This window comes from Thunnus albacares, chromosome 19, assembly GCF_914725855.1.
Source record: "Thunnus albacares chromosome 19, fThuAlb1.1, whole genome shotgun sequence".
Classification (NCBI taxonomy): domain Eukaryota; kingdom Metazoa; phylum Chordata; class Actinopteri; order Scombriformes; family Scombridae; genus Thunnus; species Thunnus albacares.
Window position 1 is genome coordinate 7,292,081 of NC_058124.1, and position 71,585 is coordinate 7,363,665.

Genomic DNA, 71,585 nt, shown 5'->3' on the forward strand with positions numbered 1-71,585 from the left:
TACACTAAACAAATAATGGATACCTGAAGATCACATCCATATGTGGTTGTTGAATATCTCATTCCAAAACCACTGGGATAAATAATATTGCCTCAACTCTTCTGGTTTCAGGCTGTCTACAAGATTTTGAAACTGAACATGCAAGAGGATTAGTGATATTGGTTTATCAGACCTAACCCACAGTTGGCGTGGGGTTGAGGTCAGGGCTCTGTGCAGTCCAGTCAAGTTCTTCCACACCAAACTCAGAAAAACATTTATTTATAGACCTGGCTTTGTGCATGGTGGTTACTGTCATATTGAAACAGGAAAGGATTTTTCCTAAACTGTTACCAAAAAGTGTACACTATTATCCAAAATATCATTATATGGAGTAGCATTAAGATTTCCCTTCATTGGAACTACAGTAAGTTAAAGTTAAAACCATAGAAAACAGACCCAAACCGAAAGTACACAAAATTGTGCTGACAGGGGTTTCCAATTACTTTTGACCATAAAGTATACACATATCAGTTAAAGGCTATAGGTTAAAACAATGAGAAGTTTCGAAAAAGGTTTGTTAGTTAGTTAGTTAGTTAGTTAAGTGGTTTGAATAAGACAAGAGTTCAAAATGAGGTCACTCAAGAAAAGTTTGAACCAATTCAAAAGCACTTATGGCCAGGACAGAATGTGCCAGGGGGAATAAAGTTTCAGACAGCTCAGCCCAGCTGAGTTACTGACAATACTGATGCCATAGGAACAGTACAAATATATAGGGAGTCTTAATCTGGTGTTGCTATAATACCTCTCTGTACTCCTTTGGGCGGGTATAATCTGTGGTGCCCAATAGTGAGTTTAGAGTGACTAATGCTTTAATCTCCTGTGGTATATAGATGCATGCTTTGTGTTTTGTATTTTTCCTATAGCATTTTAAAGTTTTGTTGTGATTATTACTTGTGCAGTTCTGTTTATTTAAAAGGACGAGGATAAAGATAATGAGGAATATGGAATAATGTAATTGGACTTATAATACAGACATAAAAACCCAATGCCATTCTTTACAGTGTTGGGAAAGATATGGGGTGGGTTTAAAAAAAAAAAGAAGTTATGACCTACACTGAGTAATAGTCACCTATATTTTTAAAGGAAAAACATTTTATATCACATGTGTTTCACTAATGAGTAGATGCAGTGTGTCTGAAGGTTTGGAAATGACAAACCACCACATAATCTTGCCTGAACTGGGTCACCAGGAAACGCTTTGAATGATCTCTGAATTAGCCTGAAAAGGAAGGGTTTATAGTTTAAAAGATGTGAAATATTATCGAGACTTCGCATGTTTTTTCTCCATCTACACGCATGCTCAGTGCCCCCGTTTCTCTGATTCACATCAACAGCATCGTTGGAGATCCACTGGTCCGACAACACATGGATCCCCAGTGAGAAGAGCGAGCACTCCGGCCAGGGGGTAAGACCGAGTCCTTCAGTGGTTGTAAAACTAGACTGAAGAGAGGGGGCTTCAGTGGTAAAGGGAGGGGGGCGGTAGAAAAAATGAGAAACAGAGTCGCTGTGGATGAAGTGCGATGGAGAAAAGTGTTAGATGGCTGTATATGGCCGCGATGACTCACTGATGTCCAGTGCTGGTGGTTTGTTTATCTGTGCTGAATTGAAATGATCATCATGCCATCTGATTCTGTGTGGTTTTAATGGTTTTGACCAGTCGGATCGAGACGTTTTCCCGTCTTAGTGTGAGCTATTAGACACAGGAAATCATATGTAAAATCCTACTTTAGAGTGGACTAGTAAAGACACCCTGTTGACTATTTTCATAAAAGGCAAATAGCATGCTAAAATATTTCTTTAGTACGCATTTTAACTGGGTTGAATCTGGAATGACCTGATCTGTGAGTCAGCAGGAAAGTTGGGGCAAACTTGAGCTACTAGCACCATGGACAGCGCTCTGGATGAACAGCCTGTACGGGACTGATAAAGTAGCTCATGTTTGATTAGGTTAATTAAGGATACGGTGCCAAAGCTTAGCCTAAGTTGAATGAGTTTTATAACTTTTGAAACAAAATGGAGCAATCATTTTGTAAGCCATATCAAAGAAAAAAGTCACATAAATTCATGTTCAGTATACTCTAACATGACTAATCAACTCATCATAATGGCCAAACTGTTAGTCACTTAGTGGTGGAAGAAGTAGGCAAAAAGTACATATTACACAGTTTGGTCTCTGGATTATATTATTCTACAAAAACATTATTTAATCCAATAATTATTGACACAAGAATACATAAGCAGCATTTTAATGTTGTAGCTGCTAGTTAAAACTACTTGGCATCATAAGTAGCTGCCAAATAGAGTGGAGTAAGTACAATATTTCCCTCTGATATTTAGTGAAGTAGAAGCATAAAGCAGCATAAAATGGAAATACTTAAGTACTGCACTTAAGTACAGTAAATGTACTTACAGTTGTTACTCTCTACCACTAGAGTCACAAGTCTGTGCTCCGTAAATGTATTTAAAAGGACAGCATATTTGGAAATTTAGTTGTATGATGTTACATTATATGATGTTATGTTAGTTATGATCCTCATCATACCTCGTTATTTAGTAAATTAACACTCTTAATTGTGTCAGCACTTGCTGTAAAAGAAATCAGAAAGGTCAGATCCGTTACAGAAGAAACTAACCCAGAGAAAAATAAAATGGGATATCAAAGCCATAGAAATGACAGTTTTAGTTGATGAAGTCTGGCCAGCTTTCTGTTTAGAAGATAATACTGCACTGTGTAACTTAAGCCTAATTCACAACAGCCAAATGAAATTATATATATGTTCTATTTTATCCACTATACTAGTCTTTTCTTCCACTTGGTGCTACTGTATTGCACAGACATTCTTTTTGTTGGCATGAAAAGTTTATTTAGTTGTGTTTTTTCATATTAGTTTTGTATATACCCCCATAATCTGCAGTTACAAGGAAACCAGGGCTTGTAAACACAAATCACAGAAACTCACAAAAAGCTTGTTTATTGGACAGAGTTTGGTAACAACTCATCCTGTCAGGTCTCCAGATTTTAGCAATAAAGGCTGAGTTCAGTACCTATGAATTTACCTGACCAGGATGTTCTCTGATTTTATATCCTTTGGTGATGGTTGCTTCTGTGTCAGGGTTACGATTCAATTTGCAGTTTGGTAACTTACTGAGTGATACAGACTGAGATCAGGCATGTGTGACAGTTTCAAGAAGGCAGAGAATGAAAGAAATCAATCAAACTGCCTCATGAGAATAACATCAGAGGGACATGTGTGCATATGCGTATGTGGAAGAATAGAGTGTGCATGCACATGCATACAGTATGTGTGACTCATCCGTGGGTGGTAATAGAGCCACCTCAGGGCCATGGTAGCCGTCAATCGTTCACATGCTGCAACAATAAGTGGGGCAACCTGGCGACACGGCCCGAGATTTATGACGAGTCTCTGAGGGAAGGGTTTTATTGAGGGAAATCCATATTCAGCAGATAAAAAATGTTTGTGTTACTTGCTGATGTGCACACACATCAATCTGCTCCGCACTTTGCATGTGTATTACTAACAATTTGTGTTTTTACTGCAGGTGTACAAGGTGCGTGAGGTGTGATGGCGCTGTGCTCCGAGGCCTGTGTGTCTGGCTCAGGAGGGGAATCTTCCAGCAGTGAGGTGAGCTTTGGCTTGCATGAAAAAAAGATTGTTTAGAAAATCCTGCAGTACAACCATACTTACTGATGACATGTTTGTTCTCTTTGGTCACTTTGTCCGCAAAATCCTTATAGGCAGGTTCTAGCTGTCTTCAGTTTGGGGTTCGTTCCTACCTGCACCACTTTTATGAGGAGTGTTCGTCCTCTATGTGGGACAGAGACCTGGAGGATCAGGGGTTCGTCCAGAGCCAGAGGTCAACCCTGTGGTGGAACTCAGCAGTCTGGAAGGTAAAACTTCCAGCTCTTTGAATCAACTTGATGTTGGAAGGTGCTATACAAATAAACCTGCTACTACAACTACACTCTCCTAATAATCTTTTTTTAGGATGTTTTCTCTATCTGTACGATCTCTCACATTACTCCATCCCTGCTTCTGTGTCTTTAAATTACTGTTTCTATATTCAGTTCAATGATCTGATTGAAATGAATGTCAAAAATAAAATTTCAAAAGCAGCGTAGACCTATAAAAGGCTCATTTTTAGAGAAAGTAAGAGCTAATGTTTTGTTAAATTAGCTGTGGTCATTAAACCGCACTGAGATGATAATTTACTTAATTTCAAATATAACCGCTTAATAGGCCATAATTGTCCATTAAGCTCAGAATGTGATGATGAAGGTAAACAATAAAGATATAATCAGTCCTACCCTGACATTTCATATAAATCAGTCACTGACTGATAAAAGATAACAATGATTCATCCCACAACTGGTATCTGTTATGTCCCAGGAGACACACACAGGAAGTGATGCATGCTGCTTTTCAGGTTTGTTTGAAACATACAGTAAGTACAATTCCCAGCAGTAAGGGCTCAAGTATCTTCAATAATCCTAGAGAGTTCATTCATCTTTTTCAGGACTAAACTGCTCACTCATACAATACTATCAGTGATGCATTTGCAGGAACAAGTGATTTATTTCTATCAAGTCCAGCCCATGTTTTACAACTACTATATAACAAGATTTTGTATATCATCAATTAATCATGTCAGTGATTTAGTTGTTAAGTTGACTTTACTTAACGAAGTTGAACATATGTGTATCAAAGCCAATATCTAGAATAAGTATCCAAGAATGCTCAGGAGTTTGTTTACATATTTTTCCAATATAAAACACCTACAGTGCAATCCATACATGCATTCTTTTCCCGTTGAAATGTAAAATTAAAGTAAAATTACACAGTACAATTACAGTATTACCATTTGGAAGGTTACATTTTTTTTCATTCTATTTTATAGTCAAAAGTTGTCATCCTTTAGAAAAGGTGGCCTATTTTTTGTGATGACAACAAAGCTATGACTGACTGACTTGAAGGAAGATATATTTAAATTATTCTATTTCTATTATTGGGATTAGTTTATTTTTGAAAAACTGTAGCAAAATTTGAACTCCCCAATTCTCTGTTCACTTATCACTGCCAGCGCCACTGCTGGAGACCTGCGATTCTTTTCACCTGCCAGCGATAAGTGTAATAACTCAAAAAAAAATTCTGATATTCTTTCTCATATATTATTCTCATATAAAACTGTTGTCTCTGCATGATAAACTGCAAGCAGTAGTGTTGTGGTATTTCTAGAGGTATGGTGAGTGCATGTAAGCCCCCTGTCTATTTGGCAATTTGGATTTTTTTCTGCATCACAAAAGAAAAATGACCTTTCCTAACAAGAAGTGAAGAGTGCTGAAAGTAGGCCACCTATTGAAAAATGGACCTGGATTGCACAAATTGCCACTTGAGGTTTCTCTCTTTTCCTCTCTCTCCATCCAGGTGTCCTTGGCCCTGGGTCTCCTGATCCTGACTGCAGGTATCGCCAGTCTGTCAGTCGGTTACACCACTCCCCATAAAATCGAGTCATTCGGAGAGGGAGACCTGTTCTTTGTGGATACCCAGGCCATCAGCTTCAACAAGGGGTTGCACCTCAGCACCGCGGCCGGGATTGGGCTCTCCTGCCTGGGCTCAGCCCTGGCAGCGATGGGGGTTGTCATTTGGATCCTCCCCAGGGCCAACTTGAAAGAGAGGCTCTTCCAGAGACCGGGTAAAGGGGAACAGAGAGGAGAGTTGGTGGGGTCAAAGTGGAGGGGATTTAGGCATGCAGAAGATGTGGTCACCAAGCCACCAGGTACAGAGGAGGGGAAGATACCCATCACACTGTCAAAAGTGGAAAATGTGCAGCCCACTTCTTAAAAAGACCCCTGCTGAGCTACGGGGTGTTCAGGCTTTTGTTCTAGTCCAGGGGCCTCATTTACAAGGTCTTACATTAAATTTGATCTGTACAGAAGCAAGTGTTATTTTAGTGTGCAGATTGTTCATACTGTATGGATGTTGTTTGTGACCTGGATATTGCAGTTGCACAATGCTTAGTTATGCTACTTTGCAGTAAACATATACACTCTGGGATTTTAGAAATCAGGCATTATAGTCACAACTTGATCTTGATTTTTAAGAATAAATCCAAACTAAATTTTATAGATGAGGCCGTGAGACTTCCACCAGAGCCTTTGTGGCTCTTAAAAAACACCTTGTACTGCAGCATAGGGACATAGTCATTGTGCAGAGCACTTGTGTTATATTTTTAAAAAATACAGTGTATAATGTCCAACCAGATACTCAAGGAGAGCAGAATACTAATGACTGATGGTAGGAAATTATATGTTTTTATCTCCCACTTTACAGTGTTTGTTCTATTTTTTGCTCAATATATTTTTTATCAATGTTTTTTTTATTTAAATAGCAACGGTATCAGCTTTCCAAGGAGCTAGATAAGGTAGTGATATTGCATGAATTAAATGGAAAACCTACACCCACAGTCATAAAAAAGATCCATGGACATTCAGAAAGGTGCTCACATGTAGAAGAGGTTAAAGTGAAAAAAAAAATCATAAACAAGTCTGTATCTACATTTTCACATATCTCTACTAACACTCAGCCCATTGAACACATGCACAGCCACATGCACTCGCACTCACCCGCTCACCCACTCGCCCACACAAATCCGTGCTCCATTGACAATATCACCTATTTTCTCCCCACTGTAATCTGGCTTCGTAATTGCCTGCAATCTGTGTCTCCAGGCAACAGTTGGCCTTCAAGTGCTCTATTTTCAACTCCGAACAAAGACTCTTTTCTGATTGGTCCATTACTTCCCCTTCTTGATTTTCACACCAATCAGATTTTTGTTTACAGGTACACACAGTAGTAGCGGGTAAGTGGTGAAGCACTGAGGTGAAAGGAATTTGCGCTGGCACCTTAGAGGCCACCTGTTTGATTGGGTCCTCCAGTTTAGTTAAATTAGTTTGAAAAAGAGAGAGTACAAAAAAAACAGAATAAACATGATGTCCTGACTGGTTTCCTTCACTGATTCCACTGGATGTTATTATTGATGTTTCATTGTTTTATTGTGTCATTGGCTATTATGAAGATAGTGGAATATAACGAGGGTCAAGTGTCTCAAAGTCAAAGCAAATGACCAAAATAAACTTGTGATCTGCATACCTTAATTATAGCTGTGTTTGGCTCCATTTTATCATTCTGTTCCACAGAGGCTGGAATGTAAACCTGCAGTAAGAGATATTTTCTATACTTATGGTGAATCAAATGACTCTTTGTAATGTGAAAGGGTTGCATGTCATGCTGAACCCACAGGGGACATCCAGTTCTGACAGCTCAGTGCAGCTTGTAGCTGCTTTTAACCTCTTTTAGCTAATTGTTTTGGTTCTCCAACCCACACGTTGGACCTCATGCAAGAACCATTATACAAACAGATTTTTTCTTAAGTGGCATGTTCAAGTGATCTAAGAGAACTTGTGCCATTCAATAATATTCTTGTATTTAGGATTTTCCCAAAAGGCCCCTTTACACTGTGAGAAATGTGGTAAAATCTTTGGTCGTCAATCCAAAATGGTGGCCGTAGATTGTACTGTATGACATGTCCACCGGCAACCGATTTGGAGCTTTAGGCACTAAATTCTAACAATTTAAGAACAATTTCTCACAATGTGACTGCTCCTACGACCAACGTCTACAAACAAACCAACTGGAATACAAGATGAAATGACACAGAATACACTGGCCGACATGACTTTTCATTTCGTAAGTGCAGTTTTTGAATAAAGTTTAGGGGGAATAGTATGTCCATAGCATACAAAAACTGAAATGATGGCGGGGAAATGAAAAAAAAAATTGTGTGACTTGGCTGCATTTTCCAAAACATCTGAGCGGTGCAGATGGATGATGCGAGCTGATGACATGCCTCTGCTCTCATTTACTTTTACATTTACATCATAGCGCTACAATTCACCATGCATTCAGCACACAATCTGACATGCCTCAAATTGATATCGTATAGTCTGACACAGACTGTGACCAAGATTTTATTATAGGCGTTTCGCACAACATGAGATGCAATAAACTTACATCGTTGTTGTTGTCGCACAGTCTAAAGGCGCCTTTACATACGAACAAAATTAATGAGTGGTACAGGCTTGTCCTCTAAGACATGTATAGTCTGTTTCTCCAAAGACGGAAGAACACTTGTTTGCCTTAAGACATCCCTCACTGGCCTCCAAATTCCACAGTAAGAAGTTATTTTTCTTTTACTCTTGGGTGACATTTTTGTGAATGAAAATTGCCAACAATTTGGGGTCACTGATTATGCTAATGATCTAATCTCATGAATGTGCACCTCTTCATTTACAGGTGGCTCTCATGAAGCTGAAATAAGAAATTTATGAGAAGTTTGTGCAGGTAAGAGAGTTTGGCGTGAGCAAACTTCATAGAAAAAAAAGGGATAAAAATGTTGCAGCGTTAGGTCCTTTGACTTTATGGTTCAGTCTGACCATTTACAGACCTCTTATATAAAACTACTGGCAGCTGTTTCCAGCAGACAAGTTGAATGTGTGCCACTTGTTCAACATGAAAAAAGAAGTTTGCCATGAGTGGGCAGTGAAAAAAGCTGCACATCTAGCAAGCTAAAGACACAGATATTTTTCTTAGTAGCTGGTAGAGAAAACTAGAGCAAGTGAATATTAGACTTACATTAGTCATTTGTCAAACATTATCTTAACTCAATGATCACTTATTTGCTTTGTGGAGAGCTTTAAACTGCGTATCATCTCTTTATGATTATAATAATAAGTTTTATATTATACTGAGACCTCTCCTTGGTAACTGAGCAAACTCCATCTGCTGATGAAAATGGAAAGACCTTGAGTTAAGATTATTTTGGTTCCTGGTTCCTTCCGTTTCATTAGCAGCCAATAAAACTTTTTTTTTTAGGATATAACCTCTGAATCCTCAATCCTCAAGTTTTTCTCAACTCCTCAAAAGTGACATGTTTTTTAATCCCTAAAGATATAAATGGTATTCAAGAAGTGTACAACTATCAATCATACTCTTTGAAATGAGCAGTTACCAATAATTGCTAGTATTTTACAATAAAAAATTAATCATAATAATAAAATAGTCAACAAGTCAGAAAGTAACAGTAATATAGTCAGCAAGAGCGGTACATGTGTAGTAGAGGTGTTCACGGGTCCATTTGGTTCTAACAAACCGAGACCTGACCGGGGACCCAAGTTGGACCGTGTCCAAATTCGTGAAGACCTCTGATGTGTAGCGTGAATAAAAGTAAAAGAGCAAAAGTGAGTACTACATGTACAGTACATGGTGTATTAATGAAATCTGCATTTGAGATGCAGCATGTGAGGTGCAGCTGTGTGTATGGGCAGGAGGGTGTGTGTGTGTGTGTACGTATGTGTGTATGTGCATTTCGTAAGTTGTATTTATGTACGTCTGTATGAGTACATCGTGTTACTTGGGAGAGATGAGTCACAGCTGTGAGTGTGACTCATCTCATTTAGTCTCCCAAGTCACACACTAACAGGAGGGCCACCAAGCATCGGCAACGGAGACAATAGACACAATCTTACACACATACACACGCTTGTTCTAGGTCACAACTTGTCCTCACAATCATAGGCTACTTGTTTTTGAGCACTTTAAGCTTTATGCTGTTTTTACTGGCCAGCTGATGTTTGTTCCAAAACCTTTTGATGTAGCCTACAATATGTAATTGTTGAACTGACAGAACTACTGTATATCATCATCAAGGTGATTATAGCATTTTATTAAATATTGAAATATTGAACATTGGGTGCTTTAAAGCTTTCTTATAATGGAGATCACCTGACCACTGCAGTGCAGTAAACTTATTATTTGTCTCCCTAAAAACATCCTCATCCAAGATACATGAAGTTTGTTCAACTAATTTATAGTTCTTCGTCCTTTCTTTCTTCCTGTTGCAAAATCATTAACACATCACGCCTGCCTGTGAGCTTGCTTCAGTGCCATCACAGTAACATTTTTTTGCCCTTGTTGTCAACATGCTCCTTTCACACTTTCGACGCATGTTTGCATGGCTGATTTAAGCATGCTGGGTTTATTAGCAAGTGTATGTAAGTGCATAATGAGATAGAAAAGTGGAAGCGGTGGCAGTGTTTCCTGTGAAGATGGAGGCTGATACGCTCCACTGACTGCAAAGCTGAGTGTGAGTCACGCTGTTGTGGGAGAGAATGCACAGCCGAGGACTGGGCTGCAGTCTGCTCGGCTGATTGGCAGACCCATCCATCCCAATGTGTGTGTGGGTGCTGTATCTCTGGGTGCCTGTGAGTCTGCTGCACTGATATGATACTGTAACATCTCATCTGCTGTGGAAGACAGATAGGAAGCTGGAACGTCTCTTAGCTAGTGTGTGGGGTTGGGTAGCTACTCCGTGGACAAAAATGGTTCTGTTGCCAGTCATGTGGAAAAAAATAAATCAGTTGCAGGGTCCATATTTTATTTATTTTAACTTAACCAGGGAAGTTTGATTGAGACATAAGATCTTAAAGAGAAGAACTTGTAAGGAAAACAAAGGTCAAAGAAACACCACCATAAAGCAATATGAAAAATGAAAAACTGTCAGGTTAGGAGCAACAATAGCTTCTTGATGAAAGTCATGGGCTCAAAATATCTTGGATACAGTTTTCAAAAGGAAATAAAATGGTAAACAGCTGTGTTGGCATAATTTGTTGTTTGGTGATGTTTTTCCCTTTTCACACTTATGACGATACAGATGACGTGATACCATGTTGACATATTTATAGCACAGCTTTGATATAGGTTGGTGGCAGAAAAACATGACTGGGAGTCTCCAGCCATGCAAGCAGCTCTATGAGGCTGTACTTAGGCACAATGGTGCTTTTAACTAAATGCAAACATCAACATGCTAACATGCTCACAATGACAATGCTAACATGTTTTGCAGGTATAATGTTATCATATTTACCATCTTAGTTTAGCACATTACTATGCTAACATTTACTAATTAGCACTAAACACAAAGTACAGCTGATGCTGATGGGAATGGGATTAGTTTTGGAAGATATTTGATCATAAAATAAAAATCAAAATAATGGAAAAATTGACATTTTGACCTGTTGGTGCTAAAGGAAAAGTACAGGGATCACCAAAGTCATTGTTATAAATCCATCCAACAGTCGTTGAGACATCTCACTCAAAGCTACAAATGTCAACCTCATGGTGGCGCTACAGGAAAAGTCAAGAGATTAACAAAGTCATGAGGATCCATCCTCTGGGACCCACGAATGTCTGCACATAATGTCATGGCAATCCATCTGGTACTTGTTGAAATACTGCAGTATAGACCAAAGTGGTGGACTGACCAGCCAACCTGCCAACAGTGCCATCCATAGAGCCATGCTAAAAATCAGCAGGTAGAATCAAAAGATTTTATTGGTCAAAGAAAAAAGCAGAGATACAGTTTTTACACCACTGGTAGACTACAATACAGTGCAGACTACAATACAGTGCAGTCACAGCACATGCTGTGATTCAAGGAATGGGTGTGTTTGTGATTATAGACAGACCGAAGATGTTCAACTGAAATTTTAATTTCTTTTTTTCATTAGCTATTTATTGGACCTAAAATATGTGTGATGTCTTACATAGAATACTGTTCACATGTATGAAAAGGTACAAATTTGAAATATTTGCTTAGACCCTTAAGGGTGTTTTTATCATCATCTAATCACATCTGTTTCTGCAGTTTTCATTTAAGCTTCATGCTTGCAGAAATCTTACATAAGCTGAATTATATTTTGTAAATTCCCCATCGCAGTGTTAAACTAATGGAGCATCAAGTTAATTCAGGCAGAGTAGTATCAGATGATTCATACAATCACCAATCACACTCAAACAAGTCAATGACTCACTGTTTATCATTTGACAGTCATTCACATTGCTGCTGCTGTTTCCGTTGATGTCATCTCAACCTGCTACTGGCTGCTGTTACCCTCTACACTGACTCCTCACTCCACCACCTCAGCCTCCTCCCTGCCTAGTTTCTTATTACCACACTTAAAATGGCATCTGTTGCCTTGTGCATTTATGTGCCTGCTATATATCAGTGTTCTGTATCTGCTCATGTGTGTCCCCTTTGGTGGGATTTTATGTGCTTTCTTCACAAGCCTGCACAGCTTGGATTCTTTCGGGCAGCAACCTAGAGACAGGCTTTTTAGTCAAATGTAGCCAAATATCCATTTGGTGAAATTAATGTTCTTAAGTCCTTTAATATTTAGTGTAACTGAGTGAATAGCAGAGCAAAAAGCACAAAAGCAGAATATTGAGTTTTACAGAATATGTCATGGATGTACTAATTATGTACAAGAAAAAATGGAGAAGCACCCGTCACTGCCTAATATTACCATCAGCAGCACAGAATTCAGCACTGACTTTAATATGCCAATGTAAGACAGATGTGACCATTATGAAGAACATAAGAGTTGGACAGGGAATATGAGTCTTGTGCTTGAGAAAAATGCCGTGAGAGAAGAGACAGTGATAGCAAAGACAACCTCACTATCACTTGTCATTACATGCCTTCAGGCTGAAATTAGCATTTTCCTCTATAAGAACTGGCACATAACTCCAGTACAAGTGAAGCAACAGCAGAATGCATTGGCAATCACATGGCCAATGAACTCATCAAAATTCTAGGAAGTATTATGGTTGACCATGCTGATGTCTCACACATCATGCCATGAAGAGATGTGATTTCCCTCTGCAACCACAACTCAATCTAAACATTTGAAATGGCCAAATTCTTATCTGAGCAGCGCAATATACAGCCCATCACCATGAAATACTCAACTGCAAACCACATGTGTGTGCAAGAAGTTGACAGTGCACGCAGTAATATGGAGAAAGTCATATCAGTTTGTGAATGTCTCTCTCTGGTATCATTTCACTGTAAGAATCGAACTGAAGAGGTCCAAACATTCTGTGTATGTCAAAAGGTAAAAACTTCCAGTTTTGCTCTTTAGCATACAGAAGTACAACATGTACCTTTTTTTTTTGACACTATCAGCCCTCAGATGTACTCTGTTTTCCACATCCCACAACCAGTCAAGCTTTGATGAGTTGATGTTAGAAGCTCTGAAGATGAAACAAGATCTGGTGGGCAGACCAACACCTGATTTCATCAGCCAAAAGTCTCATTACAAGAGCACATCCTCCCACATCAAAAAAAAGAGAGCGATATATATAGCCGACATGTCTTCCAATCAGACACTTTATTTACAAATGAAGAATGAAAGGCTCATTTTAAAGTTAATTCAGTGGAAAACGTGAGACCTTAAATTACTGAGTAAATTAACACAAAGGCTGATTCTCATTTTAAAAAAACTTCAGCACTCCCATAAAACAAACAAAGACTTAATTTAGGTAAATAAGGTAAATTAAAGTTGAGTATTTACCAATATAGAGACGGGTGACAAATTAAAGGAAAAACCAACATAACATGTCTTAGTAAGGTGTTGGCTGCCAGAACAGCTTCAATACACCTTGACATTGATTCTACAAGTCTCTGAAGTCTACTGGAGAGATGAACACCATTCTTCAAAAAGATATTCCCTCATTTGGTGTTTTGATGATGGTGGTAGGGAGTGTGTCAGTCCAAAATCTGCCAAAGGTGTTCAATTGGGTTGAGATCTGGTGACTGTGAAGGCCATAGCATATGATTCACATCATTTTCATGCTCGTCAAACCATACAGTGACTCCTTGTGCCCTGTGAATTGGGGCATTGTCATCCTGGAAGAGACCACTTCCATCAGGATAGAAAAGGCTTGTACCAGTATTTCCTTTAATTTGTCACCCGTCCGTATGTTTTGTCACACTGAGCAGTGTCAGATTAACTGTCATCACCATTTTATTGTGCTTTTATAGTATAGCTCTATTTATATCTCTACTTCATATGTTTCATTTCAAAACTTTAACTGCTGGATACAAGATGTCTCTTATTTCGTTGAGAAGTCTATTCTCAGTGTTTGTGCACAGGAGCCTTCAGGTTTCCACATCACACTTGTGTCAGTTACCCACTGGATCACAATTTACTCCAAAGTAGTTGTGATGTCACAAATCATGCTCAAAGGTACATGCCTTTAACTCAGATTTCAAATGAGCACAATTTTCTTCTTTATCAGATATGAAAAAAAGATGCCTTCTACTGTCAAACTCTGCACATACATCATTCTGAACAGTGAAGCTCAAACATCCAACTGAAGGAACAAGATGAAACACATTTTTGAGAGAAGGAGGAGTTTAAATTTGACTTAGCTGAATAATTAACAATAGTAGCACTATCATAATAGATTTACCTAAATGGTTATTGTATTTTCATTGAAAAAAACAAAAAAATGTGACTGAAAAACCATACTAATATGATAATTTCCACAAATATGCATGGAATAACATTATTCATATCATGATGACAACTGTTAATCATCAACTTTGTGTTCCATGGTGATATTCACTTTGATTAAAAAAATGCTATATTATTTTAACAATAATGGACATCTAAAATGACTACTATGGATGCAGTTTGACCATCTCAGTTGATTAGTTGAGCAATTTCTTTATTTTTTTAATCAACAAAGTCATCATAATTTTGGCTGAGTATTCATTTCTGAAGCTGCCAGAGATTTTTTTTTGAATGACATCTTTTAAAATATGACTGAAGTGATAATAGATTGTGAATTAGCCTGTGTGAACTCATTGATGATATAATGATTCTAAAGTGTTAGCCCTGTCTGTGAACTCACAGTTGATGTCACAGTACGTATATTATTGCAGACATTAGCTTGGTTTGTTGGGTTAGAGTTAGGGTTAGGGTGTAAAATTGAAAAATTGTTAAGCTATGCTTTATATATCAATGCACATGAACAAAGACATGAAAAAGGAGGAAATTATGTCAGGCAAGTGGCAGGATAATTCACATATTTGCACAGCACAGTAATGTCCAGTGTAGGTTAGGTAAAATGGACAATATTCCCTACACAGGTACTAATTAAACACTCCAAAGAAGAACCAACCAGAGCCTATTTACATTATGTCAGAAACACACAACACCTTATGTATTTACTCTCAAAAACCTGCCGCACTCCAACTGCTCAGCCTACCCACTACTGTAGGTGCATTAATTAAACCAGCCAATAGGTGGCTGCAGCACATCTGGGAATCAGGTGACACAATTTGCATCCAACTAATGCAACTCACTGATGATGTCATGGTCCTAAAGTATTATCCCTTTCTATGACTTCACAGATGATGTCACAGTTCAGATATTATTTCAGGCTATATCTTGCTTTGTGACCTCATATATGATGTCACCAGTTCAGAAAAGGAGGGATATAAATAGACCTGGAAAATATGAAATCCATTGAGTTGAGGTCAACTAGGCTCCCTTAGATGGAATCGCAGACCTCCTTCACAACTTCAGAGGTGACCGAGTTGAGTCGCTGAAGTATTGCCAGAGAGTCTCCCGCTCTGGAGATCAGAGTCAGCGTGCAATAACTGGGCCTTGGGAAAGCAGTGCTCGACTCGTGTGTGGAGCCTCGCCTCTGGAGCTGTGACTGAGGATGCATTTCATCTTCGTAAAAAATTTAAAAAGAAAGGTTGGGATCGTATACCTGGAATTGGATTCAGTCTTTGGATATTCAGATTTCCAAAGACTGGATCCAAATTCCAGGAATACGATCCTAACTCTACCCATATTCCAAAGACTGTTTCCCAATTTTACAGAATATAATCTAAACATAGTCCAATTTTAAAGACTTAATCCAGAATATGATCTAAATTTGTGGCCTGTAAAGTCTTCCAGAGGTCCAAAAGTATGGCCCTTCCAAACAGTTTACTTATTTATTTATCCAATGTTCTTTTCATTATTATCATTAATATTACTATATGATAGTCACTATTTTAATACATTATCACTACAATAGGTGATTCTATAATATCATTTTTTTTGTTTTATTTCTGACATAAGGATTATTTTTGGAACTTCATTTTGAATAAAAAGTTTACCTTTCTATATTTTTCATTGTTACTTTTGTACTGAAGATTATCAGGAACAGTCCTCCCCATGCCTCTAGGGTGTCATGTTACAGAGTTAGAGTTATGGGCTGTAAACTCTTCCAGGGTTCCAAAAGTATTGCATTTCTAATCGAGGAACAGCGCCCCCTATCGATGACGGCATGTGCTGGAAAGAACTCTTTGAGAGCTTTCCAAAATTGATTGGATTGATTGGCCCTGTGTCTCCAGGCCTTTTTTTCACAAATTCATAAAGGTTCAAAGTCGACCTCTTGACAACGCCTTTTGCTGATTTTCTCAGGGGTGGAGCCACTGATAGGGGTGGGACTGAGGTATGTTACTCCCCAGGATGAGATGATTCCAGCCATACCTTATTTTTGGGCTTACGACAACATTTATGTTTCAACTCCTCCCAACCCATAGGGTTTTGGGTCTTAGCGTCACAGACCATCTTGAACTGATTTTTAGAACGAAACAGCAACAATTTCAGGTTTGGGTGCCAGAGCTATGAAGCTTGGTTTCTGGGGGTTTTGGCGCAAACTGACAGTTAGGTAGGTAGTGTAATTTTTACCACCATTACAGCGTTAAAGAGATTTTTTATTTGTTTGCTTCAGATAAACCATTGCTATTGTCAGGTGCAGAACCATAAGCTAAACGGAGTGCAGAAGCAAAGCTATGAACAGGCAATCTGTGCCTAACAGCTTACTCTCATACCAGGTGTTTGCCGTTTTCATTTTTAAAGACCTTTTAAACAGAGACATAGTGTAAAAAGAAAAAAGCAGACAGGCAGCACAAAGTTGAAGGTCTACAAATTTAAAACTTCAAAGCTCAATATCTTTTCCAGCAGTAAGATGAAACCTTATAAGCCTACCATCGTTATATTAATACACCCACTTTGATTGAAACAACTCATTGCTTCTCTGGCGGTTGTCAAAAATCATTCATGAAAATGCAGAAAATCCTTAACTGAGGGGGAGTGGGTATGAATGAAAAAAGTAAATTAAAACACTTGATCACAAACTAACTCCAGGAATACATTAAACATTAGATACTGATGATATATAACAACGTTGGCTGATCTGAGATGGATTTTAATTTCAATTTTAATAACTTAATTTTAATAAGCAGCAAAAGTCTTCCCCTTTTTCCAACAATTTCATCTACTGTGTTGATCTATCTTGGTTAAGTATTTATGAGGAAGGTGATAATAAGGTAGCTAAATTTATGGCTGCAGGTATGCCAAGGCAGATTTTAATAAAGTGATATTAGTGGTACAGTGAGATGTATTTTGTGGGATTATTGTGTCTTATTGTGTAATAAGTGAACGTGTTTTTTGGAGGAAGTGTTCATGTCAAGTTCTGTTTCTCTAAACTAATTTTCTCCTTTAGACTTACAAGTTGTAACAGTGTATCTCAGTGAGCACTATTTGCATAATACTAATTTATCAGGCTGTGGATGGAAATCTATGTGGTAGGTAGTATGTAAAATTACTCCACTTAGTGTGACAACACAGGACAACTCTGTCGTTCCTGATAAGAATGATGAATGTAAAATGATTTTTAACAGTTTGGCAGTGTTTCCTCTCCTAAAGTATATTTAAAGATTATCTCTGTTTCACATGTCAATTTAAAGTCAACTGACAGGAAAGCCCAAACGTGGTGCTCACCTCATCAAAAGTTTGCATTGTACAAAAGTTATTTTCCCCTTTCCTTTGTCTGAAACCCATCAGGAGATTTGGCACAGTCAAACACCTCTGCATATTTGCAGTCACCATTGGTTTGTTGAGCATTAAAAATGTTAATTGGAATTTTTAAAAAGGAAAGAAAATATCGCATTACCATCCCACCTCCTCCAGTCACAGGCTGTCAAAATGCAATATTCCAAATTAGATTGTATTTGGATAATCTTTTGAACTGTAATAGGTTTCCAGCCAGCAGGCATATTACTATTGGCACATCATTATTAAACAAAAGTGACACCGAACCATCACTTTGCAGGCGGTGCCAGATAAACGTTCGACACCGTGCAAATAATATTAGTTCTGCTTCCAGAGTCACTGGCTTATCTCTGGGATGCTATATTGGGTTCATATCCCTGTCGGCTGGCGAGGGCCTTCTGACGGAAGTGTCTAAATTTATGAGTAGCCCATATGTGTGAGATGCATGTATGAATAGGCTGCTGTGTGTGTGTACTATGTAACGTGTGTGTCACACATTAACGCTTTTATATGTAAATGCTGTGTTTGTGTGTGCGCACGTGGGTGGGTGGATAGATGAGTGTTTGCCTGCTTGTGGGTGTGTGTGCAAAACTGGATATATTCATATGTAAATAGGTAGTGTATGTGCGCCTGTATATGCAGACGCGACCCATATCATGGCATAATGAGATCCGCCACTGTTGGTTACGTTCAGACAGAGGTAATTATGGCTGCAGTGAAAAGGACTGATGCTGAAGGCAAGATGGACGCTCACACACTAACATATTCAACCACACACAGGCCTCAGTCCCACTGACAGGCTGCTGCAGGCAAAATGACAACCTGTCCATTTGGCACCACGATGGGAATATGCTACTAACAGGATGTGATAAATTAGACTTGCATCCGCTTTCTAATCAGCTTTAAAAAACCTGCATACCTGTTATAATATTCAATACCAGACAGATACAGGACATTCACAGTGATGTCATGTTAACAGAAAAACAGATAAAGAGCCTTGAAATAAGACAGTATGATGCAAAGAGCTACCAATAAAAACAAAAAAATATGAAAAAAGAAAAGCTATTTGTTTTTAATTATCTATATCATGTAACTCACTCTGTTTGATATTACTTCCAGGAATCCCACATTGAATGTCACAACTCCTAACAGCTCATGAAATGGTCTATAGGTTGGACCAAAAAGCTCCTTTGTTGATATCAAACAAAGCCTGGTTTGTAAAATGACTTATGATGTATTCTAAAACTTCCAGATCAATACTACATCATAATTTCAGTGGAAACACAAAGCACTAAGTTAGTTCATGTAATTTAAAGCATAAGTCAGGCAATATTCTATATTTTTCTTATCTTTAACAAATCCAATGAAAAGACCAAAACCAACAATTAATTGATCCTATGAACGCATTTTGTCTGCATATCCAACATGTAATATTATGTCAATTAATACCTGGTTACATGTTCCTTCATTACCATGAACATGGACACTGTAGTTTATTTAGACTCAATTCCACATATGCCATCCCATGCCATTGTTTGGGATTATAAGGTTCTATTTGCCAAGGCCATTTTTGGTGAAAAAGTAGAGAGATTAGTCTTATTTTGTTTGAATACACAAAATCAATGTATGAACTACTAAAGGGAGTTATGATTTACAATATTTGGCCACAAACGAAAATTTAACTGTTTGAAACATGTTAATTTAGACATAACTACATTTTTTTTTGGTTTGTTAATACTATAAATCAAGTTTTACCAACAACAAAATTCAAGAAAAATAGATAAAATATTTTAAAATGTTTCTCCATTAATTTGCTGATATTTCCTCTCTTTGTTCTGCTTTGTTGTTTTTTGCTGCTCTCTCTGTCTATTGCTCTTCATCTAAGAACCTTTCTTGTCTTTTTCTGCTCCCAAATTGACTTCTTTTTCGACAAACTGGGGTCTCTGTCAGTGTCTGAGCTCTGAATGTCTCTCTGTCATCACTGTATCTGGTGCAGGACACGAGTTATAATGTTAACACACAAACACAGTTGGCAGCAGGTAGTTAGCATCAGCAGCTAGCAGCCTGAATGTATCTCATATTCTTACATATATACATTTTGGCTTTCTTTTCTTATTTTTTAAGAAATAAGAGTAATGAGTATCAGTATGAGTAACTTAAGTCACTAATAACAGTAATTATTACTAACAATTGTGTTAACTGTGTAATTAACTCAGCACGCTAGCTGACTAGCATGGTAGCTAAAGGTAAAAATCTGCTTCTGACTGAGTTCAAACAAGATAAAAAAAAAATGACTTTAACTCAGTTTGTGTTTGTATCAGTGTCACACATAATTATTTTTGATAAAATAATCAATTTGGAGGTTTCAAAACTTAAGATTGAGCAACATTTCATGATCTTTTCAGCTCAGCAGTGAGGTCTCATGGTAAAGAGGCAGAACATGATTGGTCCTTCCGACCACTGATTGGTGCTTTTCAGATGGAACAGTATAGCACCAAGTTTGAGATTTATTTTTGAGACAGAACCTTCATCTATTATTATTAATGCAGTTTAACTCAGTCTTACCTCAAAATTATAACTTGATTAAAAAAAAAATCTAGACTTAACATTCAGTGTGATGTGTTATACCCAAGCTCATTTCATCATACGACTTTTAAAGGATTTGTGATTTGTAGTAAATGGGCTAAAACATGCAGAGTCACTCCATGTATGGTGCTTTAACAACCCTACTCAAAGTGTTTGTATCCAAGACTAGAGTGCCCCATCCCCATTCATAACATTTGTCACTGTAATGGTACTTGTCCTATGTCTCCTCCACAGAAAGCCCAGCCTGCCTTCTGACAGGCTGTTCTACCTGATAGGCTCTACATCGTGTTTGCACGCTGACAATGGCAACAGCCAAGTTCTGATTTATTTTCTTGGTACTCGCCTTGAACCTTTCAGCCACAATCTCACCGTCTTTACATCTCTCCATCTCTGAATGCAAGTGTTGCCTGCTTGCTTGTCTCAATGGCTAATGGACTCCATACAGCACCGTGAGTCTTTTATAGTGAGGGTTCCTTGATCAAGAGCATGTTTCCATGCCACATATATGCAACATAGAGGGAAAACAAAGGATGAATTATACTTGTATGAAAATATTCTATGGGTTCACCTCATCAACCATCAATATGCAGCATTCATAGACCAAGCACAGGGATATATCCATTTTCAAAAGCTTTTTACTTGGATACCTTTTGAAATGGCTGTGGGTTGAAATGGTTTTATAGCTCCTTGTCAAGGCAGGCCATTTCTTAACACTCCAAACCCACTCACTGAGCATGTCAGTACTTGTAACTGCTAGTTTAGTATGTTCTTGATCTAAAACATATTTAATAATTGTAGCTGTAATGTAAATGGGAATGAAAAAGCAACATAAAGTTCTCTAAAAGGCAGCGTTGCCTCTGGTGTTGGCATGATTTTAGCATAGTAAAAGCACTGTGACTCAAACAGCAGGGTGTTCTGTTCTTTTTTTCAGAATTATTTTAGCGTCTTGCTTCTCATATTTGATGTATCATGGGGGGAAAAAACATGTTGAGGCACAACATGGAGGAGGAATGTACAAAAGTGAGCTGGTGGGACCATGAAAACATGGAAAGTGACTCAGAGGAATCTGATATAAGCGTGCATCCCTCCTTGAACACCTACATCACTCTGCTTTTGGAGCAGGCAGTGTACAAAACTCTCAAGAGGAAAATGAGGAATATTGTCTGTGGTGTGGTGTGAGGCAAAAAGCCCAAACAAGAATATCTACAGTCAACCCACAGATGTCGTGCCCAACCAGAACAAAGTGGGTTGAACCAACCAGAAGCCAAAATGTTCTGTTATTAAATGTACAGTATACCATTGACAAAATAGTTGAGTGAGATAAACAGATGAGTGGCATCCTACTGCTTGAGTGGAGTTGTTAGATTGCAGCAGTTCTGAGTGAAAGGTACTTTTTTAGCTAGAAGAAAGGATTGCCATAAAATTATGCACAGACATTAATTTTTCCCAGACAATGTATCCTAATGACTTTGGTGATCCCTTGACCTTTCCTATAGCGCCACCGTGACATTAGCAGTTGTGGTTTAGACTGAAATATTCTCCTTATAATGAAGCTTGGGGGAACATTGCCCCATCTGGTTAAAATTCTGATTTGCTTCTGATACAAAACTAACCTCGGCTATACTTTGTGTTTAGTGCTAATTAGCAAATGTCAGCATGGTAACATACTAAATTAAGATGGTGAACATGGTAAACATTAACTGCTAAACACCAGCATGTAACACTGTCATTGTGAGCAGGTTTTGACTAGAGGTGTAAATAACAAGTCATTTTGCCGAATCATGTTGTTCAGTTCAGTTCAAAGTATTGTAATCGCTGACTATGCAGTTTGTTCACTGTGTTTCCCGAAGCTAAGCATGTATGTCAGAAAGTGAGGAGTCAGTGGGTCAGTCAGTGGGCACTTCATTACATACACCAGTAAGTGAATGCATCATTCAGCACTGATTCTGATTCTTCAGTTCAGTTTGTGGTCCAAACTGCCATTCAGTTCAGTTCAGTACAAAACTAGCCAATACAAACACGGTACACAATGTAAGTTTAATAGCTCAGCAGCCTATTATTTATGACAGAGTTATCAGATTATGCTTGTTTCTGTGGCTTTCACAGTAATTTAATAGGCTTTTAATGAGGACGTAACTATCACGACTGAGCTGACAACAGTGCTTTCAGTCACCAGTGAGGGAAACTGACATGAGATTCGGTCAGTGACAATGGTGATTCAGTATGGTCAGCTCAGTCTAAAGATTTGATGTAAAGATTTGTCCGTACATGTACTGAACACTCTAATTGTACTGTAATTCTGACATTAGCATTTAGCTAAAAGCACCACTATACCAATTACAGTCTCATAGTCCCAAGACTCAAATATGTTTTACTATACTCACCCTGATTTATGATCACAAAATAAATAATGATTTTGAATGAATGATCACCTTTAGTATGCACACTGGCCTTTGAAACAGTATTTTTCCAGTGAATAATAGAAAATAAATGCAGAAATTAATAAAGCCTTCACAACAGTGTAGTAAGATGTGACATTTTTCTCTTTCTTAGTGACTGACTTTATGTCTGAACATGCCAGCTGGCCGACACAAAAAAAAAACAAGAAGTATGTAAACACAGAAATGTAGTGGTGATGATTTGATTAACTATTTTTGTCAATGAACTCGGTGGGCTGATGAGCATGATGAAACTGTAAGCTGAGTGGCAGCAGAGGCTGACATGTTAGCTCAGATGTGTCATCAATCACTCCCCCAAAAATACATTTCACACAAGCAGTAAGTAGTTAGTTAAGCAGAATCAGGTCACAGCTAAAACCCACTGAAAGTCTAATTGAATATTGCAGCTGAAGAGAAATTCATTGGCAAAATCAAAGTCAAGACAGAGCTACAATTACAGGGTCAATTAAGAGACAGATTTTTGACAGCAAAATTTTTGATTAATTTTAGTTATTAATATTTTTAGTTTAGGCAGGGCTCTCTAAACTTTTCAAGGGCTCTCACATGCAGTAAATGTACCTGATGAAACTTTATTACAGTGAACCCTCGGCCACTTATTTCACTTTGCAGTATTTCTCCAAGTGGACTTCAATAGCTTTGTATTTTGTGAAGCCATTTTTCCTGTCATACCACATTATCCTGTTTTAAGATAAAACCTTGATTTAAAATATTATATTTGCCAGTGTCGACCTCCACAACCTGGCTCAGAGAAAGGCCAACAGGCTAATATCCAGGCATAGACTATCAAGAGGCTCATCCACTTGGCCTGTACAACAAAAATAAATAAGACAACTGTTGGCTGCGCTGGATCTTTGACCCTGTAAAGTACACTTACCACAGGGGATCTACAGTGGATGCGCTGTGATGTTTTCCTTACTACACTGACTGGGATTACATCCAGGTTTGTGCTTACTGCAGGGGGGATTTTGCTTGGCCAGGATAGCGGCTGGAGATGGATCCCCAAATACTGTGAACAGATTCCAGCCCTCCTATGTGGTGGGCTGCAGGCTGCTGTCTTTTATGGCAGATTCCTTTGAGGCAGGAGTATCTGAGAGAGACTGCAGAGAGGCGCTGCTCAATGAGCAATTTATATGTTCTCAACAAAGCTTCTTCTTTAGACCCCGAAGGCAGGTCTTAATTGTTAGACGTGATATCTCCACTCCCCCTCTCCCTCTCTTCTTTCTTTGACTGTTTTCTTCTCCCTCCTCCCACCCACCCTCCCTCCAGCTATTAGGAATTGGATTTGGAGCAGAACGATCCATTTAGTCTCTCTCCTCCATCTCTATCCCTCTCTCCCTGCTTCCACACCTCCTCTGTAGGTTTCTCTCATCAAAGCCGAGGCTTAATCTGTCTATTTTTACCTGAAGGAATGAAAGGAAGGGATGAGGTAATGCTTTTCCTGTCCATCAGGTGGGCAGTGGTGCATGGGCTCTCTGGTGAGTATACAGTTTAGGGAGCTAGCACCACCATGTGGACTCAAACGAGATCAGCCACTATGAGAACAGGTTGGTACAGCATGCTGGTGAGCTGTTCACTGTGTGATCACCAAAAATAATCAAAGGAACACAAATAAAGAACCTGAGCTGAGAGATAATATGGATATAAATATATAACTGAGATCCAGTAAATATACAGCATTCAACAAACTTCCAAACATGACGGCACCATGATGAGTGAGACCCTTTGACTTGATTCATAGAAGAACTGTAAGTGGGTTTGAGAGAGTCAGTACTGTCAGACCTCCCCTGAGGCAAATGCATGAGGGCAGAGCTCCATCTAGTGGATAGAAACAGTAAGTGACAACTACACAAAACTAAAAGCACTTTATTTGTAAAATAAAAGCAACCAGCCTTGATTTTGTATATCTGCAATGAAGATTCTTATTGAGAATTAGTACTTGAAAAAAAAATACCATTCCAGTAATAAGATACAAAAAATGTGTCAGTCCAGCGTAAACCATCTGAGATCAATATTTAAACCAGCAGAGAAATGAACAGGGGGTTTAGGAAAGTGAAGATATGTGTGTTATCTCTTTTTTTGAAAGATTTGGTGATTTAGAAATGCAAAGGTGTTGTCCTCTAATATGTTGTTCTTAGAAAAGCGAGACCTTCCTTTTATTTGGAGATGGACAAAACATTTTTTGGAAAACAGCACTGACATCAAAATTGAGCAGAAATAGCTATTACATTACTCATCATACTACCAGAAAAACATAGTTGGACAAAAACTATGTCAGTATTTATTAATCATCCCTAGAAAAACTGTTTTGTAAGGTTTTTTTGGTTTGTACACCATGGCAGTGAGATAGCTGCTTGAAGTAAGGAATGATTTCTCTGGATTAAGAGGCTGGTTTAGCTTTTTCCTGCAGTATTTGGTGTTACAATTTTGGTATAAACATCACAGGCTCAGTCTGAATGGCAGCATGGTGTATATCCTGATTCTTTTTTTTTTAAAACCTGAAATTGAAGTTTTCAGTATGTAAATAATGAGCAGCAGGAATGGGCGATGTGCTAGTGTTTGTTTGCCTGAGATCAACAACAGTGCTAAACAAAAAGTTGACAAAAAAAACCCTTTCATCAACTAATTAGATAAATATCTTAATACTTAATATATAAGAAAATAATCTTAAAATAAATAATATATTTGCAGATCATTTAATAAAACAAGTTTCTTTAAATCATGATACAGAGTAAAAACAAAGAAAGGCCAAAAAAAAAAAGATGGAGTGATGGTGTAGAGATTTTGACTCCATCTCCATCATCTGTGCTGCCATGATTCATCTTTACACTTCCTACAGTAACTACTCTGTTATTCTCCTCCCATCCAAGCACTCTTTTGCCTTTTTCCCTCCCTGCACTTAAAAGGCACAAAGGTGGTAGGCAAACTGCAGCATGTGAAGATGCTGTTATGACAGAGAGAGAAGAGAAATAGAGTAGTGGGATATCTCAAGTCCATAATTCAGTCGTCTTTGTCATGGTTCTGGCCATTGCAGCTCTTAGGTCGGCCGACGCAGAATTTGCGCGGGTGGTTTTTAAAATCAAGGTAATCCAGGACAAAGTGTGGGTGCTGCTCTATAAAATCATGAAGTTCATCTGGAAAAAGAAGCAAGAGATAGAAGCAGGTGTTAAATGTTATTACTGCTGTCTGCAAATGTCAGGCATTTGCACTATTATATTATGTATTATTGTATCTTTTTCTATTTTATCACTTTTTTAAATTTAAGGTGCAATGTGAAGTATTTTAACATCAATAAGTCATTAGCTTGTTCATGCAATCATGCATCACTATAATTACTTTGATGTTTCGAGACCATTAAAGAGAAGATTCACAGCTACATGTCTACATACATATTATGTGAAGTTAGGAAATCTGCTGGATTGGGATTGGTTTTATGATAATAAGGGAAAAAATGCAGGACAATAAAGCTTTGAAAGTTTCTAGAAAAAGGCAGATGGTAGATGAAACCCTGGATAAAAAAAAAAAAAAATTACTTCAAACAGACGGTATTTATCCTCTTCAGTGAAGCCACGGAGCTACAAGCTGTCAATCATCTCCACCATGATCTCATTTGTACCATGGTATCACAATTAATTTGACATTTTTGCACTGATGTTTAAAAATGCCATAGCATTTATAATGAAAATTGTCACAAACGAAAAGTGAGTCTTACCATATGTGATCTTGTCCGTGTCAGGTCCTTCAAGATCTAAAAACAGCATAGAAAGTTCCACCTCTTCCACTCCCAGCATTATTTCCAAGATGGCAGCGAGCTCCTGTTCCAGGACTTCCCCGTTCGCTTCGCTCTCATACATCTGCACACCAAAACATATTCTTAGTGCAATGTGTTAAAACCTACTTCAACCCAAATTTGATGGTAAATGTGCTTTCTCTACCTTGAAGGCCAGTTTGAGGGTCTCCATTGACTTTGATGGCCGGAAAACAGTCGACAGCGCTATAACGAAGTGCCTGATGTCTATCTGCCCATCTCCATGCTGGGGAAAAAATATCTCAGTGAGGAGATGTAGCAAGGAAATTAATCGGATCCTGTTATGAAAAAAAACCCTAATTTCTAGCTTGAAATCATGTAGTGGATAAAGCATTTCATTATATCTTTAAACTAGAAATACTGCCTCGCAATTGTACGCCTCCATCAACCAGTCAAATTGCAGTTTATATCCATGTCTGTCCAGACTCATACAATATTTGACTTTGAAGGAATTTAATAAAAAGTCTAATTTTTGATTCCAGTGAATAATTTCCATTGAGAAACATGCTCTCTTCACTTAGAGACTGTTTTTACAGAGGAGTACAGAGGACTGAGAGCTTCATCACATGTGCAACGATAATGACCTGAAGCTCAATATCAGCAAAACCAATGCGGTTATGGTGGACTACCAGAGGAGGAAGAGGAGGCCCCGTGTCCTGGTTGTCATCCAGGGAGAGGAAGTGAAGAGGGTGGACTCTTACAAGTACCTTCGGGTCCAAATCAACAGTGACCATGATGTGATTTGGGTTGCTGTTCTATGAACAAAGTGACTTAGCTCATCTAACACCTGACTTCAATCCGCTCATCACCTCTCAAGTATTTCAGCCCTGGCTCTTCACTCATTCATCACAAGATCATTTTCTCAGCTACAGTAGTAAGCAAACCTCCCTAGTCAAGTGTATTTGGAAAACTATTCATTTTGTTGTTTTCTAGCTTGTTATTCATTGTTTTTCCCCCTGCCTCAGTTTGTTGTTCTTGTTCTGCTGTATGTCTATTAACGTGTAAGTTCATTAAGAGAGACAAAAAACAGTCAAATTCCTTGTATATGTTCACATGCTGGGCCAATAAAGCTGATTCTGATAAAACACAAAGTTGTCGCCATGACAGTAGACAATGCTTCAGATATGGATGTTGCTGCAAAGAATTTACAAATTCTAAAACATGGATGTTTTACACATCTTCTACCCAACAGCACAGAAGATCTATACAATCACCACAGTTTCAAGGTGGACAGTACTCAAGATTGGTGTCACCAATTCAGTATCCGGTCACAATGGTCAGAATCTCCCCTTCCATCCCTGTGTTACAGCATATAGCATATAACAATAATGGCCAGAAAGTGTTTTTGCAGAACATTATGATATCACAGTGAAGTTGACCTTTGATCTTTTGGATATAAAATGTCGTCACTTCATCATTTTATCCTATTAGACATTAGTGTGAAATTTTGTCATAATAGTGTATCAGTTCTTAAAACAGGCCTAAAACATGTTTTGTGAGGACCTTTGACCATCAAATTCTAATCAGTCCTTGAGTCCAAATGGAAGCTTGTGCCAAATGTAATGAAATTCCCTCCAGACGTTCCTGAGCATTCATGAGAATGGGACGGACGTGAGGTCACAGTGACCTTGACCTTTGACCATCAAAATCTAATCAGTTCATCCTTGAGTCTAAGTATGAACAAGCTCTGATAAAGAACATAGGAGATAGCGGTCAGTTGATAAGTGATTTTGAAACTTTGTTTTTGAGTTTTAAATTGAATTTAGGCTGTTGCCAGGCTTTGTTGGGGCAGGCACTTCCTAGTTTGATTCTCTGAGTTTTGATAGGTGGGTTAGCCAACGTGGGTTGCGCCTTCTATCTGCTGTATTGTTGTGATAATCAAAAAGGGGCAGGTTCAGCTGCGGTACTTCCTGGTACTGAACACACAAGCTGCACTGTAGCATCAGCAGAAGTGTCAGCCCTTATTGTGTTAAGACTGAAGTGGGTAAAGACCTTCGAGTCTATCTGTGCGAGTCCTCATAGCCTGCCTCACTCAACATGTGCTACAAGGACATCTCTGTCTTCCAAGGTCATCAGAAAAAATCACATCTGTCGCAGACTATGCAACCCTAAGAACCTTTACTTTTGGCCTATGGAATTGCCTGTAAATAAAACAGAATTTATCCAAGCACAGTATCTCAGGATCCGCCCTTCACTGATAGGGAGATCTGTGTGTCTCTGTAACATCATGAAGTTAAATACAGAACACTTTTATTAGCTAAGCTCAGCTGTCAGTGACACTTTGGTCCCTCTTTGAAAAGGACCTCAATTTGCTTTGAGACGCATTTTCACCCACAGTAATTGAGTTGTTTAAAGGTTCTATGTGTAGAATTGTGAAGCAATTTACATGTATTAATTGTTTGTAACATAATCATAATGTAACGTAAAAAATGAGACCTTCCCCAACTTTCTCAGTTGCATGTAACAGCCTGTGGACTGATTTCTATGTGAAGGCCCTGGGCCTGAATCATACACGCGAGTGCTCCAGGATGTTGACTATAGCTTATTTCACGGCCACAGGTGTCATTAATGAGAAGGAATTTCTGATTCCTACATACAGAACCTTTAATGAAATGGCACGTCTGAGTAACGATCACAAATTAGCTAACACCTAAAATTTAAATATAATATCAACTGACTGATGTTAGTTTTGTCCAGTGAAGTCATTCTCAACCTCACCAACCTCACTACTGCTGCTGCTTTCGGCTGCAGCTAGTCGACAGTTCATAACAGTTTGAAGCTTAGGGTTGCCAGGTAATCGAGTATCCCCCATCCGTCTCACTCCTTATCATTATAACCCACTTTTTGCAGAAAACACACAAACCTGGCAACTCTGCACAGGTCTTACCATTAACATTATGTGGAGTTAAAATGGCAAGATGGTTCTAGATCAGTAAAAATATTGGTAGGGACAATTCAGCAACACTTTGACATTGGTAAAGACATGTCCAAATCTAAACCCATGCTGGTCCATACCCATATCTACGCCCATGCTGGCAGGTCTCCTCGCATGCACACTCAAACCTCTGCAGATGATCCAGAACGCAGTGGCACATCTGGTCTTCAACCAGCCAAAAACAGCACGACACCCCGCTGTTCATATCCCTCCAATGGATATCAGTTTCTGCCAGGATCAAATTCAAACCCTTGACACTCACTTACAAAACAGCGATTAAAACAGCTCCTGCCTACCTGAACTCCCTCATTCAGGTCTATGCTCCCTCCTGCTCACAACGCCCTGCCAGTAAAAGGTGCCTGGTACCACCACCACAACCAGGCCTTAAGTCGCTAGCCAGACCCTTCTTTTCTGCAGATCCCCGGCAGTAGAATGAGTTACCAAACTCCTTCCTGTCCACAGAGTCCCTCTTGATCTTTATGAAAAAGCCAAAGACCCAGCCCCTTTCCCTTACACCTCCGCACCTGGATGGACAGACGGACGGAAAACATAAAGCCTCTGGCCATGACTGTCGCCAGTGTGGAGCCATAAAAACACCAAAAAGATTCTCTGGCTTGTAACTCAAAGTCACAGACATTCAGTCAGCTACAGATTCTCCACAAGAGGGTGCTGATCAGTCATCGTCAACTGGTAGTACACAATAACTCTACTAAAGTGCTGCAGGAAGTAACTGGTACTATCAGCCTAAAAATTTGAGCTATTCTAAATATCCCCCCCTCTCCAACTCACAGTTGTTAATAATCACCTCTTACTGCCTACTTGCTGATATTGAAGGCTAACTTTTCCATTGTGACTCTCCTAGATTTAGGATTTGCCTTTGAGATTGTTAAACATCATATTTTGCTGTAGATAGGTTCAAAGTAACTTTTCTTTTTCTACAGTTGATCTAAACTTTGGATTTACAATAGAGGTTAATTTTAGGGCCTCTATTATTAATATAGAGGATAATATTGATTTTACTGCTAATTTGTAAGGTACAGTGTATTTTAGCCCTCAGCTACATAAAGTATCAACCTGAGTTGTGGTTTATTGTTATCATTTTTAAGTCTCTCCTTTAAAGTATAACATATGCAGCTGCCGACAGCATCAACAGTGTTTTTCTAATTACTCACAATTCCAGAAGGGGGAGACAAAAGTCCCGCGCTGCAACTTTAATCTAATCTTATTTCTTTATGTTTACCTGTATTAATTTAAATAAAGCTCATAGAAATAACTCTGTTTTTTTACCTGGTCAAAGAGGCTATGGACTTGTGTGAGTGTGTCTGTAACTGGCAGGTTGAAGAACTGGGCAAAGTCTTCTAAACTCAGCCTGTCTCCCTGCAGCTTTCTGGCTCTTCTGGCCTGCTCTTCTAGCACCTTGTCTGTGGTCCCTGCTCTCAGCCTGTTAACACACAGTGGAACAGAGAAAAACACAGAGAAATCACATAATGCAACAATGCATTAGTTAGCACGTACTATTAAAAAACAAATATATGACATATACTGAAACAAGGTTTGTCACCTTCTTTTTGGTTGGCCTGCAAAAATCCTGCACCCCTTTGGCTTAAAGTAGATTTGTTTCAGTTTTGCCCACTATTGCACTTTATTATATCACTTTATCACTTTACTTTAAAAGGGTACTAATATATGCAGATTTATTAGATTTTTTTATCTTCCATCATGGTATTCTCTTCTCTACTAATCATCACAACTCCAAAGATTCTGCAACTGACTCTTGTGATTACTTTAAAAGCCCTTTTCAAACAAAACAAATTAATTAATGATTGTAATTCTGATCCCAGCTGCTTTTGTGTGGACTGTACTCCACACTTCACTTATAATACTGATATTGAAAAGATGAGTGTTTTTGTGGGAAGCTAAATTCAGAACAAATATCTAGTTTCACTTTGACATAATAAAACTGGTGCATACAATATATTAAATTCACAAGATTCTAACTCTGATTCAAGCTTTTTTTATTGATAGTAAACCATAAAGTATGAATAAAATTATAAATACTTTGACACAGTGGCTTATTTCTGGGAATACTGCTAAATAAAAGCTCAATCTTTCTGCCTAAAAAGTCACAATTAAAAGGCAGTACATCAATGCTGAAAAGATCTAACGAAGGAGAGTCTCTGTGACTTCTTAAGATGATGAAATGAGTCGTATGATTCAGTCGGTATTATATGATCTCTCTCATCTCTATAAAGATTCCCTCATGCTCAGTGTATGATCACAAGAATATTGTCACTGTGCATATTATCCATCAAGTACTGATACTGATCATTTTTATCAAGATAACTTCTTCCATATTAGAACTAATTAGCAAAGCAGTTTGAATTTATGCTCAAATGAGAAAGACACATGCTGACAGATGATTTTATAAAAAACAGTGCTACCTCTTTCTCACTCATATATTCTCTAATTATCCAAATAGTCTCAAGAGAGAAGCTTATAGATATGACAGTTTCCCTATTTTAATTCATCCCCTGGAAATAAATCCTGATTTCACAGAACTAATATCCGCGGCAGTTAAAAAAAAAATTTAGTCTTGGCAGAACATATAACTACAAACATTCCTTCATCCGAATTTAATTGATTGAATCATATTAGTGTTGAAAAGGACAGAGGTCCATGTGTTTCCGCCCTGCTACCATTAGGTGTCAGTGTTGCTTCACCATCAAAGCCCTATAGTCTTGAATCACACCCACTCTCTACCCGTCCAACCAGTCCATCCAGTCTCCCTCCACTCACCCTAAGCGACACACCAGCTGGTTGAACTCAAGCAGGGTGCTGTAATCATGGATGCGCAGTGGGCCCTGTGATAGGCTGATGTCGCGGTCATCAAAGGATAGGTCTGTGAGCGGCAGCTCCAGTGCCCTGTCAGGACGGAGGGACATGTTTATCAGGACTATAATATACAGGATTGTCTGTGTGATATGTTAATACAAAACAAGCAACGACAGGCTGACAGATCAGATGCTGATCAATGACATTTATACCAACACACACTTACTTGGCCATGAGTTTCCTGACATTATTGGCAAACAGAGCAGGGTTTTCCTTCTCCTCGTTTGATGGAGTGTAAATAGGCAAGTACTAAGGAGAGAAAGACAGTCACAAAACTGTGCACTTAAGGTACTGTGACTTAAAAACTAAATCAAGTTTTACATACTGGCCTACAAAATACTCACCTCTATCTCCATAGGATTATGAGGTTGGCACAGAGTGAGCCACAGGATCTTGAACCTGGTAGACAGAAGAATTTGCTTTGTCCATACATGAAAATACAAGATTAGAAAGAGTGAAATAATATGATGGATGAAGACAAGACTGAACAGATGGTACTGGAGATAATGGAGGTTCCCCTGCAGCATCTCGCTATGTTTCTTTTTTAAAAGAAACAGGTCACTGGTGTTTTAACTGCATAGTTAGCAAAGGGAAGTAGAAGCTATGTGTGGTGGTTTGTGAGTGTGTTAAGTGTGTTACACTCACGCTCCTGGACCTTGCCATGTCCATGTAACAGTATCCTGTGGAGAGGAAGAGGAGAAAAGGAAATGGCTCGTGACAAAGACACACACACACACATACAAACATTTCATAAAGTCAATTTCCTACAACTTCATTCACTCCCTGGAACTGCTGTTTGTTATGTTTCTCTTTGTGTGTGTCTATTTGTACTGAGGATAGCTGAAGAACCACTTACTTAATACAGATTACTCGTTGCTACTGGTTAAATCCTGAAATCTGTGATTCTGATGTTTTAATACTTTTTTAGTCAGCAACTCAAATTACATTTCAGTTGTTATTGATGCAATTCTACATTACACAAGAAACTAGGCATTGTTTATACCGTACTGTGTTACTGGAATCAATGTGCCACTGAATGTTTATAGTAGCATATAAGATTAAACTTTTTAGGCCAGTCTGCACTTAAAACAACATTACAGCGATCAGATTATAACATGAAACTTAAAACAAAGTGTAAAAGTCTCTGCAACTTGATTAAAGAGGCACTTCACTAATTTTACACATGAAGTTCGGTTTATTCATCATGACGTGTGCTACCCATCCTGTGGAAACTGTTGCATAATGTGACTCTGGAAGAGCTTTTCAAAGTTTGGGCTTCAGACGTCATATTTTTCACAGAAAGCCTGTGTTACAAACTGGAGGTGTGGGTTTCAAAGTAGTAAGCATTTAGGAGGCATGGGGAGTTTAATGGAACACATTATCAAGTTGCACTGTGGGAAAGGTAGGATCCGGTGGTTTTAGAGCTTGACCCATACTTGGGGCTAAAAGTCAGCATATCCCAGCCTCTGCTCCATCAGTTTTGACCTTTGTTTTCTCCATTGTGTCTCTTATGAGTCCCCAAACTTAGGAAAGTGCAATGACAACAACAAATATTTCTTTGGGCGTAGAAATAAAGACTTGGACGGGAATATACAACTAAAGACAAGTTACCCTGTTAGAGCGGTTTATTCATGTTTTCTTTACCTCACTTAACTGCCTGGTACTGCCATGTTGTCACTAAAGTGAGCACAGTGACTAAAGTCAGCAATAAGGGAAACAGTGACAAAAGCTTTCTAGGGAAACAGACAAGAAGCGCTAGTTAATAAGAGGTGCATAATTCATGACAGAGTGAAGAGAGGTGCTGAGAGAGAGACATGACACCTGTGTGTGTGTGTGTGTGTGTGTGTGTGTGTGTGTGTGTGTGTGTGTGTGTGTGTGTGTGTGTGTGAGCGTGAGAGCAGGATAGAGAGGGAGAAAGAGGAGGATGAAATATCATCCTACTTGTACATGAAGTCATTCCCCACAAGAGGAACACATACTAACATGCGGGAAAGAAACCAAGAAACCATTACATCACAGGTGTGTGTAAGTAGGTGTAGGTGGAGTCAGGCTAACCTTGAACTATGTCGAAGTTACACGTATGTGTGGAGACATGAAAAGGATGAAAAGGAAAGGTATAACTAAATGCAAGGTGATTACCAGTTTGTTTGGGTAGCGTAGCACCACTGGCTGCACTGGGAGTCCTGGGATGAAAGCACCTAAGAAAGAAGAGAGGAGAAGAGAGAGAGGACAATCGAGAATCAAGAATATTATTTCTGATAACCATTTATGTATGTCAATAAAGTAAATGAAACTGTGAAATCACCAGTATTTGATTTTTATTGAATTACTACATGCATATATGAACAAAAATACCAACATGACTACATTGCTTTGGTGCTTTGTTTTTTTTTTTTTTACAGATTTTATCTCATTTAAACACAGCAAAGACACAGAACAATATACTGGGTTGAGTCATGTGTACTAGTTTAGATGAGTGACAAGCTCCCAACCTCAGAATAACCTTCAGCCCTGGCAGACAGCATCTCTATTGAGACTCTATAATGTCCTTCTGATGACAGGCAAGCTGACAGAAGCTCCATACAGTATTTATTACTAGACAAAACCCTGTTCAAGCTACGCTGTTAGCTTTGAATAAGAGAAGTACGCTAGTTATTAGAATTCAATATTGGAAGGCCTGACTTAGGAGGGATGTGTCCAAAACCAATATTTTTTGGATTGTGCTAATATTTTAAAGGATAGTAAATGTGTAAATTGAAAGAGTAACTGGTCACTGTAATAATTCATGTAAAGATGTAAAAATCCCTTCCTAGTATCAGCCAAAGCTAATATGAGGCTTCACCAGTCTGAGTTAGTTCAATTAAATGGGTATCTTACTGCATCACTATATGAACATGTCAGCTGTATGTTCTCTGTATATCTCTGTGTTTCTCATATGAGACATGAACATGTACAGGCTTTGAAAACTAGATACAATGTATTCAGTGGATTAGTAGTGTCTCCTAGAAATTAAATATGAGGTTTTGCAATTGCTAACCACACTACAAACTGTACATTTCTTTACATTTGGCTGGACTACAAAAAAGCAGCTGAAAAACATGTTCAAACTAGCTTACATACGTGTACATATGTAAGTTGATAGCAGGTCCTTAAGGCAGGGTGAGACCAGTTTCACTACAACTTAAACATGACACCTACGAAGGTGGTGGACTAAAATACTTCCACGCCAGAGAACAACCTTGTGTAGAATCTGATCAAAATACTGTGAATGAGAGTAGAACTAATATTTTAACCAGAGCAGCTGTAATAATCAAGAAAGTCTCCCTTATCCAATATAGATGACACAACTGGCTGACATCTGATTTTTTAATAAAACAATATTGGCCTATTATATAGGTCTAGCTGCACATGAGACTAAAGGAGCATAAAGAACATAAAGGAGCATGAGAATGATCACTGCTACAACCTCTCAATAATAATGTGACAGACAGGAAGAGAAGGGTGAAGATGAATGTGATGAATCTATTAAAAAGGCCTTTTGAAAATAAGAAAAAGGACTGGAGGTATCTGCAGAGCACGTTCACAGCACAGGTGGCACATGCACATCTAAACACACAAACACGCATCCATACACACAGTTGCTTTGTTGTGCTGGGAGCCAATGAAGAGACATAACAAGAGGAGACACATCCAGAGAGGACTGGACACACAGCAGACAGATCAAGCTGGACAAACACAACAGACACACACATACACACACACACACACAAAACAGGACAAAGTGTGACCAATAGGGCTTAGTGAGAATGACAGAATTACAGACTGGAAGAAAGGGGATTAGACAGAGCAGGCAGGGGACAATGGCTGACAGCATAACTTGGTTAATGCAGGACACACACACACACACACACACACACACACACAGGAGGTGACTGGACCACAAAAAGCAGAAAAACAAGCCCAAGCCAGAGAGATGGGAGCAACAGTTTTGTATCCTGTTGAGATGTCCTTAAGCAACACACTGAACCAATAAACCTGCTGGACTGACAGAAAATTAATTTGCTCAGACATCCACACCTGGACACACCCACGGAGCTATGCAGCCAACTCCATGCATAAATAATTATGTACGAGTACAGACCCACTACATGCAATACTGAACAAAGTGATCACACTACAGCCTCTAAATTAACACACCCAGGGCTGGAATTCACCTAAAACAACGACTAAATACTGTTCTGAGCGGTGGTTTGCACAGTTATTGTATCAGCTACTCTGGCGGACAGTAACCCTCATTTGGACTAGCAGATCATTTCTGAGATCTACCAATAAGTGTAACCACTGGACAAAAACTGTTCTTTTTCCTAACTTAAATATACTTAAAAGTAACACTATGAGTTTCTGAAATGAAGTGGTGAAGGACTGGATTATATTGTACATGTACAACTGAAAACAACATGAAAACAACTCTCTTGGGGATGTGTGTTGGTTGAACAAGACTAAAAGTATGACCATGCTAGTGGCTCTGTGAGGCTATTCTTAGGAATAGCTGCTTACAACATGTAAAAGATGCTCACAGTGACAATGCTTAGATGCTGATGTTTAGCAGTTATATTTACCATGTTTACTATCTTAGTTTAGCATGTTAGCATGCTAACATTTGACCTGCTAACGGTGCTAGAGGAAATGTCAGGGGATCACCAAAGTCAGTGGGATTTATCCTGTGGGGAATCCCGTGGCAATCCATCCAATTGTTCTTGATATATTTCAGTCGGGACCAAAGTGGCTAACGCAGCCATTCGTAGAGCCATGCTGCTAGCGTGGCTAAAAACAAATGTCAGGGCGAACTGTAATATTTGGGTCCATAGAAATAAGCACAGAAAAACAAACCTATGGAAAAAGAAAAGAGGCACCACAAATATCATCATATGTCCCCTATAGCTCTGCTAAAAGAATGAGATTGTTTTAAGGGAAAATGCTAGTTGAGAAGTGTTGGAGTCATTAAAATGTGTTTTTGTACCATTTTATAACATGATAAGTGATCAAGAGCCTATATATTTTAAGCAGTTTGGTTTGAAAGTAAAGTCAAATAAAATCTTGCTGTATACAAGTACTAACTGTATGTTTTGTTCAATAAGACACACTCACTCACACACACACACACAGACGAGGCTACCTTCCATCTGGTTTCACGATCAGCCTAAAGCAAGACAGAGACCGAACACATACCAGCCTTAAATAAGATGAGACCGGACCTGTTGGTACACGTCCCCTCTGGGAATATCATGATCTGGAATAAACAAATACACAATAAGGTATATACCACACAAACAAATGCATCTGGCTTTTACCCATTGTTTTAAAATAGGCCTTGATGCGTGTGAACTGAGTGTGACTCATTGTGTTTATATTATCACCTTTCAATTCCCATGTGGTGCCAGCTGAGGTTAGATCACTGTGTGTGCGTGTGTGTCTACCTATGTGCCTCTATTTTCATGTATGTTACCTGGGGCCACTCCCCTCCAGACCGGGCTCTCCTTTTGATTTCCTCAACAGTTTTCCTTCTGGAGTCCTGGTCCGAGCGAAATACAAACACTGGCCTGATGTAGCTGATCAAAGCTGAGAGGACAATGATGAAGAGGCAGATTTTGGATGAATGCCAGAATATGAGAGAAAACAAAAACTTAGTAAGTAAATCTTCAGAGCTTTTCAGCTCGAAGAAATAAAGTGGTGGCATTTGTTAAGTATACACTGGATTTACAGAAGATTAAATGTGAGAATCATGTTAGGATAATTAAATAATTGTAGGTATATTGTCAGATCAAAAGAGTCAGGATGCAACCACTTCTCAAATTTGGCAGTAAGCCGTAGAGACCTGATGTTATGTTCCAATACTTCCAAAAGCTGATGTTTCCTGTTGCAGGAAGACACTGTTCACCATAGTTTACAGTAAATAAGGTCATATTATGACAAGGAGAGTAATAGATTCTGAGGAGAAAATTAAGAAAAATATTCCCAAGAAAACAGTAAACAGTTAAACTATAGTGTGTGTGTGTGTGTGCTGCAAATTGTATTTTTAAAATCAGATTTTTTTTGTATGTCAATTTTTGTATTACACATTTTATAAATCAAATTTAGCTTCAGTGGCATTTGCCTTAGCGTAGCAGTGCACGTCTCTCTGCAGAGCTCTACCCTCCTGATTGTGTGATAGTTATGGATTGTTTTATAATCTAATCTGTGGTTATGTTTTTCAAATGTCTGCATGCCAAACCTATCTGCTGAACAAGTCATTTTCAGTTGTCTTAATTCATAATTCACAGACTAAACACATAGGACTCCTTCTCTATGATGCAGATGATACAGCAGTGATAGTCCTATAGTAGCAGCGCCACCATGTTTAACTGTTTAGCAGTGGTAGATTAAAATATCACTGAAATATGAGTGCATCTGTAATTACTGGTCAAGAACACAAAACAGTGGTTTTGGTGAGAAAAATGTAATTATAGTCACATTTGACACTCTTGTCCAACAGTCTTTAAATAATACACAATGTTGTTAGTTATGTCTTAACTAAGATTAAATTTGGAAAATTAAATATGAAGCTACTGTTATGTATATAAAAACCCACAATAGAACTGATTTAATCAACTAATTATTGAGAGAATGCTGTTAAGAGCACCTTACATCTACTGTAGGTGCAGTAGAGGTGATACTCACTTCCCCAGACAGGAATGCTCCTGCTCTCCAGTTTGGTGACTATGGAGCACATGGTCATGGTGACTGGGATGGCATCAAAATATGAGGAGTGTGGTGCCACGGTGAGGATGGGAACTTCAGATGGTGCTGCCCGTTCCCCTTTCACCTTGATCCAATGGAAACCTCCGCAAAACCACATGGCTCGCATGATCACCCGGAGACTCAGGTCTAAGAACCTGATGAAGGACATGCAGATAGTTAATACCGAGTTTCAAGCAATGCTCTCCTTCAACCTCCAGTCTTACACCCACCACAAATGTTTATTCTTCTACACTCTCTCTTTGTTTGCATTTATCTGTGTATTTAAAAGGTAGGGTTTTGTATATGTAAGGCTTTATGACTTCATTAGTGCCAATGGTGAAGTTCGATTTGTGTTTAATATAAAATATTCCCATCATCCCAATCACATGTTGCTTTAATGTGATCATTGTCACTTCAAATAGGTTCACATCAGTTGCTACCGATGCTACATACATAGAAGATATAACCCCTGTGGTTGATTCCATATGTCTTAGTAGCACACAATCGATGTAATACTTTCTTACACACATAAATATTCAACACAGACATACACACCTCCTCCACCATGACTGTGGCTCAATGACGAACTCAGAACGTCCCAGCGAGGCAGTGAAAGCGAAGGGCCATGCCAGCAGCATGAGGAAGGACACCAGTAGCAGGCGCACTGGGAACACTGTAACTGACATCAGTCCTATCTGGAGAGAGAGAGAGAGAGACAAACTGTATGTGAGCAACATAAAGGGAGAGCTAGAGATATGGACAGTCGTAATTTTACCATTCCACTGTCTTTCCACCATCATTTAACATGCCTCTTTGTCTTTAGCATACCCAACATTCCTTTATGGCAGGGAGATACAGTATGCATTCACGCCCTACGGTGTCAGGAAGAGGGGACCACATTCCTTTTGTGCATTCAGGAAGGAAAAAACAACCACCTTCCAGTCAAAGACACACTAAAAGTCATGGTCAACTCACACTTGCTTGGTGTGGAAACCCTGGAGCCTAAAGGTATGTCCTATATATACAGGTTTATATCATACAACTAATCTATTGTTAGACAACACTGGGGAAATATAGGTTAGATTGTATTTGGATCTAAAAAGTCATTAAACAAATCATTAATGAAATTCAGTATTAACGTCAGTATGATTCTGATACAGTACAGAGCTGGTTTTATACCAATATATTGTATATTTCTTTGCACTGAACAGAGAACCAACAGATCTTCAAATACATTTTTAATTACATGCAGTAATTTATCACAAGTTTACTCCATAAAATACTTTGGTTTTCTTATTGATTCAAAGGTTTCCTTCAACCTCCACATAAATGCTGTTATAAAAATTGTAAAATGAGGTCTGAGTCCAAACACAGTTTTTCTTTTGAGAAAAAAGTTTGTCACTCAGTTGTTGCAACTTATTTTGGATTATGCAGATAATAGTTCCCACTTTAACTTAATAAGTGTTATTTAGTCTGTGTACATTTTCTGGGATGTCTTAATTTACTGTCTTTAAATGCAAGATGAAACATTAATTTGTTCACTTTCATTTTTATATGCATTCATTTTAATTACACAGCTTATTCGAGTAAGTTTTTACAGATCAATTAGATGTCTTCTTTTTATTTCATTTAACTTGTCCAATACAAGCACAGGTGGAAAAATGCATAGACATCTCTGCTACGCCTTCTTCAGTGTGCAGTGTGTGAGCATTGATTGATTTGGGTGTGGGAACCCCTTTTTGTGCTTTGGACTATAATTATGATATAATGCCACAGCAATGGTGATGATTTTGTTATTGTTTCTATTTACTATTTGTCATGTTTATTGTAGACACCATCAAATAATAAAATGTAATGACTTGTCAGGATCCTCTTGAAAACAAAATGCTGCATCTCAAAAAGTTTATCCTGTAAATTAATTTGAGGGGATTTCCTTAACATTTGCTTTTATTTCTGACTGTTTTGTATGATCAGAAAAGAGCTTTTGCTTTTTGCATAACACCAGTGAGATAATAGTTGGGTAGGAAATAAGATAAGGCAACTCTGTAAACAGAGTGTGAGGCTAAATCCAACCTCTGGTTATGCAGTACAAGTCTTTTCACTGAAATAAAGTTTATTAAAAGAGTGCCACAGCAGAGATGAGAAGTCAGCTGACTGACCTGTCATGCCTTTTCTCTTACTGTGTAATGAGGGAGATGTGGTGTGTATGTGTGTTAACAGGGTCACAGAGTCACGGCCTCCAGTGTTAATTCAGACTGAGTGACATTTTAAGCCCCTTCCTCTCCCTTGTCCGACCTCTGTTCGATCTCTTCATCCCACACTTTCATCTCGCTCCCTCGTTCCTGTCTCATCAACGTCCCCGCCCGCCTTACAGTAATCTGCAATCTCATCCCAGAGGAATATCTCTCCTCAACTATCCATCCGTCCATCAATCTCATGTCTATTTGCTCAGCTGCACCTTCATTTATCATAGCGCACCCCGCCCCCGCTCCTCCCTGTAGCATCTTTCCTTTCTTCCCTGTGCGTTTCTCTCTCTCTCTCTCTCTCTCTCTCTCTCTCTCTCTGGAGGAGCCCAGGTGCACACTGCAGGGCTATATTAATAAATAAACAGAAATGGGGGTGATTTATAATGCTCTAACGCCTCTTCCTGCCTCCCCACCCCCATGACTGATGCACAGTGCACTCATCATCAGAGCTTAACGAATCCATCAGGGGAGGATCCACTGACATTTTCTCAGGAGGTGGCATGAGAATGAGTTGGGGCAGGGTAGAGGGGAGCGATGTCTAGTGTTTTATGAGTACACTACTCCATCCACTGCTAACAGCTTGAAATCTGCTGTAAAAATACACCTCTGCAGCACTGAGCTCACTTGTCAAAGAAATGAGATTTTCATAAGTAGCACAAACCCCAAATCTATTATAAAAGTGACTTCCTTTTTTTATTCTCTGAGCACAGTAATCTGTTACTGTACTCCTTATATTTTTGTAAGTATAGCAGTGAACCCTCTCTCAAAAGCCTCCTCTAATGTGCAAGACTGGGCAAAACACAATGTGTTTAAGGGGGACTCAGCTGATTTTACACATGAAGATGAGTTTACTTGTCGTTAGGAGAGCTACTCAGCAGTTTTAAATCTGAGGATCTGAAGGGAGCTTTCCAACGTCTGAGAAACTCTGATGATGTTATCAGAGTTCTTTCAAATTGGGCTTGAGACGTCTTAACAGATAGCTTGTGTTACAGTGTGGAGTTTAAAAAATGTCAAGTAAAAAGAAGACAGGTATGGTCTAAAAGATGCTATTGAATTGCTTTATGGGAACTGTAGGCTCAAACAGCAATCAGATAAAATGACAATACACAAACACATGGTTATATTTTATACTTTGTATTTATTTATGTCATTGATCAGAAGATGATGCCTAATTATAAGGAAAGGTTACCAGATTTTGGAGATAATTACACTTTAAATATGATTCATAGAAGTTAAGAGTAATTACTTATGTACTTGCAATATTATACATAAGTGAAACTATAACATGTACAAAAGGCATAAAGCAAATGTGAAGTAGCAGCAAATGTCTTTGAGGGAAAAAAAAAAAAAACCTGAGGGAAAAATTCAGTGACTTGTTAGGCCGTTCTGTTGGACCTAAAATATTCAGAAGACTCTGGGAAGCCATGATGGAGCCATTGTCTCCTAAAACACACACATCTGTTTGTACATATGGCAGCATTAAAGCTGTCAGGGGCCATTAAGGCATGAAGTCACTCAGCCCTTCCTATAGCTCGACACTTCCGCTTTCTAAACACACACACACGTGCCGTATATGTCAGTCAGCTGCACTCTAATGCAAACACAGGCATGCAAGTGCACAACATGCAATGACAAACATCTGACACATTCCATCACCTATATATGTATAAACGGTCACACGGCGGGGCGAGTTTATCGTCAAGCAGCAGGGACAGATGCGGGGGACGGGGGAAAGGAGAGCCACCTCACTAAAAGCATGCTACATAAGGTTCATCTCTATTTACATTCAGTCTGATCATTACTTAAATCTTATTTGAAAAGAGTAGTCTTCTGTGGCTCTAAATAGAGCTCTCTAAAGTTTGCCAAAATAACCCTGATGATGTCATCAGAGTTATCAGAGCAAATATAGATTTCATTTAGGTTTCTGCTGTTTACTCAACTTTGTAAGAAGTTAATTGATTAATTAAAACAATTTATAGCAATATTTTTGTAAGGATTCTCACTTTACTTTTAGTGCCTAAAACTTTTGCACAGTACTGTATAACAGAAACCCTGCATTGTGACATCCAGTTTGAAAGATGTGGGCATTTACTGGGCGGTACTTATGATGCTATTAGTTGCATTATGGGAATCGTAGGAGCCAGCGTTCCAGTGTTTTTGGAATTTGACCCGTACAGGGACTTAAAGTTAAGATATCTTGACTTCAGCTGCATCAATTTTGATGATTGTTTTTAAAAAGCTCTCTCTCACAAGTCCCCCAGCTTCACAGCCTGCAATACTGATTGACTAAGGAGAGGATGGGGGGTTATGCCACTTGCCATGGGGACCAGTATAATAGTATTTTTATCTTTCATATCCAGGCTGAAAAAAGCCACTATAAACTGTGTTTAGCCTATCTACACCAACATACTATTACCTAATTTTCCATAGCCTTGCCACATAACACCTAACTCCCCTGTGCAATGAGGCCCAGCACACCTTCAACTGCTCTTCTTCCCTGTAGTGAGGGCTAATCGCTCTGAGCTAATTGTTTTCAATGAGCGGAGGGAAGTGTGCTTTAATTTCCACCTGAGGACCCAGGAAGCACTCAACCTCTCCTTCTGTTTGTCATGTTGTTGATGTACAGATCTAGGCTGTGTGTCAGGCAGGGAGTAACAAGGCCAGTAAATGGGAATTAGGTCCGCATTGTCATAGGCTTTAAAATCTGTCACACACACACACACACACACACTGTATAAGTCACATCAGGTATTAGTAATTATTTGTCTTTGCCGTGAAATTTACAAAAAATTCTAAAAATAGAGCTGACACAAACACAACAACTGTGCACAAGCAGATTAAGTTTTGATACTCAAATAGCCAAAAATATCCATATCCAATATATATAGATATAAATATCCAATATGCCATTTCCCCAGAATTATTTCAGGTATTTATTGAGATCTGAGAAGTGTCCCAATTCAGTCTCTGGACATTGCAGTTCTATCAAATGTCACAGGTATTTTGTCTGTGAGCTGGAGCGTTGGCAGCCATGTCTGTATGATGTTCACTGTTCAGAAATGTGTGACTCAGCTGGATTGAGCACTACTGTCTGTTTCACTTGCTGACCTAGTTGGTCTGCTGCTGATCACATTTGCTGGAAGTTAGAGAAAAAAAGATTTTCCAGGAAGAACAAGTGCCAGGGGGAGGAATGTGCTTATGCATCACGCAGCGCTTGTCCTCTCTATATATCAGACACACGCGGCATGCAGCCATATAGCTTTAAAGCCTACGGCATCTAGGAAGTCATGTTTTTGCTCTGCCAGAGCTCGTGTTTGTTTACGTGTGACCCTGTGAGTTCACACACACACGTGTCTGAAGTGGAAAAACACACCTCACTGCCATATTAGAAGCAGGCAGTGGGAGGTGTGAACTAGACACAGAGACACACATGGTGCAGCTTACATTTACCGGACGAACGCATAACTGTTTACAACTACTGCAAACTCCAATGGCAAATTGACAAAAACATTCACTAATAAGACATTCCCCCAACAACAGCACTGGGAAAAATGTAGTTACAGCATTCACTGAGCCCAACTGAAGTTGTTAGTTAAGCATAGTTTGCTGCTGTGAAAGCAAGCAAAACCAAAAAGGAAAACAGCCTGAGTTTACCGCTTGCCTCAGTGGTGCATTATTGTTGGGAACTGACTGCACCAACATAAGGGCCAATTTCCTGAGCCTTGTGCTTTGTATATTTTGCTCTGAATGAGAGCAGGCACCTCCGGGCCCTGGGGATATGGGAAAAAGGCTGAACAGATCGACCTGATGGGGTAGAGTAGAGGGAGTGTACTTCCTCTTCTTGTCTGATTGTACGGCTGCAAAAAAAAATGAAAAGAGTTTCTAGAAAAAAATACATCTTTGTTACTTGTTTCCAGTCTACTCCACTCTCAGAAACTAGTCTAGGAGTCCGCAGTCATACATGCAGCTCTGTGAGGCAGTTTTAAGCTAAATATGCTTATGTAAAAATAAGCAAGTATTATGTACCATTTTTACCACCTTAGTTTGGCACATTAACATGCTAACATTTGCTAATTAGCACTAAAGACAAAGTACAGCTGAGGCTGATGGGACGTGCTAGATGAAGTAACCACCAAAGTTATTACAATTGATCATAAATGTTAACTTCATGGTGGCACTAGAAAAAAACCAAAGGCTCACCGTAGTCACTTTGAAACATTTTCTTGGAAACATGAATATCTGTACAAAATTTTGTGCCAACCCATCAAGTACATACTGAGATATCTCATAGGAAAAGTACAAATTTGACCTGCTGGTGGTGCTAGGTGAAAAGTTAGTGGATCACCAAAGTCACTAGGATTCATCCTCAGGGCACCATCACCATGGATATCTGCACCAGATATCATGGCAGTCCATCTACTAGTTGTTGAGATATAGTATTTCAGACCAACCAACTGACCAACCAATCGTTCAACCATCTAAATGATATTGCCATCCATAGAGCCGTGCACCAGTAAGGGTGATGATTTCCATTTCGTTTTAGTATGACAATAGGAGAAATGACTTTCAGTTGGTCAGTCGAACTACATTAGCAGTGTGTCTCCAGGTCTCATGCTGTCAGCAGATCCCACCAATCACCAAGCATGAAAGTCCATTGATCCATTGGTTGATTGATGAGGACGCATTTCAGCCTGACTGCCGTCCATCAATTTCAATGGCTGACTGTCCATCTGTTGCAGAACCATTAAGAGTATCTCTACTACCACTTCCATGTTCATGTTTGGCCAAGCGCACACAGTTTCCTCTAATAAGTAGCCTATGTACTTCATTAAGCGTCTTTTTTAAATGTGCTACCACAGTATTTAAGTATCAGTCATCCCACCTAGTAGACCCTAACTTCTGACCTAAGCCATTAGTCACTCTTGCTACCCCATCCTGTGAACTGATCCAGTCTAATTTGGTCTATCGGAGTATACAAGAGACTCAGTTAGCCGTCCACTTGTTTACCACAGAGTGAACACCCAGGTGTATACACTGCGAGCTTGTGTGTATGTTCAGTATGCGTGCTTACATTCACTTGTATGAGCCAAAACAAATGGCTAGAAACAGAGAAGTGTTGACTGATAGAGGGAGAATGCGGGAGGAAGTGAAATGCACGTTACCCTCGTCAGCATATCAGCGTGACAGGTGAACAGTTTAACGATGTAGAAAAACATGCATGTTGTTTGGAGTGCAATTAAGTGCAATCTACTTCCCACAGTCAGCAGGTGCATCACCGAAAATCTAATGCAAATGTTTGACATGCAAATTTGGTCAATCATCATTCAACTCATGCTTGGTAAATCCTTCCAGGAAAATGTGGGGTAGTGGCTGGCCCCACAGTGATACCATTAGTTTCACATAACACTCATAATGGAGCCTATGAGGTGGAGGCATGGCAAGTTACATGAACTGAATGACCGAAAATATGAAAGAAATAAATGATACATGTGATTGATACTATTTGTTATCCTTCCTACCAATATTAGCTCAATCTAAGGCTGCACAGGTGTCTTTACACATTCACAAACCAACTGGTGGCTAAACAATTATCATGGTCAGATTGATAACAATGAGCCTTATAGTGCAACTGCTTCCTCACTTTTTCACACGTATGAAGCAGGGAATACAGACCCTCTGCCAAGCTAAAGCTGGGGAAAATCTTAAAGAAATAAACACACAGCATGGATTGGGGGGCTATTAAAGGTCTAAGATTTATGAAATGACTGCATGTATTTAAACTTTGCTGAACAAATGGTTTTTCTCTTTAAGTTGTGTTTGACATGAAGATATTGAATTAATGCTGTAATTAAATGGACTGCTCATTTGTTGTGGTAACTACAACCAGGAAAACATTGAGGAAACCCTATAAACCTAAACTTCAGGTGTAGTTATACAACAAACAAAAAGGGTCCCTTCAAATAGCTTTTCACAGCCAAAGAAGATATATAACATATGGCTGCGTGTATATATTGCTGTATGTCATACCTGTCAACATTGGGCTTTGAAAATAAGGGAGATTTTCCAGGATACCACCTGACCATAATTCTTACGTTATGAGAAGGGTTTCCTCACTCGGCTCCAGAGATCTAATCACCAGGTGCCTTTACTTTGCCTGCCCTGCTGTAATTGACCGGACGGTTAATGTGTTCTTTGTGGTTTCTTTGGCACGCTTATGTTTAACAGCATAATGGTTAACATCATTTTTCCCACCATGACCAACACTTAAGTCTACCTACACACCTTGCAAAAATGCATGGTTGTTTCCTAACATGTCTTTTGTCAGGAATGGGAAAAATATTCCCCCAGGTATTTAAATATTTGCACAGCAATTTTTTTTTTTTTTTGCTGGCGTCTCACCTGTTTGGTTAAGGTACAGTTACTGAAGTCAACAACATTTTAACGGCTTAAGAATGTTAATGTTAAATCGAGTTGTTGTGCAGCGTTAGTGCCTGTATTAAAAGATCTGTAAATCCTTTTATAGCAGGTTTCAATCTTGTGCTTTAACTTTTGTTGGTGGGGACGCCCTTTAGTTTATATTTGGATTTGCGTTTTTGACATTTTGCAAACAGATTGTGGCTTCAAAAATATTCACCAGAACAGTAATTCATCTAGATACAGGTTTAAGTTTCTTACCAGTTTTCCTACTTTGAATTTATTGATGTCTCTCCATCACCTGACACCTTGGATGCCTCTGTGTTTTTGTTCCCTCCTTAATCCATTTCTTTAGATCTTGAATTAGTTGTCTTCTTTACTGTCTCCTTGTTTTTCTTTCAACACTATTACATCCTGCAATTTTTCCTCACTTCTGTCTCCTCTCTCCTGATTCCTTCACTCATTCTTAAATTTAAAAAGTCTTCCTTTTAAAAAGTCTGAGTGAGCATGAAGCTGAACTTTAACTTGTATGGTGTTAATAACAGTAATTGTGGACAAACAACACAGTGGGAATGCATCAGCAGTCAAGCTAACTAGCAGCAGCACTTGATACAGTGGACGGTCAAGCAGCACTGATTAGGTGTCAATTAAAAAAATAATAAAAATCTATTCCACTGAAGAGCTTTTCTGGCTACTTACTTCGTTGTATTTTGTCTAACAGATTATGATTTGATGCCGCACATGTCAGTTAATGTCATGTAAGATCCTCTGAACTCTGATTCATCCGTCTGTCTCATGAAAGCGGTTCCAGTCTACCTGCTAGTTTCAGCACGAAGGGCTCGTTCGTTTTAAACATCCGCGTAGCACGAATGGCCGGTAAACTGTTGGTCGCTCCGTGTTAACAATATCCTCCGTGTCTCATACGAGCATTACAATGTTCAAACGGACAACAAAACGAGCGCTCTACAACAGAATGTGCGGTAGGAAGGCAGTCTGAGCTAACAGCTGTAAAGTGATGGACAGTCTGCGTAAACGCTATTTCTGAATTTCAGAAGTGGGTGAACGGCGTTTACGTGCGTTTAGTCTTCACTACAGTCCTGCGTATGACTGTAAAAACAAAAAAGGGAAATACGGGAGATTTACAGGGGAAATTATTAAACACGAGCACGATGGGAGAGGGTGAAAAAATGGAGGAAACTCGGGAAAATGAGAGTTGACAGGTCTGCTGTATGTATTCAACAGTACACAATTAATTTATCATTTGTTATCTTAATGGTCTTACCTTTATTTTTTCTGTCATGGTGAATTTCAGCTCGTGGGCGAAGGGGTTTCTACCCACTCTGGAGGGGCGACTGTGTGACGACTTCATTGCCGACAACCTGACACCCGAAAACATCAGAAAAGTCGTGTCCAAAATGTTCCGAAACGTTCGTTGAGTTCGTTATTTTGCACTGTAGCGACAGTGGGTCCTCGGCTCCCGGTCTACCCTCCTCTGACAAGAGGAGAGACTGCTGTGTGATGCTGGGCGGGGAGGATAGTCCATTTACTACCAGCTGGCTACATCCAGAGCCGTGTAGAAGAAGAGTTGCGACAGCGGGTCACATGACTCATGTAGCTCGGAAATGTTGTAAATGTGGGATTCAGACCCATCAGGATTTACCAACAAAAAACCTTGTACAGCCTTGTGAAGTAATTTTGTGTATTGTATACAGTGATTAATATCATTGATTCATGTTTGGAATATTAAATATATTAATGATGATAGAAACAGATTTGAGTGAAACATTACCATAGGCCACTCCATCTTCTGTGATAGTTGCATCACATCGTATTGTAATCTTTCTGACTTTTAAGATACCAATACTAATATTGATCTCGACCACTATCCCTCTCACTGTCTCTATTACCTCCACAAGGCCCAGCCTCCTGAATCCCATCCTCATCACCAATGATGTCAATCTCTTCTTCCTCTTCGTGGTCATCTGGGAGGACTGGCAGATGGTGGATGATCCTGTTCTCCTCAGGAGGCCTCTCAGCATCAGGGCACTCAGTGCCATTGTTGAAAGGCCAAAAAGACCCACCTTGGGGGGAAAAAATATTTTAAAAAGTCGCATTCTATACTTTCATTAAACAGACTTAACCAGGAGGCTTTTAAGGCCTAATTAAATAATATTTTACTATGTAAATACAGTTAATTAATATTGTATGGCACCATATGCATCACAAGCACCCTGAAGAAAAGCCACCCATACAAACAGTGCTACAACCACCTTTAAAAGTAATATCAAATATTGTGTATTATCCAACATATGACAGGATGAGAGGGAGTTGATGCTGCAATCAAGCCAGACATATCCTGACTCTGTTAGCAAATCAATAGTCCAGTTTGTGTTCTGAAGCAATTATTATTGGCTGACCAATGCTAAATAAAGGGTTACAATTTGTTGTATGTTTTACTTTCACAGTTTACATCAAAACTTTTCAAAGCTTTCTCACAAATCAAATATTTGTGGTAGCAAATCTGCTATTACATCTGTAGTCTGGTAATGCAACACAAAGGAAACATTTTCAAACATTTCAGTCATTTTTTGCCAAATTTGTATTAATATAAGTTGCTCTAATTCTGTTCCTCACTTATTAATGGGATAAATAAATAAAATTAAAAAACAAAGTATTTCATTAGTACCCCATATATAAAATATTTACACTTTACAGGCTGTAATCAAAGAGGGTCTATAAGACATATTCTATCACAGATGTTCTTACCTAAACATATTTAAAATATGAGGCAAGTGTAAAATTATCATTGTTTAATTAGAAAACTATTTTGAATTGTTCAGCACCATGGAGAGAGACAGAGTGAGAGACTGAGGTTCAGAAATGAGAAGGTCTTTCTCATTACTGACATCCTGACTCATCAAATACAGGTGTAATTCATAACATTAACGACGGCTAACACACTAATCATGCTGGTGAAATACCAGTGAAAGTCAACGGAAATGTCGCCACTCTCTTTATCTACATCACTCTGGCTAGATTAAATGACTTGACTTCCGGTTGAAAATTCAAAATAAAATACACATTACAATGAAATGTTTTTCTTCACGTGCACGCGCTCCCAATATGTAGATACCACGCGCGGTTTAATAAAAACGCAAAAGCAATTATATATTTATATATTTTAGGCTTACACGAGGTATACTCGTATTGGCAAAAATGTGACCAGCTCTGGAAACGTGGTGGCACGCGTACGCACGGGAACACGCGCATGTCTCAGTACATTTCCTGAGTGTGTCCAATCCTAAAATAAACATAAACATGCACAACAACTGTGCAAATACAAATTAAATCTTTAACATATGTATTTGGGTGTTTCACTGTGCTTATAGAAATAGTAAAAATATTGAGTTAATTAAGAAATTTACAACTTGAGTAATTGAGTACATCCTTTTTTTTCCTTTTAGAAAAGTAGACATTTATGATGTTTCAGGGTGGACAATTTATCTAAGAGACAATCACACACACACACACACACACACACATACACACGATAAGATGGTAAGAACTCAGAGGCCGTCTGTGGAATGTATGTTTGAGATGTTTGGGGTAATTGGCCTTCAGTAACATACAGTATCTATTTGAAGTCAAACTTCCTTTTTTTTGATCCACCCATCAATTTTTCCTCCATCTCTTTTATTTCTAGATGACAGCAACTCCTCATTTACTGATTCTGAAAGCCACAGATGGTAGATCTACACTGTATCCGGGGGCTGACTTGTTCATCAACTACATACTGAAAATGTATGTACTGTAAAGCTCAATGAACATCTGTTACTCAAGATGCCCTTCATTACAGTATTTCACTAACACAGGACTTGTAAGAGGATGATACATGTAGGATAACATGTTAGGGGCCACGCAGAAAGGTTCTGAGTTTATTCATGACTACGCTTTAGTGAAATGCAAGAAATAGTAAACTACATCCTGCCGTGCTCTCTGGGAATAAGACAAACATTCAAATTAAATAATATAGTATACATAAAAAACAAAGGTAAGTGTTTTGCTGCTCCTTGTTCCTCCATCAGTAAATATTAACCTTCAGGAAAACTATTCAAGCAGGTTATTTCTGTTTGTTGCCAAACACCTTTAAACCAGCCAGGTTTCCATGGCTGCACAGTTTGCATGTCACAGTATGTCAATACTGTTGTGTAAATTGTGCTTTCTCTGTCTTTCAGTAAAAATATAAAAGGTGGCCACAGATTTTAGGACACACAGCTATTTGTTTTTTAGGACCTTAACAAGTGTAAGCCTAAGGACAGACAACTTTCATCACAAGATTCTGCACATTTTATGAGTGAATATTGTTAAGACACTGATAAAAATGTGTAGAACCAGAGGATGAAAGACACAACTTATAATAGGTAACTGCGGTTAGAGAACAAGGACTTCAAAGGGACCAACACAGGTTGGCTCCTGTATTTGTGTAGCAAAGACTTTGGCTCCCCCATGTGGAGGAACAATAGAAGACTGCCTGTGTGATAAAATCAATAAAATATGAGATTGAAATGATAGATTGTTATCCAATAGACAGAACTAACAAGTGCGCTAATAATTTTAGGAAACTGAAGCCCCAATTTGCACAAGGTTACTTTGGTTATAACCGGATAATGGCAGCATAATATGTTACTGTGTATGTATGTAAGTTAAGATTGTTTTTTTTTCTTTTAGTTACAAATTCATAATGACTCAAAAAAGAAGTTAAATGCATTCCTATATTTTCCAATATGAGCTGGTGAGAAACAAACATCCAGTCAGTTTCTAAAATATGTAAATGTACTAAGAAAGGCCCAGTTGAAATGGTTATCATGGTAATGACACTTCTACTTCTGCTATATACATTTCCTAAAATGCTCTTAAAGTGGAAAATGACAGAATTTATCATTTCTTCACCATTTTTTGAATACACATAAATCTGATGCAACTTTGCCCCATCTTTGCTGAGAGAGAAACACGAGTAGAGAGAGCTATGATGGGTGTCAGCAAAACAATTTATTGTTGTAGCACAGTTCTCGTAAATAGAAATCCCCATGATCTCAAAGCAATTTCTCCATACTCCTTTAACTTGACACATTTCAGCCCTGTCTCTGCTTGTGTCTTGGATTTGTCTTGCAGTACACAAACATACGTCCCCTTCGCCGAACGAAGAAACAGTCTTTGCAGCGCCTCTTCAGGGCAGACTTGGTTTTCATCCCTGCAGAGGGCTGGATCCAGGGAAGATGCTCACACTGTCCCAACAGAGATGATCCACACTGAGCTGAGGAGCCAGACGAACAGGGCTGGATTGAGTTGACTCTGGCCGATGACAGCAGCAGTGTGCGGGGAGCTGTGGTGAGAGTGTACAGACATCTGTAAGCATTAGCTGCAGGTGAAGAGAAGGTTGGCGTTAACCGGCTCATCTGAGCCAGGGAGGTAGCCAGGTGCTTCAACAGGTGGGACGCCATGATGTCAAAGCCTAAAGAGATGGACAGAAACAGATTATTCACAAGTTATGGCTGGAAAATGTAGATGTTTCAATATATGACACAAGATCGTGTTTTAGAGATCATGCATTTGCATTTTTATACTTTTCCAGGCAGCATGAAACATATTTTCCAAGCTTATTTGTCACAGCTGACAGAAATGAACCTTGAATGCATTTACTTACTTGCCCATCATATTATCCTTTTTTTTGTCAGAGGCATAAATAATTGACCCAAAGTTAAGAAATGACATTTAAAATTGCTCTACTTTGAGTAATAGTCTCATATGTCCCATAAGTGTCTCATATAGTTTTTCCAGAAGAAAATTTCATTTACGTTAACTCATTAAAAACTATTAAAAGCACATTTTCTCCTCTCATTGAATTGAATTCATTGCATTAATGTAAGATTAAATATTGCGTGAACGCAAAACTGCCTAAATATTGCGAGATTATCAACACACGTACTCCTAACGTTAATTAGGCTATCTTGCATCAACATTTTATAGTAGCAATACCATTCAGCAATACTTCAAATGACTATAAATGAGTTAAGTGTGCACTATACAGACAACTGTGTCCCTATATGACCAGATTCACAAAATATTTAGCAACCTTTTCGAAATCAGTGATATGCTTTAAAGCCTGTGTGACATACAATGTAAATACCATGGCCCGGTATATACTTCAGGACAGCTATGCAACATGCTAAGGAGACGCGCATGACAGAGTTGACCTGCTAGCTTCATTACCAAACACGAACACAGCCCTAACATAAGTCCCCAGCGAGACAGTCTTATCACAAACTCAAACAACGTGAACAAACCTTTCAGAGATTCCTTGAAAACTCAAAAAAGGGGTTCAGACCCCTGAATGTCGCGCTTTATTCACCACAACACGACCGCGATGCTACTTCTTGCTAGTGAGGGTTCAACTGCTGTGTAGTGTGGAGAGAGTACTGCCCTGAATTTAGCCTGCCAGTCAGTTCTCTCTCTCTGTGGCTTCGTTCAAATCCTGCCTCCCTTGTCATTAGTAGACCCTAACTCCAATGTGGCTGTAATCCGAGCATAAATCTTTTATAACTTAAACCAAAACATATACATTTGGGTGAAAACCTTGTTGATGGTGGTACACAACCGTTGAACGTTGAACCTGAAAGGCAAAACTCAGGGAAGCAATAAAAACAGACGCAGGCAGCTGAGGAAGTCCAGACAAGCTGGTGCAAACATGGCGGCCGTAGCGGGCAGAGTTCTGTCCTTCAGTAAAAATGTTAAGGTGCTTGTTTCACCTTTGAGGCTGTCAGCTGTACCTGCTCACCGCTACAGTTTAGAGGTTTCCAGCACCGGCGAGGTCATCACTCACACCGGCCAGGTAAGTTTAAAAGCTTTTCCTCTATTCTCTCTGTTTGTATTATTGGTTGGCCTTGTGTTAGCTAACCCTTAGCCTTGTATTAGTGTTGCTAATACTGCATCTGTACGTCCATTATCGGACAGCCCCTCAAATTACATGCCTTTAAACGTTATCTCTTAAAATGTGTGTGTGTAAGGAGAAGATATGTATCTGCCTCTTGTTACAGCTATATAAAAAAAAAACACAGTCCGAAAATGGACTTCTATATCATTAGCAAATAAGTAAATGTTATGTGCCGCTATATGGCTGCTCCTCCAGTTTATAACTTGAGTGTTTTCTGCACTCAGGTGTATGATGAAAAGGATCCCAGGAGAGCCAGATTCGTTGGCAGACAGAAAGAGGTAAGTAACTAATGTACAGAAGTAACTAAAAACGTTTGCTTTGGGATGTATTGTTCAACAACTGAAAAACCAGGCTGGTAGTGTGCATCACTGGTGTTCTGTGAATCATTCAAGTAATGATGCCCTCGAATTTGCACACTTATGTGCTGTATCATACAAATGTTGAAGTCTTGTCAAACACGACAGTCATGTTCTAAAATCCATGTATTTTCCTCGCTTCATCATGTGACTCAACCACTGGACATGAACTGACATTCAAAACAAGTTCACCACGTATTTTTCAGTGCTGAAAATCTCACATGCTCGCTACTTAACTCATTTTAAATCTGCATCTTTGCCAAAACAATGAAGCAATGGTACACACAAGTGATAGCCTACAGCCATCAAAACATCATTATTGCACACACTGACAGTCTCACTATAATGTTTGTAAAAACCCTCGTGTTGCTTATCTGCTTCCAGTATAAACCTAATTTAACCTAATTTTACAAAGGAGATAATTACAGAAATCAAATTATTTGTGTCAAGGTGAATAAGAACTTTGCCATCAAGTTGGTGGCAGAGGAGCCAGTGACTGACATTGAGGCCAGAGTGGTGTCCTGTGATGGAGGTGGAGGAGCCCTGGGTCACCCCAAAGTCTATATCAACCTGGTAAGTGTCTGTGCATACAAAAGATCTCAAATAATCAGAAGTGCCCTGATTTGTCAAACCTGATAGGTGCAACCAGTGCTTTATGTGATGTTTACCAGCAGACAACATGTTTATTATTGTGAATCAGATTGGTTAGGAGATTCAAAGTGTTGCATATGCCTAGATTTATGTGGATTTATTCAGTTTGTGTTGTTAAGATCCAGACATCTCTGTAAGAGGAAACAGAACAATCTGTCAGGTAGCAACAGAAAAATACACAAGAACCTACATAAAGTCCACTAAATTCTACACAGTGGTCCTTTAAGTGTATGTAAATGTATGACCTTTTTACCGTTTTTCTGGATTCATTAACTCAAACTTGCATAGCTAAATGAGGGTAAGAATGTTCTCGCTGATATCGATCTGTGTCAACTAAGATGAGGTGAAAATGAATTATGGTTTATTATCTGTGTAATTTATTTTTATTTATGCAAAGGTCCCAAATCACATACTAACTCCTAACTATTTTTTTGTCTCTCTCTCTCTTTCCAGGATAAAGATACAAAAGTGGGCACATGTGGCTACTGTGGATTACAGTTCAAGCAGAAGCATCATCACTGAAACAATTCCTCTGTCTTTGCTTCTCTGTATAAATTGCCATATTGGTTAATAAATTATATCTATCTGTCTGAGGGTGCATTTGTTTTGTTGAAGCCTGTTGGAATAAACATTGAAGACTGTTGGAATAAACATTGCAACATTTACACTAACAACATTGTCCTGAGCTGAAATGTGTATTTTCCATAGTCAGTTGAATATATAAAAAATGTTTCTTTGCGGGTTATTTTTGTGAAGGATTTGTGAAGATTCATGTCCCATTTAACACAACTGCTACTTGTGCAGTAGTTGGATGCAGTTCCACCATATGACAAGCAGAGGTCAGTAGTATCCTGCAGATGTGTTTGATCTGGGAGCACCAAGATAAGGAAACATTCTTGGTACAGCAATGAAAGCCAAGTTTCAGACTTTATTTCCCATTGAACAGACCAAAGCTATCTGTTTTAAATATGACACTAAAGGGTCTGTTTGAAGCAAAACTCCAAATTGGTTTGAACCACAGTAAACCATCTGATTAATGTTACAGTGCACCTGTGTCATCTGCTCTTTTGTTGTCTGCATGACTAGGATTTATTTCTTTGCTGCATGAATAACTGATTGCTTGTGATAGCAGTGCTTTGAACTTGCTTTCATCAATAAGTAGGCAAGATATGGCTCGTCTCTGCTGTTTACTGTAAGGAGCACTGACAGAACCTTTAGCATTCCTTGTGCATCGGCCCCCCACAATCTGCGCTGCAGAGTCTCGCTCTGCCAAGCCTGGAAGACATCAGGAGGGAGCCAGCCTGATAAGACACAGCAGCGCGGAACAATACATGTTTGAAGAAGATCATATATATATTTCATCAGGCTTATTCTCCATAGACCTCTGCATGCCAAATTGGCCTGCGCTTGGCTCAGGCTCCAGACAGCACTAGCCTGTTCTGTCCCCAGTGATGCAGCCAGTGGAACTGCATTTTCCACACCATAGAGCTCAGTTTGGGTATGAGTAGTCAGGCTGATATAATTGGCCCTGGTGACTTCTGGAAGTGAGGCTTATGCTGTAGTTAACCTCATCTATAGTCAGACCACTTTGGATGATTGAAGGGGAGAGAGGTGCATTGTTAAAATGAGGCAGGGAAGCCGGGTCAGTGTCAGAGAGCTGACTGGTTGGTCTTGCGGTTGGTGGTTCAGAGGTGGTGGTTGGTTGAGTTGTAGGCATTGCCAGGGGCAAAATCTTCAGATGAAACCGAGCATATGAATTGTGCTGAATTAAACAGCACTATGTTTTGTGCTGGATTCAACTGCACTCTTTAATTATTCACCATTCTTAAATGCATCAGCCAGTATAATAGAATATTCTTAAACATCATATATGTCAAGTAACTCCAGATTATGAAGGCGGACTGAACCAATTTGCAGATGATCTCATTCATGGGTTCAACCTTGAACTGTCAAATCACCAGATGAGTGCATGGCTACATCCAGTTATCCACTTCCTTTCTGCATAATATTGGATAATAATTGCAAATATAACTCTTAAGCATAATGCGACCTGCACTCTTAGGTCAGACCATTCAGACAAAGATAAGCTCAAATGAGACTGTATTCATATTGAAAATCTCCTCGATAGATAATGGAGTTAAATGCCATTGAATTCCTTAACACAGCGCCCCTCCACAACAATCACTCACTCTACACAAAACATCGTCCTTGTTGCTGTAATTGCCCCATTAAAATATTTCTCCATGAAGATGTGTCATATTACAGACCCTCAGGCTCATTATGAAGTTCCCTGCAGCCAATTATCTGAACCTCCATGTCTGGAAGCCACTGTGACCAGAGGGGGCTTTAGGCAGATCTGGGAGCAGCCCGTCGTCCTCAAATCTATACTTACTGTATGAGGAGGCAAAACAGAAAACTGACCTTTGGTCATTGTCTCGAGGCGACTCCACTCAGCTCCACTTTAGAGTCAGGTGACAGAGCTTCTGACCTTTACCATGGAAATAATGACTTGTTCTTGTGCCAGAGGGTTCAGAGGGTTACCACAGGGAGCGAGACACCTCTGGCGACATGTGACAGTTTTTGGAGGAGAGAGTTTGCACTCAGCACTTTGATAGCCCCGGAAAACCAAAGTGTGTGTGACAAGACGCAAGAGACTTAGAACTGTGTGTATAAGTATACCAGTCTGTGTGTGAGTGGCAGTGTGTGTGTGTGTGTGTGTTTGGGTATGCGACAGAGATACAGACAGTGTGGAGAGGAAATAGGTGTCAGACGGAAGGTGCAGAGAGGAGTAATTTGAAGTTGTCAATACTTTCCTGTGCAGACATTCCAACTAAAATTTTAAAAGTAGAAGCGACTCAGAAAAAGAGTCAAAGTGCACAGACTAAAAGAATATGAACAAGTATAAATGGAAATCTAATTCAAACAAACCTTTAATGTTCTGAGTGGAAAAAAAGTCCTTTGCCTATCACCTCTATGTCAATTGTCTCATAAGTCACAGAGGGGCAAATAACTCCTGGTGGTGTGAGCCAGACAAATAAACAGTGGGTCTAACATTCCCCCAACCTGTACAGCAACTCACTGTGGCTTAATCACATTATATGGCCCAGGGAGCAGGCCTTCGTGTCAGACTGGCTGTTGAGTGGCTTGCTTGTGTGTCTAGAACAGACAGAGGTGAGGTGACACGAGTAGGGGGGGGGGGGGGGCTCATAGGGGACAGGGAATGAGAGAGGGATGTGGGTTAGGGAAGGAAAAGATTGAGAAGAGAAGATAAGTGATGGCTGGAGTCGTAAGGGGAGAAAAAGTGTGAGAGGTCAGCAGAGAAAGTTAGAGAGTGTGAAAGGGGGAAGTGAGAGAGATGATGGAGGGAGAATCTAACTAGAATTTTTTCAAAATAGCCCAAAATTTGGTCTATGCTCAGTTTTGACAGTATTTTGCATTGCATTTTGTACTGTAACTACAAGTGTGACTTAAAACAGCTATATTTACTCTTTTCCATATGCAATTATTTGGAAATCAATGTTATTTTATATTTTATTTTAAGTGGATAGTATCTCTTAGTCAAAAGTAAGGCTTATATTAACAATGGATCACATGACTACATGTGGGTGAAAGATGTTGCTCGTATTGATGGACCTACAGACTCTGCAGTTCCTCTCAGCTCTATGTAGCATTTTAAAATCTTTCAGCTCATTGTTGTTGGTCTTCCAGCCCACAACTTTACTGTTTTGATTCAGTCCCAGTGCTTTCATAGTGTTGTTTTTTGCTGCAGAAGGCAGCTGCTGTCAGAGCTAAAAGGAGAGCATATTGGACACCTTACAGGTGGCAGAAACACAACTCCAAATGACTGCTAATGTTGCTTGGTGTCTGCTGGATGTGCCAGTAGGCAACACATCAACTTAAGAGGTGATATGTCAGTGTTTACAGCTTCTTTCTGCTTCTGCCAAATGGTCAAAAATTTCGCTATTGCAGGTTTAAAGTCCGGATTAATACTGCTCTCACTTTAAAATGTAATTCTCAGAAAATCATTTCATTGATTATTGATGAAGTGAAAACTCTGACAGACTGAAATTGTCACAAGATTGGTCAATACACATTTTCATGTTTTAGGGATTTTCTTCAGTAGCAGCTGATCCAAGGTTTTTCTGTGTTCTTCCTGCCATTTAGTGCCTGTATTCATGCATATATTGAGCATATTAAATTCTCTCACTTTTTTGCATTTCACAGGTCCCTTCTTGTTTTCTGAGTATTTTCACTGACCCACTTGCCTTTTTTCACTGATTTCCATGGGATTCACTGATTTCCTAATTGAGGGATTCTCAAAATAAATAATGTTATTATTTGTAGAATGCTGAAAATTAAGAAAATTCTTAATTAAAACCTTGATGAAATTACCTGATTTCTATTACACTTTTTTGAATCAAAGTAGATTGTTGATGCTCAACACTAAATTAAAGTGTGTATATGTACTTCTGCATATTCCCCCACGCTTTAGGCTCAAGAGACAAGTCATGTCCCAAACAGCTTGAGGTGAGAACAAGTATAACCTTATATCTCTCAACCCCACTCAGCACTGGGTCAACCTCTTATCTGACTGCCATTCGATATCCTTTATGAGTCTACATTTTCTTCTTTTGAGGTCAAATTCAACTTGAGATTTTTAAAAAAGGAAGCAATTGTATCATTTCTATCATTAAATTTAGAGAAAAGGAAAAAAAGTGAGCAAAAATATAAAAAATATATTTGCAACCTACCACAATGAGATCCTGTCTGACAGCGAGTGGAAGAAAGAAAACTTTACAAAAATAAGAAGTCAGATGTCATTATTTATCATCTTAAATCTTACTTATTCATGAGGCAGAAAGAGAATGAAATTCTCGGTTGAATTCATCCTGAATTATTTAATCTGAAATGGTTAATTCCATACAAAGCCCGGGCAGATCCCTCCTCTGTTCTGATAAATACTTTATCACTGTTCCTAAATCGAAAAACAGGAGGAGAAAGACGGTGAAGAAAAAAAAACTTCTCACTTTTTCTTGTTGTGCTTTGTTTTAAGAAGTGTTGGTTTTAATGCTGTGAGTGCCAAATTTGTCAAGTTTTCTTTAATAATTGAAGCTGATGAAAATGTATTTTTTATAAACCATTTAGGGCTAATGATGCAAGCATTATTTCTGTTTATTTCTATGAGGTTCATTCTTCTTAATGGTTGTATTTCAAATTCACTGAAGCGGATGAAGATATGCCAATGAGCACAGAATGATACTTAGTTAAAATTACTTAAGAAGTTTTATGAAGCATTTTGCGAGTGGTGGAATTTCTTGCAGTCCCAGGTTGACAAAGTCAAAAGCCGCCTAATGAAAAGGGACGCATCACTGATTGCAGCTATATCTGGAGCCGGGGTGGAAGTGGCATCGATTTAACAATTTAGCAGCACCCTCCTCTGTGTGTTTCCATTAGTCACGGCTGAATACCATCCACTTCCCCCCTTTCACTCCCTCAAAACACACACACATGCATACAAACACTCACACACACATTCAAGACTGCGGAAGTATATTCCACTATTCCTGAACTGGATTTACATCATCTAAACTGATACCACAAGTGGTTTCAGCACAATGGACAGATAATGTAAGGGCACACTCAGAGAATTGCCATGCTACGGAATACACCTTTTATTTTTGTGGTTCAGTGCGTGTGCAGGCTATAGTGCAAGTGTACAATATTGTATATTTTTCATGTGAGAACCGTACAACCTTGCTGCAGGGAAGTGTGTGGTGGCAGTTCTTAGACATTTGACCATTAATGGGGCCCATGAGAGTTAGAGCTTATCAAAATGCCAAAGTAGGATCATACATTGTTAATTGACTGTTTGCTAAACCCCTACCCTGAACAATTGTCCAATCCTAGCTTGGTAACCATAACTAGGCACAGCAGATCTTTCAAAGCTTTGGATTTCTCCACATGTTGATGAAACGGTGCACATGGGACAGTAGTAAAAAATGATGTCCGGCATTTGAAGACTTTGGAGGGTTGTGTCTTTGTTAAAGCTGTTCCAAAACCCAATACACAAGAGAAACATTTAAGGAATGGATTAAACAGTGCATTTACCAGCTCCAACTTTTGCTGCAATCGCTAAAATATCCGACCAACTAGCTTTCTCCCAACAGTAACCGAGCATTGCTTCCAAAGCCAAGGAGCACATCATTAAAGAGCATATATGGATTTGTGGGGTTACAATGTTACGTTAACAAAAAGTTCTGTTCAAGACTAGCACATCCACCATGTGGAAACCTCGGTCCAGCATGCTATCAGAGTTTTGGCTAACGTTAGCAGCTCTGTCCTGCCCTTTATTGGGTTTGGGGAAATTTGCACTCCAGTAACCCCAGCCAATGTTCCAAGACAGCATTACGTTTCCCAAATATGTCTTAATCCTAGAAGCCTGTACGTCTTTTATAACTAGTGGGGATGCTGACTTTTTGCCTGCGTGGTACATGAGGCTTTAGCCTCAGTCTTTTATCACGATATTATGCATGTAGCCATTAAGTGCATAGTTAATACCCCTTTTACAGGACTCTCATTTTAAAATGACTCAGCTGGAAACATTAAAAAGTAAGCTGGAGTCAATCTTTTTAATAAATTAATTAACATTAATGTTAATTAGCTAGCTAACCAAAGCTAATAAAATCTGCTACCAATGTCGTCATTACAGATGGCGAAATCAACGGTTGTTGGCTAGAAATGACAAACCTGCTTTAATGTACGTGTCTGAAATGAAGGATTCATTGTTTAAAAAATTACTAAAAATTCAGAGTGATAAATCTGGCACCATAGCAACAGCAACCAAGAGAGGGCAGAGCTTAGTGAACAGTCAATTACCAAGTCACAACAACAAAATATAGACTTTATGTTTTAAGTCCAGCAGTCTTTGAAAAACACCATTGATGGTGCCTGGTTGCACTACAAAGATGACGTAGACCTAACAAAGGATTGTCCTGGCGTTCTGCTGTCTATCACTGCTTCATTTAAGCCTTTCCACAACGCAGCTGGTTTGGGCTGTTGAAAAGGGGGGCCATGGAAAACTCCGTCCACCCATTCTCTGAGAGTGTCGACCGGTGAATCCTGTTGCCTGTCTGCCTTGGTTAGTGCCATATTTGATGGATACCCGGGAGAGGAGGACCTGGTCGATGACAGCATACAGGGAGGGTATTCTGGCTGCAAGCTGGGATCCAAAGACACAGCAGTGTGAGCGATGGACCAGATTTTCGGCTTGGCGTCTGAGCTTCGGACATCTGGATTAGGATAGAAGGTGCTGTTTTGGTCTTGGACCGATGTGAGTTTGGGGCAGTCAGGAGTCAATCTCTCTGTCCCGTGTAGTGGGTCTGGGTTGTGTGTGAGATGCCCATGTCGGATGTTTGTGTTTGGGTTTGCTTCATTGTCCTCTGGTAGAAACTGTGGCTTTGGTTCACAGTCAGAAGCATCAGACTCCAGCAGGTCAAAGTCTTCAAGATCACTCTGCAGGTCTGCACACTGTTGATCTGAGGAATGACACAGATAACTCTAAGTCTGTGTAGGGTAATGAAACTTTCTACAAACAGCTGATTTAAACCAAGCACAAATGGATTTCGGTCCCACTTACCAGGAAGATCTTTGTCAGTTTTAAGTGGCTTCTCTGCCTCATCACTGTCTTCATCACAGCCTCGGTCGTCAGAGCTTTTACAAGCCCGCGGTGACCACGTCACCTTGTTCTCCTTCTTCAGCCTCCTGCGAGCATTCGCAAACCATGTAGACACCTGAGGGAGAGAAGGAATGGAAGTCAAAAAGGAAAATAAAATCATTGGCATAGGAAAAGGAAAAGGAGGGAAGTTATACAGGAATGAAGGGAAGAAAGAAAGGAAATAGGGAGCAGAAAGAAGGACTGAAGGAAAAACATATTAAGGTGTAAAGGGTAAGAAAGAAAGTAAGAAAAGCAAACAGAAAGACGGAAAATAAGACAAATACCCTTTATCCGACAACTAAACTTATAATAACCCAAGTGCCCTTAAATCTTAAATATTTTGCTAACAACTTACTTGTGTAAGGGTCATCCTGGTGATGATAGCAAGCATTATCTTCTCTCCTTTAGTGGGGTAGGGGTTCTTCTGGTGCTCCTGCAGCCAGGCCTTCAGGGTGCCCGTTGTCTCTCGGGTGGCATTTTTACGACGTGAAGCTCCATCAGAGGAGGAATACCTGAACAAAATAATGACATTCATTATTATGTTACTGTTTCTCCAGAAATAAGTAAAAGACATTTGCTATAAAGAAAGGCCTGTGTCATTTAGAGGAATAAGAGTAACTATTGACTTCTGAAATCCTGAAAGCCTTTTAATGATGCTTTACCCATACCCATACCATAAAGTAGGCTACAATATAACCGCACTGTACCAGTACTAAGTCTCAGTAGGGATATTACTGTTAGGATATAATATGTATTCATGCAAAGACATTAAAGAAGATATGGTCACTATGAGCGTGCTACAGACTAGTAACATTTTCATCAGAGAGTCAGCAGTCCTATGGGACGAGCATATCTGAAATTAAGATATTACGGTTTTGATTTTAGAAAATAATGTGTAGTTTAAGGGCAATAAAAGCAGTCATTAGCCTAACCACTAACTTTAACTTACCCATATCTGTCATAAGGATATTGTCCAAATGTATATTCATAGGGATAGTAGGCAGGAGTCTGAGATGTCCCCACATGCACAGAGGCAGCTCTGTCTTTGGGTTCTAGTGGCCCCTGCAAAATGGAAAATATGTAACATTAATATACATTATGTCTAATCAATATCAAACTCTAAAACATTCCAACATATTTTCAAAGGAATGTACTCAAGAGTGGTTTTAGCCAAGAAGTGACTTTATCTGTTGTGAGGTGTTTTTCCTCTCTATCTCAGATAATAATACCACATGAACCTGGAAAAATCCTTAAAAAAATAATAACATTTTCTGCCTTTCTTCCCTCGCACGTCAGTAACAACTTCTGCGCAATTGCGCATTTTTAAATGAATGCACAAGGACAATGATAATAAACTATAAATGGCATGTGAAACTCACTCTGGAATAGAGAGCGGTGGCGTCGCTGGTGCAGGTGTTGTAGTAACCTTGGCTCTTTGGATAAGGGCCGCTGTAGACACCGATGCTGGAACCAGGGGTGAGTTGGTGGCCCGGTGAGCGCAGCGCCGGGTGGGACGGAGTCGTTCCCGGCTCCAGACAACCGGCCAAGGAGCTGGAGGTCATCAGAAACTTCGGAGAGAATTGTAAGATTAATTTAATTTGTCCCACACTGGGAAAAGAAATTGTTAATTTTCTTTCAATCCAAAACTTAAAAAACCTTTAGTTTATACTGTAAAATAATCTCTTTACAGTTTGCTGTTGTCTTAAATGTTCACGCTTGCTTTCTAGGACTTTGAGACATTATAATTTCAGTTAATTATTGAAAAAAATATGAAACATGCACGGAAAAGAAATGAAACTATGCTACTCTAGGTGTCATATTTTGTAAATAAATCAAGAGTCGAATGGCGTGTGAATGGCTATTATGTGGGTGCATACGTCTATATACCATTCCCCTTACTTAGCTCAGGTTTTCAATCACTTGAATGACAGTTATGATTCAATAAGGTAAATGACGAAAAACATGCTTAACATATGTACCGTACCTGCGGTGTGGTGGAGTAGGAGTATCCCAGCTGAGAGTAAGCCATGGCTCAAATGAGATCAAAGAGGCAAAATCAGGAGCGCAGACATCCAACAGCATCCGTGCCAAAGGTAGACTTTTCCCTCTGACACTAGCTCAGAGCTAGTCCGCCAGCCAACTTTCCAGCTTTTAAAATTTGAATATTATCTACCACCGTATCCAACTAGAGGCACGCATACATTTACGCACAACTCTCATTTTACGCACCACGATGAACTGACTTTTAAAGTAACTTCCTGGCTCCTCCCTTGCAGTTTCTCTTCATTCACTAAGCTACTGCAGCCTTGACAGTGCCCTTGCTATCATACAGTCCAAAGCGAGTGTGTGTGATCAAACCATGCATCTCTCCGTGATGCGCTCTTTGGTTTTAAGGCGCGTCTCTCTGACGTCAGCCCGGACTCTGAGCGCGTAGCCCGGTGTTCACATCAAGAAGAAGAAACTCACCTAATTAATTCCCTCCCAGTTTTCTTTCAGCTCTTATCCAGGAGAACAGCTCCACACAAGCGCAAGTGCAACCCCCCAACAGTCCCCAGGCGTAATGAGAATGTGATCAATTCTCCTTTCCAAACAAACACACACACACACACACACACACACACACACACACACACACACACACACACACACACACACACACACACACTGCTATGGCCAGAGGGGGGATCAGGAACGTCATGCGTTGACACCACATTGACACAAGATGATTGATGACTACAACCTGATATTAGCATAATCGTTTTGCCCTGTAGTTTAGATAACTTGTCACCACGGAGAAATCTCCCTGTCATCCACATATTCATGAGTGGGGAAATTTCAGGTCTCCTCCAAGCAAATTAATCAAAGAATAAACACTTTCTGCATTCCCTTGAGTAAGCACCTTTACCAACTGAATGGCTTGTCATGTTTTTAATAACAAAGTCTTAAGCCGTCCTGGTGAAGTGGAAACACTTGACTCGTTTCCTCTCAACCCACCTCTGGTTTTTTTATAGGTAGGAGAGGAGGAAGACTAGAGCAAGTATAAAAGGGATAGAGAAAATGTTAGAGGGGATTGTGGTATCAAAAATCTTTGGATAAATTTGTGCAAAAACAGCAGAAGTAAATAGTTTTAGGGAAGGAAAGGGGTAGAATGACATGAGACAGAGAGAAAAGGAGTCAGGAACTGCACACAAATTATTAGGGGAGGGATGGGATCAGCTGAGGGGGAAGATTTTGGGGTTTGTTTGTTTGTTTGTTTATTTTTGGGGGAGAGCTGGGGAGGATCTTTTAACTTTTTCCTCATCCCATACATATTCTTGATTCATTTTTTATTCAAATGAATGATTTATTCAAGATTAAATTGTTACATCACAAAGACTGTTTGACTTATCGTGCTCTTTGGATGCTGTCTGGAAGAAACAGACACAGCCATGCGACTCAAGCACAAGCAATATGATCTCATACATTTCAGGCTGTAGCATCATCTGATCTAATTTATATAAGTTTTTAATTAAGTTGTGTCTGGGTTTGGTGAAAAATATTGCAGCGCTCAAGTCCATCAGTAGCCATAAAGCTCATTCTGTAAACATAAATATCTTATTTTGCGATATTGCAGAGGAAGGTATTGTTTTTAAGTCAAGGAGAAGGTCCAAAGAAAATATTGATAATGTTTCGAAAAGGTCTTGCTTTTTTATAAAATCAAATACACAGTAAACCTACTCCATCCCCCTCCCCATCCCAATTATTTTCTTATTGTCCCTTAAATTGGAGGAAATAGAGAAGAGAGTCAAAATGGGAAAACCATGAGAAGTTATGGAGTGGAAAAAGAAATAAGGAGAGTTGAATATGAACCTTTACATGCAATGGAACCAACATAGAGAAATGGAAGTGCTGAGGAGGGAAAGCCTAAAGAAGCAAACTTGGGGAGCAGAAGAAATTCTTAATAGTCAGGGGATCTGAAATGGAGCGAGGGGATGTGGGGGGGGTAAAAGGACAAAATATTCCCAGTGCACCCAGAGTAAGGCTGGAACAACAGAGCTGCATCACCAGAAAGCATCTCCAGCCCCACCGGGGAGAAGGCATCTGTGTACCGCTGCTTGATTGACATTCCATTTGTCCCGTGAAAGGTGCTCATATACTGAACACGGACTAACTGTCTCTCCCTCATCTGTGCTCAAAGCTTTGGAAATGAAGTTATCTCCCCGTTCCGCCGTTGCACATCTTCACACAAAACATATGTCACTCAAAGAGAATGGCAATTTGTTTAGCCAGTGACAATGAACATGACTGTGTTTAATCTTGGTTTCCTATAATTTATGGAGGGGGAAACTTGTGAGGTATAGATGAACAGACTATAGAGAGTCTAGGTTTTAACTTGCAAGCTTTTATTACCTTCTTCTTGTACACAAAGAATGAATACAAAGCATGCATTGCACACAGAGGTGCATAGATTATGTTATTTCCGTCTTTTTGAATATTCAATGGACTACTTATATATTAATATATGGTGTGTTTATAAATTTATGGCATTCCTCCAGTATATATATTTCTTAAGGCTCTGCGTTCGTTAGACCGTGATTATATCTTTCTGATCTTGCTCCCCTCACATCAATCATTCATTCAAGATGCTCCACAAGAAAAAAAAAAAAAAAAAAAGAAGAAAGGAAACACATTCTTATTTTCTCCTCCCTGCATCCTGCTCTAGCTATTATGCAGTAGGTGGGGCATGGGGGTTAATGATAGAAGCATGTTAATGTGAGAGGAAGTGGAGGTCTAGGCACTTGCAGAGAGTGTGCAGAAGAGAGGGCCAAACAACTCCAATCACAGGTTCTTTCAATCACAGTACGCTGCATTTGAATATTTTCTGCCTTAAAGTGTGAAATCTATGCAATTTTAATCGCTGTTTAACATGTAGATGCTTTTTGAGCCTTCATCTCGGTTTTAGCTGTTTCACCTTGAAAAGAGATCTTAGTGGGTTGTGCTGAAGGGCCCAAATTGAAGTGAGAATGTTTTTTTACCAACCTGAGTGAAAACACAGCCTTATTGTCTATTGAGCTTGAGTGAGACAGACAAACGAAAGATGAGAAAATTGTTCAGATAGTATTTTTGTGTCTCAGAAACTTGAAGGAAGAGTTTGACATATTGGGAAATACACTTTCTTGCCAAGAGTTATATAAGATAGCATACCATTCTTAGATTTTTATGGTAAATATGAAGCTAAAGCCAGCTGCTTTAGCTTTAGAAGGGGGAAGTAGTTAACTTGGCTCTGTCAGGGGATGACAAAATCAATCCATCCAAAAACCTAAGAGTTAAAATGACAGTTTGTGGTTTTGCAGATGGTTATGTGCCAGACTATTTCTTAGCTCAGGATCAAGCCCTCCTTATTTGTTATTGCCCTCCAGAACAATGATTGTCTATGTTGAAGTCCAACATTTTGTTGACCCAACAATCCACCCAAACCTCCTCCCTTGGCAGACTTTGTGTCTCTATAAAGTCACACAGGTTCCTCCTTTGCTCCCAACAGACAAGAATCATAATTCTGTTCATTAGAGGGCTTTGTCACTTGAATGTAAACATATGACGTTTTGGGGGATTTGCTGAAATGACTAATGCTGTCGTTTCCTTGGGAGGACAGTGTCAGTTGGGTGCAGTGACTTCCTAGAGTCTTGCTGGTTGTTGGAGACCTCACTGTGATGACAATAGCCCAGGAACCAGATATGACGTGTTAATTAATGAGCTCTAGAGGTGCTGGAAGGCGGATTATTTGTTACCTTCAAACAGATCCAGGATATCTGTCCCCCCCTTGCTCCCAGTCTTTATGCTAAGCTAAGCTAAATGGCTGCTGGTTGTAGCCTTGTATTGAACGGACAAAATGAAAGTGGTATCGATCTTCATCTAACTCTCAGCAAGAATGCAAATAAGCCTGACCACAACAAAGAGATAAAACAAAAAATTTTTAATACATCCTCCGAAATTTTACTTTTTTTCAAAACAGAAATCTTAAGGTGTTCTGAGCTAAAGTGAGACGAAATGATGAGAAAAGTCTTCTCAATGCAAGACCTCCTCTGTTCGCAGTGTTCTACCATCAGACAAATGAACATGGGGGTAACACAAGGCAACTTTTCCACCTTTTTTTCCCCCAGCTTTTGCTCTCTGAGAAAAAGGAGGGATATTCAGAGAGAAAGAAGAGGACAGAGGAGGACAAGCAATAAATGGATCATGAGGGATGAAAGTAGCCCTTTCTTTTCACCACAAGACACAGCTTACAGTGGTTGCCTCTTGTTAAGCGCAATAGCTCCAACCAAGTACAAGAGCAAAGCAGAGTCGATCCGATCCACAAACAAGGCTGCCAACACCGAGTACCTGTCTGATCACCGAGCACCATACGTACTATCTGCTGCTGCTCTGCTCCTGTCTAATAAGAGCCTCATGGAAGATCTGGAGCAGCTGAACTCTGAGTGGGATACTATAAATGCCCTGGTCTTCCTCATCAATGATGTAGGATACGGGAACAGAGACAAGCTAACCCTCTTAGCCGCTGAGCAGTGTGTGTATGTGTGTGTGTGTGAGAGAGAGAGAAAGAAGTGGACAGAGACAGACAGAGGCAGAGAGGGAGACAGGTTTAGGCTACAGGCAGCTCTTAAGAGTGTGTACAGTTTGCGTTGAGCCCCGAGAGGCCAGCCGTATTCCTCCCTATCACTTCCACTTCATTACTTTGGGAGCAGACATACATTATTCAGCTCTTCAAGCCTCAGTCCACAGGGACCAATACATCCTTTAACAAACACTTAAACCTACCTTAACTCCTCTACTGATCCTCTGTCTGTTACCTTATCTGTTTATTTGTCCATTATCTCTCTTAGTCTGATTTGACTTCTGTCCATTTATATTCTCTCTGCTCTTATGACTCATTTTTGACTCATTTTCTGCGCATTTTTTAAAAAATTTTTACATTTTCTCTATCATTGACATGAACACTGGCTTTACTTCCTCATTGTTTGGGGTCTCACAGATCCCACTGTTGATTGTGTATGTAAAATAATAATAATGATAATAAAAAATATAAAAAAATAATTCTCTCTTTCTTCTTTCTATGTAGAAAAGTATTGAAGTGGTTTGGGCTCATACATTTACACGTACATGTGACAAAGTACAGAAATGACCTTAAAGCATTACTAAATATTTCATGTTTTAGGTCTATATGTTTAATGGGGAAAGCACGAGCAAATATATGTTCCTTTTGCTTGCCGAAAAGTCACTCACAACAAAGAAATGTACAGCATGTCATCCTACACAGTGGTGTTATTGCTATATTTAAGGTCAATTAGACTGTTATAAAACTCCAATAACATGAATCAAATATTTTTGAGTTGTTAGGCAGGACCCGAGCACAAACAGAACATCGGGGTTAAGTCTTACTTAAATCTTTGTACTCTGAGTTATTTCTTTGTTAAACAAAACCAAAGCAAACCGAGATTTATCTGAATCTCCTTGTGAAGTAAATAGAATTAGCCAAATGGTAGTTAAGAGTGAATCATCCTAGAAAATCCTGAAATCCTAGTCACCCAGGGACCACATTTCATCTCAGAGCATTACAGCAGTGTCCACTTCAGATTCTTAGATCAAGGGATACCATGAAAAGTGGAGTCAGGGATACATTCTCCCCTGTGCTTTAGAGAACTACTGCAGCACTGCTACTTAGAGCTCAGGTGCCATCCTCTGGTGGTTCAGGGAACTACAATGTTATTGTGGTGGTGGTGATGGGATGTGTGTGTGTGTGTGTGTGTGTATGTGTGTGTGTGTGTGTGGTGTTAGCCGGTGTAGTGGGCTCAACTTGCAGTTCTTATTGACCGGGGTGAAAAGGTCACCGACAATTTAGTGACCAACCAAAGACAACACAGTAGG

General features: G+C 39.3%; 5 protein-coding genes across 7 annotated transcripts; 2 read left to right on the forward strand and 3 right to left on the reverse strand.

Moving 5' to 3' along the window:
- Positions 1–1,342: 1,342 nt before the first annotated feature.
- Positions 1,343–7,200, forward strand: nrsn1l (neurensin 1-like). Its single transcript, XM_044335922.1, has 4 exons — positions 1,343–1,444; positions 3,601–3,683; positions 3,797–3,949; positions 5,484–7,200. Exons 2-4 carry the CDS (start codon positions 3,624–3,626, stop codon positions 5,898–5,900), a joined length of 630 nt encoding a protein of 209 aa, XP_044191857.1. The 5' UTR covers positions 1,343–1,444; positions 3,601–3,623; the 3' UTR covers positions 5,901–7,200.
- Positions 7,201–25,023: 17,823 nt separating this feature from the next.
- On the reverse strand, positions 25,024–49,566 carry lpcat1 (lysophosphatidylcholine acyltransferase 1). The gene is made up of 14 exons (XM_044336498.1): positions 49,254–49,566; positions 39,867–40,006; positions 39,252–39,466; positions 38,041–38,153; positions 37,764–37,824; positions 34,674–34,732; positions 33,180–33,214; positions 32,879–32,933; positions 32,701–32,783; positions 32,439–32,564; positions 30,930–31,083; positions 26,835–26,933; positions 26,612–26,753; positions 25,024–26,033 (listed from the first exon to the last, which is right to left on the reverse strand). Exons 1-14 carry the CDS (start codon positions 49,365–49,367, stop codon positions 25,900–25,902), a joined length of 1,530 nt encoding a protein of 509 aa, XP_044192433.1. The 5' UTR covers positions 49,368–49,566; the 3' UTR covers positions 25,024–25,899.
- A 3,434-nt stretch (positions 49,567–53,000) lies between these two features.
- mrpl36 (mitochondrial ribosomal protein L36) lies at positions 53,001–54,683 on the reverse strand. Of its 3 annotated transcripts, none has more exons than XM_044336418.1 (2): positions 54,605–54,683; positions 53,001–53,483 (listed from the first exon to the last, which is right to left on the reverse strand). In XM_044336418.1, the coding sequence occupies exon 2, from the start codon at positions 53,470–53,472 to the stop codon at positions 53,104–53,106; it is 369 nt and encodes a 122-aa protein (XP_044192353.1). In that variant the 5' UTR covers positions 53,473–53,483; positions 54,605–54,683; the 3' UTR covers positions 53,001–53,103. The 3 variants fall into 3 exon arrangements, with proteins under 3 accessions (XP_044192353.1, XP_044192352.1, XP_044192351.1); XM_044336417.1 differs by lacking the exon at positions 54,605–54,683 and adding an exon at positions 54,316–54,582; XM_044336416.1 differs by lacking the exon at positions 54,605–54,683 and adding an exon at positions 54,159–54,228.
- On the forward strand, positions 54,672–56,559 carry ndufs6 (NADH:ubiquinone oxidoreductase subunit S6). Its single transcript, XM_044336420.1, has 4 exons — positions 54,672–54,860; positions 55,187–55,240; positions 55,769–55,891; positions 56,423–56,559. The coding sequence occupies exons 1-4, from the start codon at positions 54,717–54,719 to the stop codon at positions 56,489–56,491; spliced, it is 390 nt and encodes a 129-aa protein (XP_044192355.1). The 5' UTR covers positions 54,672–54,716; the 3' UTR covers positions 56,492–56,559.
- Positions 56,560–61,626: 5,067 nt separating this feature from the next.
- irx4b (iroquois homeobox 4b) lies at positions 61,627–66,099 on the reverse strand. The gene is made up of 6 exons (XM_044336709.1): positions 65,668–66,099; positions 65,063–65,251; positions 64,633–64,745; positions 64,039–64,195; positions 63,606–63,759; positions 61,627–63,504 (listed from the first exon to the last, which is right to left on the reverse strand). Exons 1-6 carry the CDS (start codon positions 65,710–65,712, stop codon positions 62,927–62,929), a joined length of 1,236 nt encoding a protein of 411 aa, XP_044192644.1. The 5' UTR covers positions 65,713–66,099; the 3' UTR covers positions 61,627–62,926.
- Positions 66,100–71,585: the final 5,486 nt, after the last annotated feature.

Coding starts and splice junctions, on each gene's coding strand:
- lpcat1 (XM_044336498.1), bottom strand. CDS start 49,367: ATGTTTTCGGGTGTCAGGTTGTCGGCAATGAAGTCGTCACACAGTCGC. Junction 32,565..32,700: donor GTCAGGAAACTCATGGCCAA/GTAAGTGTGTGT, acceptor CCGTCCTGACAG/GGCACTGGAGCTGCCGCTCA. Junction 26,934..30,929: donor TCCATAGCCTCTTTGACCAG/GTAAAAAAACAG, acceptor TTTTTTCCCCAG/CATGGAGATGGGCAGATAGA.
- irx4b (XM_044336709.1), bottom strand. CDS start 65,712: ATGGCTTACTCTCAGCTGGGATACTCCTACTCCACCACACCGCAG. Junction 65,252..65,667: donor CCTACTCCACCACACCGCAG/GTACGGTACATA, acceptor TTCTCTCCGAAG/TTTCTGATGACCTCCAGCTC. Junction 63,760..64,038: donor CCAGGATGACCCTTACACAA/GTAAGTTGTTAG, acceptor TCTCTCCCTCAG/GTGTCTACATGGTTTGCGAA.
- ndufs6 (XM_044336420.1), top strand. CDS start 54,717: ATGGCGGCCGTAGCGGGCAGAGTTCTGTCCTTCAGTAAAAATGTTAAG. Junction 55,241..55,768: donor TCGTTGGCAGACAGAAAGAG/GTAAGTAACTAA, acceptor ATTTGTGTCAAG/GTGAATAAGAACTTTGCCAT. Junction 55,892..56,422: donor CCAAAGTCTATATCAACCTG/GTAAGTGTCTGT, acceptor CTCTCTTTCCAG/GATAAAGATACAAAAGTGGG.
- nrsn1l (XM_044335922.1), top strand. CDS start 3,624: ATGGCGCTGTGCTCCGAGGCCTGTGTGTCTGGCTCAGGAGGGGAATCT. Junction 3,684..3,796: donor GGGAATCTTCCAGCAGTGAG/GTGAGCTTTGGC, acceptor AAATCCTTATAG/GCAGGTTCTAGCTGTCTTCA. Junction 3,950..5,483: donor GGAACTCAGCAGTCTGGAAG/GTAAAACTTCCA, acceptor CTCTCCATCCAG/GTGTCCTTGGCCCTGGGTCT.
- mrpl36 (XM_044336416.1), bottom strand. CDS start 54,213: ATGCGCGTCTCCTTAGCATGTTGCATAGCTGTCCTGAAGTATATACCG. Junction 53,484..54,158: donor GAAGTATATACCGGGCCATG/GTATTTACATTG, acceptor CCATCTCTTTAG/GCTTTGACATCATGGCGTCC.